Genomic DNA, 72,089 nt, shown 5'->3' with positions numbered 1-72,089 from the left:
GTAGTTGGAAATTGTTAATAAGGTTTGATATATGTAATATATTGATGTGATGTTATGAATGAGGAAAGATGAAGGGAAAATGTGGTAAGTTTGGTGTAATATGATATAGAGGATTGATTTTGATTAAAAGTGGAGTTTGGGTTTGGTTGCTTTGGTTTTGGTTGTGTTTTATAAAGGAATTGAGGAAATTGTGATTTTGGGTAAAAGTTGATTTTTGGTGAACTTTGTCTAATCATAACTTTTGCCTCAGTTTTCAAATTTTGATGAAACTGGTTTAGAATTAAGGATCTTTAAAACCCTTTAAATTGATATAAAGTTTGTGAAAATTGAGATTTTGTAGAGGAAGTTATGATCATACAAAGTTGGTATTGAAAATTTGAAATTCTGCAAAGTTACAGAATTTTATGTTTTCTGGTATGTGCGCACGCACGCTCTGCGAAAATTGTGACTTGTATGCACGCACAGACCTGTGCGTCCGCACACGCAGAGGTAGGCAGTCTGCTTGCAGCGCTGGCACAGCTTGTGCACGCGCACACCAATGGGAAATTGCAACTTGTCCGTACGCACAAACTTGTGCGCACACACGTTGCGGAGGCCATTCTGTTGGGGGGGCTGGCACAAGTTGTGCGAGTGAACAGACCTTTTAAGTTTTGACACCTGTGCATATGCACACCCCTGTGTGTACGCACACTTTTAAAAATTTTCCTGGGCATGCGCACGCACATCCCTATGCGGACGCACACGCCCTGTTTTTCAAATTTTGCTTTGTTTTCAACTATTTCACCTTCCCGACGAAGTTGTAAGCTTCTATAATACCTTTTTTTAAGACTTTTGGGCATATTTTTGGATACTCAAACATGGGAAAAGATTTAAGGGTTTTGAACGCTATTATTTGAAAATTTAGAAAACGGAGGACTAGGCTTCTGGCGTATTGAAGGTGGTTTAATATTATGTAATGAATGGTTGATGAATGATGTGAGAATTAAGGAACTGTTGAGTTCGGAACTGTAATGTTAATGCATAGTGGTAAAAAGAGTCAAGGACTCTGAATGAAGTGATGGATCCATCTTGTACTAAAAATATTTTTGAAAACCACTGCACTACTTTTTTATGGAGATTATGAGATGCTATGCGTCCGGCAGGGGCCGAGGTTGGTTCCTGCCTGTCAAGGTAGCGGCGGCGGCGTAAGGGCGGTGGTTCGTCCCGCTTGCACTTAGATGTGAGGTCGATGGCAATAGATCCCGCTCGCATCCCTTCAGATCATCAGAGCGTACAGGCACAAAATCCTGGATAGTGATCCGAGCACTATATCTCAGGGGTTCCCACACCATGAATCCGAAGGGCAACATCTCCATGGAGATGTGTCAGGTTGGTAGTTGAACCGACAATGTGATATCACAGCCAGTAGGGCAGGCATTCATCATATGCATTTTCTACCTGTTTGTATGCTTTGCCGACTTGATATTGTTTTCACTATCTGTATAACATGTCTAATTGCTATTTGTATTAATTGCTATATATGCTTCTACATGTGTTTTACTTGTATTGTATATACTTGTGCTTTTACTGGATTGAGGAGGTTCAGAAGGCGGTGGCGATGGGATCGTATGGTGGATCTGTTGGTGAAGGCTGTGGGACAGCGGTGTATGATTAGAGTAGAAATTCCCTAAGATAGATTACCCTTTTATGGTGCTACGGCTTAAGTTTTGTTAAGGTTTTACATATTATGCTTATTCGGTTTAAAATGCTTTAAACTTGAATTCTTGTGATGGATATGGAGCCTAGGAATGCCTTTGGCATCCCAGGGTCTTATATCCTACATCACTGGGCATTGTTACCATACTGAGAACCTCCAATTCTTATACCATATTTCTGTTGTATTTTTCAGATGCAGGTCGCAACCCACCCCAGTGAGTTGTCTGATTGGTGACAGGAGCGGAGGATCCGGATATATTTTGTAGTCTTTTGTTTATTTTTGTATATGTCTCTCACTTTTGTATTTTGTTTCGCCTAGAGGCTTGTATTTGAGAGAACAAAACTTGTATAAGCTGTTTTTACTGTCTGGTTTCATATATGGTCTGTATATGGCTAGCCGGCTTAAACTCCGCGAGCCGTGGCTAGATTCTTATGATATTATACTACTACATTTTGTTATATTACATCTGTTTCTTGTGCCTTAAGTTAGTAATTTCGATAGTACGTTTTGCGCTTTTCAAATCCTATTTTTGAGCTACACCTTTCATCAGGCTTCCAGATATTATTAGTTTGTTCTATATAATATATGTATAAGCCTAGAACTGTCGTAACCTTCATTAACCTTTGCTTTATGATGCGAGATAAAGATTAGGCTAATTAGGGTGTTACAGCCACGGTTTTAGAGAAGAGAGGAGAAGGGGTGGTGTTACTATTCAACTCCACCTTCTGGGAGCCATAACTTGAGCTACGGAGTTTCGATTGACGAGCCGTTTGCAGCCACGTGAAGCTCTCGTCAAGCTTTACGTTTCTATTTGAGCATACCTGGTAGGAACTTGAAGCTCAAGTCCCAGTTTTGTGCCCTAGATTTTTGCGCATTTTGGGTTTGTTTTTGAGCAAATTTTGTGATTTTGGTTGTTTAGGTGAACTCTAGGAGCGGGTAATTGTTGGATTTTACCCCTAATCTTGTTGGATAAGGTAAGGAAACTCTTTATCCTTGTGGTTTGGTACAGTATGAGCTTTAGTTGTTGATGTATGGTTATGTTGTATGTATGAAGCTTGTTTTTGGAGTTGGTGGTGGCTTTTGGTTTGGCTTTGATGGTTTGGAGCTTGGTGGAAGCTTGATTGGAATCAAGTTTGGTGTTTGAGCATATTGGGAATCGGCCAAGGTACGATTTCGGTTTCCTCTATGTAATATGTAATGTTTCTAGAAACTTAAGCTAGTTGACCTTAAGATAGGATTGAATGTTTTGGGCGTATGTTTAATTGTATGTGATTTTGATGTTTGGGGGTAACTTGTATGATAGTGATGATGATATGGAGTTTTGGTATGAGGAGTATATGAGTTTGATGATGATTGTTGGTATTTAATGATGATGAGGGTTGATGATGAATGTGTGATTTAATTATTATTGATTAGGGATTGATGATTATTGAAATTTATGAGGATTCATAGTGATTGTTCATATTGTTGATGGTTGATATTGATTATGAGTGTTATGATGGTTGTTGATGTTGAGGAAATTGAGGATGAATGTTGATATTTGTTAAGGTTGTTGAGAGTTGTTGGTATTGTTGATGATTATTGATGAGTTGTGTTGATTATGGTAAATGATGGTGTTAGAGTATGATGTGGGAATTGGGTAATGATGATTTTTTAGGATTGTTAATGATTGATGGGATTTGTTGATGTTGATAAGGTTAAAGGAAAAATGGAAAATGTGGATTAGGTTAGATTTAGAATTGTTGAACGGTTTAGAAGGTTGTGTGATTGAGAAATGGTTGAAGTACTATTTGGTATGAGTTTTGGGTTGCTTTGGTATGGTTGAAAAGTGTTTGAGTTGGTTTTTGGATTGAGAGTTGGTTAACTTTGAGTTTTGGTGCTTTTGGTAAAAATTGGTTTTTAGGTGAACTTTGATGGATCATAACTTGTGCCTCAGTTTTCAAAATCTGTTGAAACTGGTTTAAAATTAAAGCTTATTGAAAACTCTTCGAATCAATATAAAGTTTGTAAAATTTGGATTTTTGTAGAGGAAGTTATGATCATTCAAAGATTGGTGTCGAAATCTGAAATTCTGCAAAGTTGTAGAATTTTGTGATTTCTTGTATGTGCGTACGCACAGCCTTGTGCGCATGTACACACCAAGGAAGTTTTACAACTTGTGCGTACGCACAGCCCTGTGCACACGCACAAGTTGGGAAGGGTGATCTGTTGGGGGCACAGCAGATTGTTCTGCTGCATGAATTGTTTGTGGTCGGTTCCTTCTCTACTACAGGAAGTGTGCTGGGCCCATATCCCTGACGTAATACACTCCCTACTGCATGAGTGTGCTGGGCACTATATCTTAGGCGTAGCCGATTGTTGCTGCATGAGTGCGCAGGGCACTATATCTCTGGCGTGGCAGAAAAGGCTACATCCGGGAGGATGTGTCGGGTTTGCATTTACGGACCGACAGGTGATATCACGAGCCAATAGGATAGACATTCATCATATGCATCTTCTATATGCTTGTTTGCTTTGATTACTTGAGTATACCTAATTGTATAACATGCCTACTTGCTTCTTGAATTACTTGCTGTAAATGAATACTATCTGTGTTTTACTTGCTTGCATTTATCTTGTGTTTGTCTGGTGCTGAGAAAGTTAGGTAGGCGGTGGCAATGGGATCGCACGGAGGTTAGGTTGGCGAGGGCTGTGGGATACAGCGGTGTGATTAGTATTAGTTAGAATCCTTTAAGTTTGAAAACTGTGTTTATTATTTAAGGTTTACGTTAATTATATTTGTTCAAAGCTTGAATATTGGTTTGATGTGAAGTTCTAGGATTGCCTTTGGCGTCCCGGAGCCTTGCATCTTACATATTAGGCACTGTTACCATATTGAGAACCTCTAGTTCTCATTCCATATTTTGTTGTTGTTTTTCAGATGCAGGTCGTAATTCACCTCGGTGAAATTGCTGACATGGTGACAGAGCAGAGTATGGTTTCTCCCTGGCATATTTTTGTTTTATTCTGTTGTAGTAGTTTCTCTCACCTTTTTTGTTTTAGACTTTATGGCCTTAGAGGCTTACTTGAGAAATAAGTTGTATAAGCTGTTTTAATTCTAAAACTCAGTATTTTTCTATTTGTAACTTGTCGGCCTACACTCCGCATGCTGCTGCTAGTTCTCTATGATTATATTACTGTTATATCTATATATATATGATCTATTCTCTTGCATCTATACCTTGTATCTTGTGCGTTAGCTTCGTGTGAACGTTTCGCGCTTTTGTAATTCTATCTTTGAGCTTATTCCTTCATCGAGCTTCTAGATTATATTATTTTCTTCTATATATATATATATATATATATATATATATATATATATATAAGCCTTAGGATTATCGTAACCTCTGATTAAGCTTTGCTTTGCGGCTAGAGGTAAGGCTTAGGGTAATTGGGGTGTTACACATAACGTTCGCTCTCCCTTAAAATCAGCAACGCTCAAAAAATTTTTTTGAAAATACGTTAAGTACCCGACATGAAAGCTAGGGGCAAAGTTTATACCCTAACCCAAAGCTTAAAGCCAGACCCACTAAAGAATGAATGGCCCAATCCAAAAGGGTTGGTCTCCACGCTTACCTGAACTCTTTGAAGAAGTCGGACACCATCAAGGGAGCCTAGCTCTACTTTCCTAAAGCAAGTAACTGCCTCCGAAAATCTCTCTACTTCATCTAGAAAGATGATCTCAACAAACTTCCAAAATAAAGGGAACGGTTATCCATCAATAAAGGTAGAACTACTCCAACAAAGGTGGTCGACAACTCTACTATAAATACACACCCCTCGGATATAATTTACGCTCTAAACTACTAAAAATCTGCCTAAAACCCTTGCTAACTTAAGCATCGGAGTCTCTTGCAAGTACCACCCCTCATTTCTACACGAGAAACTCGGATGACTACACCTCGGCATAAGCACAAGTCGAACGATGCTTCAAAAGGAGCCTGGATCTCACGTTTAGGCCCAAAATCAGTTTTAGGTAACCCTAAAAACAAGATTATAGTAGTAGACATAAAATGAGAAGAAAATGTCAAACACCAAACTTATATATCCACTTTAAATATTGTATTGTATCTCGATATCTTATAAGAATTTAAAATTAATATATTATCATGTATTGTGTCGTATTCTATGTCCATATTACATGCATCACGAAGAAAAAAAAAACTCATGCATCATAGAAAAACTCTCCATCGTTATAAATTACGTAGCCAAATTTTTAAAAAATAAATTAAAATAATTCATTATAGAGGTCCATCGTAATTATTATTTATTTGGCTATTACTAATCTATTCTAATTATCCAAAAAATACTGACAGAATATTCCCAGCCTAGCAAAAAACAATATAACAAACTTTGAAAATACCATTTTATAAATTCCAAACCAAATCTCAAGAACTGAGAGCCTTTCATGGCACAACAGAATTTCCTAGTTTCTTTAATTTCATCTGGCTCCCAATTTTGGCCTTATCTAGCAGGATTATGATCTCTCTTTCAGTAGCAAATAGCTGCAATCAGTCTTACAAAATAAAGGCTCCCAAAAAACGCTCTAACATTCACTAATCATATTGTTCATCTATTCTGCAGCACCATATATGCTTCCCCTCCCACTTAGTTGACATTTCTATACACCACATCCACAAACCACAATCAACTTCTCAGTAAAGAAAACTAGGTAAACTTTTTGCACATAGCCACATACACCTTATACATCTATTTATCTTTATTATTACAAGTAGTGATAGCACCTAATGAGCAGTTTCTACCTAGCATCCATTTACAAATAATGGCAGTGGTATTCCAAACTCAGTAGTAAGTAAAAATTAGTGAAAAAAATGGATTGAACTACATTTTGAATCCATAACGTTCACCATTTTGCCGATTTGCACTTGGCAGATATTGCACTCCCTTGGAAGTAAGGCTTGAAGGTTCTCATAACTTCTTCATAGGTTGGTCTCTTGTAGTCTACTGCCTGTTAATCATTTAGCAGAAAAATTAGATCCTTGGAGAGAGAGATAATAAATTCTCACTATTTTATTTTATTTTATTTTATTTTATTTTATTTTGAAAAAGAAGAAGAAACTAGCCTCCTCGACCACTTCTTCAGGGCTTGCCCATTTCCACTCTGCAAATTCCGGGTCTGCTTCACCGGTAGCTAAGTTGACTTCAATGTCATCATCTCTTAGTTGCATGAGAAACCTATCAAATGTTCATTAGAAGAAGCATAATTTTGGTGTGCTTTCTCAAAAGTAATAAGCATCAATGAGAAAAGACCCATGCTAATTAGTTTGAAATTGAACTCACAAAATGAATAATGAAGAAAAATGCATTATAGCAAATAGAAGTTATGTCCATATTCATACTACCAAGGCTTCTCATAAGTGAACAAAACTAGCAACAATAACAAACCTCTTTCTTTAATAGCTTAGTCTAAAGCATAATTTGACAAATTGATTACCATGGATAACCTTATGTGTCTATTGTGTATTACAATGTCTTCCCTAGATAGATACCAAATCGGTAATAGTAGAGAGACAGTAATTCAAACTTAACTTAGTTAACTTAACATTCATAATTTCATACCTGTAATATATATATAATTACATCTAATATTACTCATTTATTTCAGCTGTAAATAATAACTAGAAAATAAAGTACTTTTGGACTGATTTAGGCTGATTTCTATTGTCTCCGAAACACTTTTTATACCAAATTACCAAACATGAATGCATCAAAGTAGCATATAGAAATGTATTTTATATACACAAATAAACAAACTTCAATGAGTAGATAGAAACGCACCAACACACAAGTACGCACCATTTTTGTGCCTGTCCATGCCATTCACCACCCCAGAGACGGTTGACTTTAGTCTTCACAGGAGGAGGGAAATCATAAGTCAACCATTTCGGAACCTGAAAATGTAAAGTGCAAGCTCAGTCTAATGTATGAAAAGATTAACATCCACTCATCTCTCAGATATGATCAAGAGTTCTGAAATAATGTATCTACAAAGATGTAAAATCCTTCTGTTAAATATGTTTAACATTGCCCCAGTTTCTTACTTCTCAGAACTTGGTTTCTTTTATGCAAAATGATAAAATTGTTCATAATTTACATACATCTGAATCTTGTAACGTATCAGTATATCACTCTTTTGTGATGTTCTGCACAAACCTCAGCAATTATCTCAGCAGAAGCTATTCCAGTTTCTTCTTGAAGCTCCCTAATGGCAGCCAATTTGGGCTCTTCACCGTCTTCAATTCCCCCCTGATATTTAAGATCCCAAAGAGACGAGCAACCGATTTAGCTGAAACTTTTAATACTATACTAGACCTAGGAAATAACTATAATATAACAGGCAACAAAATTAATAATCCATTTTTCTGCAATGACTTGGAACAATGCACAATTAATAATATAACAGGCATGAAAATTAATTCAGCTCCTGCACTCTGAACAAGCCTTTACTGTTGATGTATCTCTAACTTCAAAGTAGGTATCTTGCAGGAAAGACAAAATAAAAAATAAATAAATAAATAATTCTACCACTCAATCAATGAACATAACAAATGGATCCCTTCCATATAATTCCTTGATCTAAATTTTTGGCTTTATTCTTTGTAAATAATTCAAACTTATGCTAAGAAAAGGAGGAAAATGGCAAAACAATTGAGCACGTAAAGTGAACTTGTGAATTCACCTGAGGCATTTGCCATGCTCCTGGAACATTCAATCTTGAAGCTACGAATATCTGATTGAAAAAAAGGGGGATAATTGTTAGTCATGTTGCTCACACAGAGCAAAATATGATTATAGTTATTCTCCGATTCAAAAACTGTAGAACATACTCATAAAATTTCTAAATTATACACACAAATTCAAACTAAAAATCATAGCATATGATCTGAAATCTAAGCTATCAGACGGTTATTCTGCAACATTTCGGTTAAGCTCAAATAACCTTAGATAAATACCACATGTCACAATCACCAAAAATCTGAATGAATTGCAAAACAGAACAGAGATCTCAGTATAGTTCATTAAATTATTGCATTTTTTCCCCTCCTCCTTTTGAATCAGTGGTCCAAAATACAATCAATTATGACAAAGTAGCAAGGGAGTGAATTAAACTAAGATAAAATGCTAGCCAAATTTTCCATATCTAAACGACAAATATGCTGCACGCCTAAGAAAAAATAAAAAATAAAAAATTCCCGCTTGTGTTGCATATTTATTTATGTCGGCGAATATATCCAAGTTTCGGATTTGAGACAGTATTGATATATAAGAATGCTTTACGAGTGAGCCATAATAAACAAAATAGCATCAGAATTTTCCTTATAAGAAAAAAAATTACAACAAGTGAACATCCAATAAACTAAAAATAAGAAGAAAAAAAATTCCAGCTGAATATAAGACTTAAGAACCAGAATATCTAAAACACCAAAATAAAAAATCAAATACTAAAACTAAGGTAGGGAAATAAGAAAACACTGCATTTATCATGAATTGTTAAAAAAAAGGAGTGAAGTGGGAGATGGCAGATGAGGACCTGATTATGGGAGTTGATGAGACAGACTCCAACGTTGGGACGATAACCTTGGGGAAGATCCTCCATTATTGGATATGCGAGATGAAGGCAGTGAGGTTGATGGATTGGGACGATAATAACACACTGGAGAGAGAGAGAGAGAGAGAGAGAGAGAGAGAGAGAGAGATGAATATGATAATGAGTTGTTGTTGGATGTGTCTGAATATGAGTTCCCGAATCTAAAACGCAGAGGAAAAAGGAAAAAGGAAAAAGGAGAAAGAGAAAGAGCAAGTGGTATGTGTGTGTGTTTTTGAGTGGGAAGCGCTGACTCTTGAGGACAGAATTTGTTAGGGCCGTCAAAATGGGCTAAACCCATCGGGCCAGCTCGTTTATCCGTTTAAATGGGCGGGCTTTGCCCCTAAAATTAAACCCGTTTAAATTTCAGGCTAAACGGGCTGAGCCCGATTAATCCGAAAAAAATGACGGGTTAAACGGGCTAGCCCGCGGGCTAAACGGGTGGCCCGTTTAATTTTTTTTTCATTTTTTTTAAAAAAAGTAACACTTTTAGCTAATATTTTTCCTGATCCGACCCGAAAATCCGACCCATCAACTAAAAAAAATTTTTTTAAATGGTTTTTGACCTAAAAGTGATATTTTTTGTCAAAATATTTTTCAAAAAACAATATAAAATGATAAACGGGCTGGCCCGTTTAACCCATCGGGCTGACTATAAATGGGCCGGGCTAAAAATTTTGACCCGCGAATAAAGCGGGTTTAAATGGGCCAGCCCGTTTAACCCATGGACTTAATGGGCTGGGCCTAAATGGGCCGGGCTAACCCGTTTGACAGCCCTAGAATTTGTGGAGTTGAGTTTTAATTTTTTAATTTTTTTTTCATTTGCGATTCTTATCCTGCGCACTCCGCCTCCCCCACTTCTGACTTCACAGATTTACACAATTTTTAGAGTCAAATTAGGAAAAAAAAATCTTGTGTATTAAGAGTTTAGTTTAAAAAAGTATTATAGTTTTTTAATAATTAATGTATAGATAAGTTCATTCATGTTTATCAAAAAGATAACTTCATTCATAAAAAAATATTTATTACTAAATTAATTAGAATATTATTATTAACAAAATTATGAAAGAATGAAAAAAATAATTTAATAATTATTATTGTTAGTTATTTTATTAAAATTTATTAACAAAAAAAGTTAAATATTAAAGTGTTTTAGAATTTTAAAAATTTTATTTTCAATGAATAATGTTTTAATATTTTGGTTTTTTTAGTGACCAATTTAAAATATCTACTTAATATACTAAAATTGGATTTTTTCCCAACTAATGAAGGTGACGTGTCGATCTCTCATGACTCTGTTTTCCCTCCAAAATGAACTTTTTTATTCTCTATTCTAAATTATTTTATAAAAAATTTTTATTATAATTATATTATAATTAATATTTAATAAATAATGCATAATTATACTAATTTAAGAAATATATTTATTATAGTTATATAAAATCAATATTTAATGCATTATTAAACTACTTATCAATTATCAATTAAACATATTTTTAATTATTTTAATAATAATAATAATAATAATAATAATAATAATAATAATAATAATAATAATAATAATAATAATATGATAATGGCACCGATTATTAATAATCAATTTATATTTCTCTAACTAAATTTATTTTAAAAAAAATATCTTTATATAATCATATTACAATATTACAATTAATATTTAATAAATAATACATAATTATACTAATTTAAGAAAATATCTTTATTATTTATATATTCTATTTATTCTATTATATAAAAATCAGATTTATTCTATTCTATCTGTAACACCCTCACTATCAGAAGTCACGCTTCCGGCTGCGCTACTCTGATAGCAAGGAGTATTACGACTACTTTACATACTAAATACTAAAATAGAAGCTTGTGACTCGACACTGTATCATTGATTTCCTTGAAAACCGGAAAATAAACACTTTATCTTAATAAAAAAAAAAGCAAACAGGCATAGATTCATATACAAGACTCCTTACATAATAACTCATAATATAATATACATATAAAACATACAATTCCTGTCCCTCTTACAAATTTGTAATAACAAAGACGAGAAAATAAAATACTCTAATTAATACAACAACATATCAACCAAACGCAGTATAACTCTTCTTAACGCTTCTTCATCCGGTTCCTGGAAAGGTAAAGCTGTAGGGGGTGAGAACCTAACCACACGGTCTCACCATGGAGTTTCAAAGTTGTCATAAGAAGATATTCAATAAGAAAACTGTTTTCAGATTCTGTGATTATCATTGTCTTATAAATACTTCTAAAATCAAATAGCTAATCGTTTAAAACCTTTTCAAAGAGGCAGTGTTTAACATTTTCAGAAATTCAAAGTCTTTCCTTTCTCATAAGCAAATCTCAATCAGAAACCAACCACACAATCAAACAACACAGTCATTAATTCAACACAAAGGTTCATTCTCAAATGTAGCACACCAGGACAAACACAAGCAAGACAAACAAGGAAAGCACAAGTAGGTAGCAGTTACAGCAAATAGTTCAAGTAGCAGTTAAGAACAGTTTAGCAATTAGGCAGACCAAAACAAGTTCAAACCCAAGCAAAGCATACAAATGCATATGATGCATGCCTGTCCTATGGCTGATGAGGCTCATTTGTCGGTTATCCAGCCAACCCGACAAGTCTGAATTGTCCTTAGACTGTCCCCCGACGTGCATCCCCAAGAGTCTATGCATAGCTTTTTCTCAAATAATCAATATTACTCAATGGGGGTAACATTCCCGGAAATTTATATAGTGCCCGGTCACACTTACGTCGTAGGGTCAACAGAGTATCGAGTTTTCAACCTGGTACACGTGGTGGCAAGCCACGGCCCTTAATCCAGGGAACTTCGTATCTCAGATATTTCAAATTCATAAGCCATATAAATAATTCATTCATCATTCATCAATATCTAAGCCATTCTTAATATCATCATCATTCGTCAATCCATATCCATTTCCAAACTCATTCAAAAATCATATTTCAAATCAATCCTTATCATTCTTCTTTCCGTTTCGTTCACTAACAATTCTCAATCCAAAACATAACTTTTTCTTTGATAAATGAAGCATTTTTAAATCATCATATAATGCTTAAAATTAAACCTTTTAAAATAACTACTTCAAATGAAACTTCTAATCTTATAAAATTTCGGCAGCATCTCCTCTAAAACTCGGATTCTGCCACCCTTTTCGGGTCCCATCCAAACATTTCTCAAACCTTTCCAAAACCTCAATCAATTTCCAAGATTCGGCTAGTTCCAATATCAAATGCTTTTCAAAGCGAATCAGTGCCCATAATAAATGTCTTTTTAAAATCAGACCAGCTCAAATACTAAATCATTTATAAAGTCACTAACTCAAAATTAACCCATTTCCAAAGCCAATTCCTTTACATCATCAAAAATAGCTTCAAAACCAAGAAAAACCATTTTTCATAATAATCAACTAAATAACCTTCCAAACTAATTTTTTTTCAGCAATCACAAACTACTCAGGCAGTCAAGCAATCAGTCATTTAGCCCAGCAAACAACCATATTTAGCAGGCAATTATAATCACAGGCATATGCTCTCTCACATTAATATCTATTTATCACAACTCTGTAATATAAATTAAATTTTAAGAAAAATCCCTACCTCAACTAGCTGAATTCACATAGGTTAAACACAGTAACTTCCTTCCCTTTTTGTTAATTTCAGCAGCGGCAACAACTCTAGTAGCTTGTTAGTACCATTAATATTATCACCTATGATAATTCCATCAGTAACCAGGGAAGGCAGAGCAACAATGTTAAATAGAAACATAGGTTTTCCTTATTCAGAATAGAAAAAGACTAAGAAACAAAATGGAAGCAGAGTAAGGATTGAGGAGTTACATATTCAGAAATAGCAGAATTGTGGGCAGTACTGATTTGAAGACAAGAACAGAGGAGGCTGTGGTGGATCCTTCTGGTGGCAGCTTGGACGGCGGCAGAGAGACTCGCGGTGACCGTATAACCAATAGACACAGGCTTGAAAGGCGGTTTCCGGCGCCAGCAACGGTGGCGAAGAGCTCCGACAACGCAGCAGCCGCGCGGCAGAACGACGGCGAGCCCAGCAACGCGGCGGCGACAGCAGCTCCGCAACAGTTTACCTCGCGCGCGTACCCTGTTCGCGACTCCAACGGCGACGTCTGGCAACGGAGAGGACGAACGGCAGCGGCGCTAGCGGCAGGACGCGGTGGCAACCTCCCTCCCGCGGTGGCTCCCTCACGAGCTCGCTCTCTCCCTCTCTCTGTGCTCACGACGCGACGGTGCAGAAACGGCGGCCGTGGCGAGTTGCGCGGTCTTCCTCTCCCATCAGCGCTCTCTCTTCTTTCTCGGGTCTCTTCCCTCCTCCATCAGCAGTGGCGGCGACAGTGGCAATAACGCCCACCGCGCCACCTTCCCCTTCTTCCCCCTCTCCTTCCTTTCCGCGGTCCCCTTCCCTCTTCCCTTTTCTTTCTTTCTTTCCTTCCTTTCATCTTTGCTGTGTGTATATCATTATTGTTGAGGGTGAGTGCATTAGGTGAGGGTGGGGTAAGTGTGGCGGTGGGTTAGTGATGGTGAGGGTAAATAATGTTACAATTAGGGTTAAGAGTATTGTAAATTAGGATTAGGGTTTAATTTGAGAATTAGGGTTTGATTTGGGACAAATTGAGGTTTTGTTTAATTTTAATAAAATTAAGAGATATTATATTAAATTAAATTATAAATTAATTATTTTAAAATTATTTTAAAAATATTATTTAATTATTAATTTGTTAATTGGCTTTTAATTAAATATTCTAATTTTAAAATATAAGATAATATAATTAATTTTCTTTGTTTATAAGAATTAAAGTGTTAAATTTCAAAATCTAAATTATTTAAACTAAATCATATAAAATTCTTATTATTTTATATTTGCTAAACTTTATAATTTAAATATAGAAAATCATTCAATAATTATAAAATCAGATAAAACCTTAAATTGTTTTAAACACTTTTTAAACAGAATTTGTTTTAATTATCTTTAATAGAATAATTTCAGGGATTAAAATACTTAATGATAAATAAATTTAAATTAGTTCTTAATAAGATCTTCTAAAATTTCTAGACCTTACATCCTATCCACCTTAAAAAAAAATTTCATCCTCGAAAATTAAAGTAATATACAAGGTAATATATAGTCTTTGCATTATACTTTTTAAACACTTTATAGAAAAGTATGAAATCTTAGTATGCATATATAAATGTTCAAAACTTTACAAAAGCTTGGAGGAATAAAATAGGGTACAAATCAAGATAGACGTTCACAAAATAAAACAGTAGCTAGTGTGGCAAAAAGGCCTATAAAATAGGTTGGTATAACACAATGGATATAACGCTCGCTCATAGATATCTTACCTATTTCAGAACTTCAACTCTCTAACTCTATCGATCACTTCACAACTCTATAACCCATCACAATTCTAACATCCGCAAACCTTTACGAGGAACAAACTGATATACTCGCCATAACGTTGCACACTTACCAATCCATCTTTCACGTTTACGAACATCATTTTTAAAGTTTCGTTTGCTATCCCTAAAAGTCATACGTGATTCTAAGGTAATCCTCGAGTTTATTCAAAGGAATACAAGATCTCGAAAAAACAAGCGACAAAATTTACCAAGGCTTGAAAGGACTGTTAAAATCACAAGTAATCAAAAATGCATAAGAAATGAAGAGTGTCAGACAGAAGATTAGTTTAGCAATCTCAAGAATGATTTCCAAATCAACAAAACCCGATAGGAATAACAAAAGAAAAAGTAGTGTAGTAATTTGAAACAAAATTAAATCGAATCATGGAATACGAGGTTTATAGAAAAGAATGTTTAAGACCAAAGACAAAGCTCATAAGTTTCGAGTAGAATTAAGAACACTTTCGAATAAATTGCTCATAGAGAATGAAAAACATTCTAAAAACTATTTCACGTTTTCAAAGGAAAAGTGTGCATCAAACATTTTATAAAAGAAATAAGAAAAGTATATTTGGGGTATTACGTTAATACAATTCCATGTTGAAATAGGTTATGTAAAGTTTTAAAACAAATTGAATACCGATTTGACTAAGAACAAAAATATTTCCTCAAATATTTGAGAAAAATAGTTAGGTGTGAACTTAACCAAAAGTAGGCATAAAACTCGAAAGGAAATCAAATTGCCTCTTCTCAAAATAATTTATAAGTTAAAGACAAATTAGGTGGGGTTTGAAAAGGAAAAGTTAATTGGGTTAAGATGAAAACAATTTTTCAAAAGTCTTAATAGATATTTAGGTATTTAGTCAAATAAAGGTATACAGTGAAATTATGGCAAGGTTAGAAGAAAATCAAATATTTGTTTAAAAATTCTCAAGGTTTATATTCAATCAAGCATGTATAAAAATTATAGCAAATATGAAAGAGAAAGAAGTTAAACTTTATTTAGAAAAGAATTCCGAAGTAAAAATTTTGCTTATAAGTCGGTTTCAAAACTTTATTTAAAACAGTGCATGCCAATTCCAAAATAACTTTGTCAATTCAAAGAATAACTATAGATGCAATTCAGGCAAGAAAAATTGATTTAAATTTCTTAAAAAGAGAATCCAAAACTTGTTTTAAAAGTTAATATCAAAACAAAATTGCCATCACATAAGAGCATTCAAGAATATTAAGACGTACTTAAAAAGAAATCAGGCCATATGAAAAAAAATCTTAAATCAAGGGAGTTCAAAAAAGATCAATTAGGCATAAGACATCGAACAAGCTTTCAATTGAGCTACTGAAAACTAAACTTCCTCTTTTACCAGTCATTCCCTAAAAAACTAACACATCGATTTTCACCTCTAAGGACCACGTGTAACACTGAGATAAGTACAAATACATTCAAAGAGATACAATTCGCAGGAAGAGTAGAATAAGCGACAAAATTATGTTTCTCATAAATTTGGAAGGAGGTGTACGATTACAATTAAGCAATGATGTATAGGCACGAGAACACATTTTGAAAAAAAGTCATTTCACATCATAACAAGAAATATTTAATTTAGGAATTCTAAAAGGTACAAGAAAGGGGTAGTAATAAATTAGATCAAAATAAACTAAAACCAAATCAAAGGAACTCAAGGTTCACAAGAATATGAAGGAATGATTCGAATCACCAACAAATAAGAATGATCAAAAGTCATGAAGTATACCGGAAGGAAGAATCAAAATGTAAATAGGAAAGAATTTTAATTTCAAAGAATTCCAATAGAAACTATAAAGGAGAACAGGGCAATTGTTTTACAAAATTCCAGAAAATCATCAAAAACGTAAATATTGTGTTATGTTAAAACAAATTCAAGTCGAACTAAATTATGCAAAATTTGTGAAAATAAAAATTAGCTAGGCTAAGGATGAAATGTTTTTTCGACAACCTTGAAAGGTACTTTACATAATCAATTAAGAATTTACATAAAAATAAAGCGAGGTTGTTAGGAAATCAATTTTTTTTTTGGCAAAACTATTTCTAAGGTAAAGGCAAAATATGTAAAATTTGAAAGATAAAATTTAATTGGACTAAAAACCAAAAGTAATTTTTATAAATCTCAAAAGGTACTCAAGCATTTAATCAATTAGAAATATATAGAGAAATTACAGTAAAATTGAAAGGAATTTCAAATTCTGTTTGAAAAGGAAAATTTGAGGTATGGTTTCAAAAATACATATAAATAAAGACATGCCAAATTCAAAATACCTTTATCAAAATTTAAAGAATAATTATAGGTACAATCAAGTAAGAAAGAATTAAGTTGAAATTTCTTCTAAGAGAATCGAAAATCTCTTTTTTTTTTTTTTAAAGTTTAAAACTAGAATTCCAAGTGCTTTTTTTTTAATTAAACAATTTCAGATTTTCATAAAAGACTACATGAATAAAAAAAAAGTTTGAAAAGACAAACAAATTCTCCAAAGAATTTAAGTAAATATAAGCAGTTAGAATTAAAAGAGAATGCATTTCAACAAGAAATAAAGTTGAGAAGTAATCAAACTACTTTTCAAAAAGAAATCTCAAATAAGGATTTCAAGGCACACTATAAAAGAACAAGTTACAAGTCATCAGTAAAATTTTCGAGACATAAAAGAATATCCTCGAGAATTAATTCCTAACGTCCGCAAGCAGCGCGATAAGCGTTACCTATTACTTATCAATTCCAATTCGCCCTTAATAACCTATTAACTTTCCCGTTCAAATAGCCATCAACATTAAGTTGGCCAGACTTAACATCAACAGATATGCAACGACAAGCTAACAGTGTTAATTAATAGGCAGTCATGTGCATAAAATTCTAATTCTTGTTACTTGGACAAGACCTACAACATGACCGACATCCAAAGAATGCAATGAAGCATAATTAGTTCATTCCCAAGGCTCTAATCAGGATGAACTGCTCTGATACCATAATGTAACACACTCACTATCAGAAGTCACGCTTCCGGCTGCGCTACTCTGATAGCAAGGAGTATTACGACTACTTTACATACTAAATACTAAAATAGGAGCCTGTGACTCGACACTGTATCGTTGATTTCCTTGAAAACCGGAAAATAAACACTTTATCTTAATAAAAAAAAAAAAGCAAACAGGCATAGATTCATATACAAGACTCCTCACATAATAACTCATAATATAATATACATATAAAACATACAATTCCTGTCCCTCTTACAAATTTGTAATAACAAAGATGAGGGAATAAAATACTCTAATTAATACAACAACATATCAACCAAACGCAGTATAACTCTTCTTAACGCTTCTTCATCCGGTTCCTAGAAAGGTAAAGCTGTAGGGGGTGAGAACCTAACCACACGGTCTCACCACGGAGTTTCAAAGTTGTCATAAGAAGATATTCAATAAGAAAACTGTTTTCAGATTCTGTGATTATCATTGTCTTATAAATACTTCTAAAATCCAATAGCTAATCGTTTAAAACCTTTTCAAAGAGGCAGTGTTTAACATTTTCAGAAATTCAAAGTCTTTCCTTTCTCATAAGCAAATCTCAATCAGAAACCAACCACACAATCAAACAACACAGTCATTAATTCAACACCAAGGTTCATTCTCAAATGTAGCACACCAGGAGAAACACAGGCAAGACAAACAAGAAAAGCACAAGTAGGTAGCAGTTACAGCAAATAGTTCAAGTAGCAGTTAAGAACAATTTAGCAATTAGGCAGACCAAAACAAGTTCAAACCCAAGCAAAGCATACAAATGCATATGATGCATGCCTGTCCTATGGCTGATGAGGCTCATCTGTCGGTTATCCAGCTAACCCGACAAGTCTGAATTGTCCTTAGACTGTCCCCCGACGTGCATCCCCAAGAGTCTATGCATAGCTTTTTCTCAAATAATCAATATTGCTCAATGGGGGTAACATTCCCGGGAATTTATATAGTGCCCGGTCACACTTACGTCGTAGGGTCAACAGAGTATCGAGTTTTCAACCTGGTACACGTGGTGGCAAGCCACGGCACTTAATCCATGGAACCTTGTATCTCAGATATTTCAAATTCATAAGCCATATAAATAATTCATTCATCATTCATCAATATCTAAGCCATTCTTAATATCATCATCATTCGTCAATCCATATCCATTTCCAAACTCATTCAAAAATCATATTTCAAATCAATCCTTATCATTCTTCTTTCCGTTTCGTTCACTAACAATTATCAATCCAAAACATAGATTTTTCTTTGATAAATGAAGCATTTTTAAATCATCATATAATGCTTAAAATTAAACCTTTTAAAATAACTACTTCAAATGAAACTTCTAATCTTATAAAATTTCGGCAGCATCTCCTCTAAAACTCGGATTCTGCCACCCTTTTCGGGTCCCATCCAAACATTTCTCAAACCTTTCCAAAACCTCAATCATTTTCTAAGATTCAGCTAGTTCCAATATCAAATACTTTTCAAAGCGAATCAGTGCCCATAATAAATCTCTTTTTAAAATCAGACCAGCTCAAATACTAAATCATTTATAAAGTCACTAACTCAAAATTAACCCATTTCCAAAGTCAATTCCTTTACATCATCAAAAATAGCTTCAAAACCAAGAAAAGCCATTTTTCATAATAATCAACTAAATAACCTTCCAAACTAATTTTTTTTCAGCAATCACAAACTACTCAGGCAGTCAAGCAATCAGTCATTCAGCCCAGCAAACACCCACATTTAGAAGGCAATTATAATCACAGGCATATGCTCTCTCACATTAATATCTATTTATCACAACTCTGTAATATAAATTAAATTTTAAGAAAAACCCTACCTCAACTAGCTGAATTCACATAGGTTAAACACAGTAACTTCCTTCCTTTTTTGTTAATTTCAGCAGCGGCAGCAACTCTAGTAGCTCGTTAGTACCATTAATATTATCACATATGATAATTCCATCAGTAACCAGGGAAGGCAGAGCAACAATGTTAAATAGAAACATAGGTTTTCCTTATTCAGAATAGAAAAAAGACTAAGAAACAAAATGGAAGCAGAGTAAGGATTGAGGAGTTACATATTCAGAAATAGCAGAATTGTGGGCAGTACTGATTTGAAGACAAGAACAAAGGAGGCTGTGGTGGATCCTTCTGGTGGCAGCTTGGACGGCGGCAGAGAGACTCGCGGTGACCGTATAACCAACAGACACAGGCTTGAAAGGCGGTTTTCGGCGCCAGTAACGGCGGCGAAGAGCTCCGACAACGCAGCAGCTGCGCGGCAGAACGACGGCGAGCCCAGCAACGCGGCGGCGACGGCAGCTCCGCGACGGTTTACCTCGTGCGCGTACCCTGTTCGCGACTCCAACGGCAACGTCTGGCAACGGAGAGGATGAATGGCAGCGGCGCTAGCGGCAGGACGCGATGGCAACCTCCCTCCCGCGGTGGCTCCCTCACGAGCTCGCTCTCTCCCTCTCTATGTGATCGTGATGCGACGGTGCAGAAACGGCGGCCGTGGCGAGTTGCGCGGTCTTCCTCTCCCATCAGCGATCTCTCTTCTTTCTCGGGTCTCTTCCCTCCTCCATCAGCAGTGGCGGCGACAGTGGCAATAACGCCCACCGCGCCACCTTCCCCTTCTTCCCCCTCTCCTTCCTTTCCGCAGTCCCCTTCCCTCTTCCCTTTTCTTTCTTTCTTTCCTTCCTTTCATCTTTGCTGTGTGTATATCATTATTGTTGAGGGTGAGTGCATTAGGTGAGGGTGGGGTAAGTGTGGCGGTGGGTTAATGATGGTGAGGGTAGATCATGTTACAATTAGGGTTAAGAGTATTGTAAATTAGGATTAGGGTTTAATTTGGGAATTAGTGTTTGATTTGGGACAAAATTGAGGTTTTGTTTAATCTTAATAAAATTAAGAGATATTATATTAAATTAAATTATAAATTAATTCTTTTAAAATTATTTTAAAAATATTATTTAATTATTAATTTGTTAATTGGCTTTTAATTAAATATTCTAATTTTAAAATATAAGATAATATAATTAATTTTCTTTGTTTATAAGAATTAAAGTATTAAATTCCAAAATCTAAATTATTTAAACCAAATCATATAAAATTCTTATTATTTTACATTTGCTAAACTTTATAATTTAAATATAGAAAATCATTCAATAATTATAAAATCAGATAAAACCTTAAATTGTTTTAAACACTTTTTAAACAGAATTTGTTTTAATTATCTTTAATAGAATAATTTCAGGGATTAAAATACTTAATGATAAATAAATTTAAATTAGTTCTTAATAAGATCTTCTAAAATTTCTAGACCTTACACTATCTATCTGTTCTATCTATTCATTTAATTCGTTAAAGCAAATCAATTATAATTAATTAATTATATCAATTAATTAATTTGATTAGACATTCAAATCTCACCATTTATTATAATTTATATGAATTTATTAATTATATCAATTAATTAATTTGGTCAATTATATTAATTATTTGATTTAATTAGAGTAAATATCAAATTATTTAATAATTAATTTAATTAGTTTATTTTTCTCAATACCATCTATTTATACAGGATCACATATTTTTTACTCATTCACTCTCTTTTCTCTCTCTCCCTCCCTCCCTTCCCCCCTCTCTCTCTCTCTCATGTTTAAGGTACAATTTTTATAATTTCTTTAATTTTTGTTTCTTTTATCTTTATTTATACATTTCATTTTTTATTTTTTAACATTTTTGTTTATTTTAATTGATTATTATTAGGCGCATACTTTTTTTCTTTTAGCATCTGATTAACAAAAAAGATGTGTCATCTTTACATTATTTTTAAATAATCTTACTATAATTTTATTTTGTAATATTCTATTTTGTCATGTGTGCTTCAATTCATATATATATATATATATATATATATATATATATATATATATATATATATATATATATATATATATATATATATATATATATATATATAGTCTTTCTTTTGTGATTCACAATTAATATATACATTGTTCGTATATGTAGTTTATATGTTAATGCTTTTATTGATTCTCTTTATTATTTTTTTTTTGTGTGTCTCTTTGTTGCTCTTTATTTTAGTTATATTCATTGATTTCTCTGTATTGATGCTCTTTTTAATTATTTGAAATATCGTAATAATTTAGAGTGTATGTTGTGACCTATGTGATATTCATTAATTTGGTGTATCTTTTTAGATGGTTTATGTTATAATGTGTTTAAGGAGTTGACTTAAAATTATAATATGATATATAAATTTATGATATGATTTATAGTATGCTAAAATATTAGAATATTATCATATAGATATTTTTTTATTTGTCCATTAGATTCAACTATATAGGATATTAAAAATTATGCAATTATGTAATTAGTTGTTTTTTTATATAATTATTGTATTGATCATTTATATTATTAGTGAGACTATTTTCATTATTAATATTTATAAATTATATTGAAAGAATATAGTTTATGATATTTATTTTTTTACTTTTTATTAAAAAAAGTATAATTACTTTACGATATTTATTTTTTAAATGCACTATGTATGTAATTTTATTCTTTTTTTTTCTGACAAAGTGTTACTCATGATGGTAATTCTTCTAATGGTGTAAATGTGAAAAATTATATTTTTATTTTTTGATATAGTCGATATAATATTAATAATAAATAGTAATTAACCCTTCATATTTTTAATCAAAGCATTTTGACGATAGTTTTTATTTACAGATATTAATGAATGATTGTTTCTTTAAAATTAAAATGCATTATAATTTTAGGTTATTTCATAATTAACAATAATACTTTATTATTTATTTAAAAATAAATTACATTATGATTTTAGGTTATTTCACAATAATAATTAATGTTCATAATATTGAATTACTCTAAATTTTTTATTTTCTATCGTTAGTAGTTAATCCCAACTTAAAAAGATTACGTTGAATTGTTGAATAGTCCAAGTATAACCGAGTTAATTTAGTTTATTTATTTATTAATATAATTGATTGAAAGCATAAATGATAAATAAGACAAGCAAATAATTAGAAAAATAGAATGTTAGTAACTACTTAAAATAGATAACAAAATAAATTATAGGGTATTACTTTATTTAAATTATTAATAATTAAAAGAATAAAAGTTCAGTAATTATTTTTAAAATAGACATTAAATTTAGTTTTATGGTACTAATTTATTTGAGTTGTTAATAAAATTTTATAATTTTCAGATTTATATCTACTCAATTTATGTATTTTATTTTATTTTGCTTTAACAAAAAATTGAGACGTGTATTTTTAATTATTTATTTAGAAAGTATAACGAAGTGAGTTATATCAATTAAAATTAATTATCGATAATTAATATCAATTAATTGATTGTATTAATTTGTAAAATGAATAACGTATAATAAATGTTGTGAAATTAATTATAATAAATTAAAAATTAATAAATAAAAAATAAAAGGGATTTTTTATTGCTTTTTAATGGCTAAACATTTTTATAATTTCACTTTCTCTTTATCTCTTTTATTTTTTTAATTGTTATTTTTACATTATTTTTAATTGTTTATTTTACTTTTACTTCTCATATATAGATTTATTGTAATTCATCACATGTTCTTTTTGAGTTTAAGTGATTTTTTAGGTTATATTTTACCATTGATGCGTTTATTTTGTTTAGTGTGTTTTTTTTAGTATGTGTTTAATATAATAACCTGTAAATATCTATTCTATTATATAAAAATTAAATTTCTGCACTTAATGATAAAACTGTCGTGACATGTTTATGATAGTGTTTTTTGGTTTTAATTTCTTTAACTCTTTAAATTCAATTTATTATAATAAATTAATTATATCAACTAATTGATTTGGTTAATTATTTAAATATCATACAATTTATTATAATTTCTATCAATCAATTAATTATAATTCAAATTAAATGATTATTTTGTTACGAAATTATTATTTTCTAATCTATTTATGGGTAATACATATATTAATTATAATCATAAATTAAGCTATTTTACATTAAATGACTTATAAAATTAAGCTATTATTAAAACCGATTAATAACTATTTTACATGAGACGAGAGAGGAAGAAAGGGCATGATGAAACTACCATGAAAGAAGAAGAAGAAGAAGAGGTCTGGGATGATGGGTGGGGGATGCATACGGCGTCATTTTGGCCATTAAGGACCAATTTGTCCTCCAACAATTTGTTCCCCATCCACTTCAGCAATCGTAACGGACACATCACTCTCCACCCCTCCACCTTAGCAAATTTCGTTACCGTTTCAAGCACCAATTCCACGCAAGGACTTAATTGTCACAAAATTTACATAATGAGGGATTGTATTTTCCAATCTTGAGGGACGAAAATATCCGCGTTTTAAAAGGTCAGGGACTTATTTGTCCTTTACCCCATTTAGTTAAAAGAAAATAACATTTTGTACTCAATCATATTTTCAAAATTAGTATGTCTATTTAAGTATGATATGCCATTGAGTTATAGCTCAAATAGCATAATTTCTCCATACTTATTTAGAAGTTGTGAATTTGAGTCTTCTTATTTTTGGTTAAAAAAAATATTAAGTATGATACTTTTATCTTATTATTATTATTATTATCTCATTATTATTATTATTAAAAATACTTTCTACCACATAAATAATTTTTCAAAAACAAAATTATATAATTTTTATTAAATAAATGTGTTAAATATTTTACAATATAATATAAATATAAAAAATTAAAATATTTTTATTTAGTATGACTTTTTTCAAAGATGGTAGGTTATATTTCATTAATTATTGAAAAATAAAATACAAAGATGTCCAAAAGTAGAACAACATAATAAAAGGTGAAAATTTCTCAAAACAATACACTGAAGGTGGTCGAAAAATGAAGAAAAATCTTAAAGAAGAAAGAATGATAAATCAAATTGAATGAAACTAAGAGTTTGTCTCATGGAGATGACGATCTAAACTAGGAGTTCTTTGGATTTCACGGAGCAACTTGACAGATTTTGCTAGAATGGCAGACGGCATTGAAGTAGAACCTTCAAAAATTAACTGGTTGCGAGCTTTCCAACAGTTTCAGCAAATGATGGCAAGCAATTGAGAATTACGGTCAGAATTCTTCAATGGGTTAAGCATCTCTATTGATGCAGTCTACCATGTCCAAAAGTCGTTAGGACTCTGAGGGGGAAGACAGTCACAAAGATAACTCTGAGACCATACTTCTTTAATTCTAGAGTAATCGATCAAATAATGAGTGATTGTTTCTGTTGCTTCATGACAGCAAGGTCATATTTGCGATATAAATGGGATGCGGTGATGAATCTGAGCAAGCATCGGAAGCCAGCCATGGAGAGCTTTCCATATAAATAGCTTAATTTTGTGAGGCAAGTTCAACTTCCATAGATCAATCCACGGTTTTTTTTGCTGCATATAATTAGAGCAAAGTTCCAAAGGCGGATGGTAAAATAAATAGCCAATTCTGTAACCTGAAACTGTATCATATTGCTTGGCTTTATTCAAATCCAATTGCAATTTGTCTCTGCTCTGCAGAATTTATTTTAATTTATTTTTTTCTTTGATGCTTTGCACCTTGAGCCTAGCCGTGACTTTAAATATTTTGTCTCAAGGATTACTTGACACAGAAACACCACAAGCACTTAACTAGGGAACTCTCTTTGAGTTCTGATTTTTCTTTCAGTTACTCCCAGACAGTGGTGCTCAAAGCCTTTGGCATACTCTGTTAAACGCATTTGGTCTCGACTCTAAGTGTTCTGTCTCAAGGATTACTTGACACAATCACACCACAGGCATATGACTAGGGAAACAACTCTTTGAGCCTTGGACCTTGCTCAGAGCCTTAGACCTTGCTTTTATTTATTAATTATTATTATTATTATTTTTTTTGCTGTTTCTCTTGCTTCAAGGATTAAATTTTTGTTTATTTCAGAGAAGTCATAATAATTCTCTAAATTCATGTTCCTTATACATCAACATCCCTTGATTCAAATTCAAATATGCACTGTTCATATCATGCATTCAGAATTACCATTAATACCACCACATTTAAGTAAATGAGACTTTTTAAAATTAACTCAATTTCTCATGCAATACATCACTTCTTTTCTTTTCTCTTTAGATTCAAGTTCAGTGAGTGGTACATGAAACATCTTTTCAGCATTAAAGCAATTAAAAGAAAACTAAACTAGTCCTAGGATTCTAACTAATAGAGGATCATGCAACAGACAAAGCAAAATAGCAGAAAACCGGAACATAACATAGAAAAAGAGGGGAGGAATAAAAAATAAAAGAAACTCAACCACCTTAGTTATCCTAGCGGTCGCTTTATTCTCCAGGTTGTGCTCCTTAATGAAGATGATTTGCCTCCCTTTTGTGCCAGGAAACCAATAAGCGCAGCGTCCAACAATACCAAACTTAAAGGTTTGCTTGTCCTCAAGCAAAGAAGAAGTGAAAATAGAAGAGACGAATATTATGAGGAGAGAAAAATAAAAGGATAAAAGAATAAGAGAGAATTAGGATTGGGAGAGAGAGAAAGAAAACTGGGTGGCGCAAGCGGCGCGTATGCGTATGTCACGCGTATGCGTGGGTCGCGCATTCTTCATAATGACGCGTTAGCGTCAGGCACGCGTCCGCGTGCCCTTGATTTTTTGTGATTCGCGCGAAGTCAGCCGAGCGCCCGCGCGACTCTCTGTTCGCATGGCTTGGGAGCTAAATTATTATACGACGCGTTCGCGCCATGCACGCGCTCGCGTGGATGGCCATAAGTGCAACTGATGCGGACGCGTCAGTCACGCGTCCGCATGCCCAAATTTGTGCTTTTAGCACACTTTCTGCCCCAGACCTGCACAACTCTCTGCCCAAACACTCTTTTACGTCGATTTTGTAGGTCACGCGTCCGCGTCAGTGACGCGCACGCGTGGATGGCGAAAATTACAAATGACGCGCACGCGTGGGGTACGCGTACGCGTGGTCATGTTTGTGCGCCAAGCATGAGTCCAGTGCCATGCTCGCGCAACTCTCTATCAATTATTGTTTTTCATGCACACATGATTGACTCGTTCGTGTCAGTGATGCTTGCGCGTCGGGTGCTCTTTCTCTTTTTTTTTTTTAGCTTGAGGTGTTCGGATCCTGTAATAAAATAGCTGCATGATCAAAAAATTAGTAAGAACTCAATAAACTAACTAAGAAAACTACTACTACGAAAAATAGCTAAGGATACGAATTTATCGGGTTGCCTCCCAACAAGCGCTTCTTTATCGTCACTAGCTTGACGTCAGTTCTGCTAATTCAGCAGATGAGTGGACCTCTGGCGATCAATCTCGCCTCCAAGATAGTGCTTCAACCTCTAGCCATTCACTATAAATTTTCTGTGATAATTCTCTTCTTGTATTTCCACATGGCCATACGGTGAAACTCTGGTAACCACAAACGGTCCTGACCATCGGGATTTCAGCTTCCCGGGAAAGAATTTGAGCCTTGAATTATATAGAAGCACTCTTTGTCCTGGCTCAAAGACTCTGATGGCAATCTTCTTGTCATGCAGTAGCTTAGTTCTTTCCTTATAGAGCTTGGCATTCTCATAGGCTGAATATCTGAAATCATCAAGCTCATTCAGCTGAAGCATTCGCTTGATTTCTGCAGCTTCTGAATTAAGGTTCAGATACCTGATTGCCCAGTAAGCTTTATGCTCCAGCTCAATTAGCAAGTGACAGGCTTTGCCATAGACCAACTGATAAGGGGACATGCCAATGGGAGTCTTGTATGCTGTCTGGTATGCCCAGAGAACATCATCAAGCTTCCTAGACCAGTCCTTTCTTGAAATACTGACGGTCTTTTCTAGAATCCTCTTAAGTTCCCTGTTGGAAACTTCAACCTGTCCACATGTCTGAGGGTGATAGGGGGTTGCCACTTTATGACGGACTCCATATCTCTGCAGAAGAGAGTCCAGTTGTCTGTTGCAGAAATGGCTCCCTCCATCACTAATGAGTGTCCTTGGGACATCAAACCGGCTAAAGATATATCTCTGAAGAAAGCTCATTACCACTTTGGCATCATTCGTGGGCAAAGCCACAGCTTCCACCCACTTGGACACATAGTCAACTGCCACTAGAATATAATTGTTTGAATGTGAGGATGGGAAAGGGCCCATGAAATCAATACCCCACACATTTAACAACTCAACCTCAAGAATCCCTGCTGTGGCATTTCATGGTTGGGGGGAGATTTGTGGCTTTTTCACATCTATCACAGTACTTTACAAACGCTCTTGAGTCCCTGAAGAGAGTCGGCCAGTAAAATCCGCTCTGAAGGACCTTTGTAGCTGTCCTTTCACCACCAAAGTGGCCTCCAAACTCAGAACTATGACAGTGCCAAAGAATCTGCTATTTTTCTGCAGCTGGGACACACCTCCGGATGATTCCATCTGAGCATCTTTTAAAAAGGTATGGTTTTTCCAAAATGTAGTACTTTGCATCAGTCAATAGCTTCTTCACTTGTTGCCTAATGTACTCCCTTGGGATAAAGTTCATGACCTTATAATTTGCAATGTCTGCAAACTATGGAGCCTGCTGAATGAGGAACAATTGCTCATCCGGGAACGTCTCAGTCACAGCTATGGGTTGTTGTACTCCTGCTTTCGGCTCAATTCTGGAGAGATGGTCAGCTACTTGATTTTCTGACCCTTTCCTGTCTTTTATCTCAATATCAAACTCCTGAAGGAGCAACACCTATCTGATTAATCTTAGTTTAGAATCCTGTTTGGTTAGAAGGTACTTCAAAGCAGCATGATCAGTGATAAACCACTATTTTATAGTTTATCTTGTACTCAATTGAGTGGTTTTATCAACTCTTTACCCACTTATTCATACTATTTGCATGGTTTTACATTTGCCTTCCTAATTATGTGCTTTGATTGAAAACATGCTTCTTTGGACTTATAATTTCTAATATTAATCCTCTCTTATCACCATTAGATGCCTTGATATGTGTGTTAAGTGTTTTCAGATATTATAAGGCAGGAATGGCTTGGAGAATGGAAAGGAAGCATGCAAAAGTGGAAGGAATACAAGAAGTTGGAGAAATTGCTAAGCTGTCCAGCCTGACCTCTTCGCACTCAAACGGCTATAACTTTAGCTACAGAGGTCCAAACGACGCGGTTCTAGTTTCATTGGAAAGCTAACGTTCAGGGCTTCGATTTGATATATAATTTGCTATAGCTGCCCTGACGCCAGGTGACGCGAACGCGTGGGTCACGCGGACGCGTGACCTGGCAGGAGCGCAACCCGCGTGGCCGCGTGGACGACGCGACCGCGTCACTTTTCCGCGACCTGTACGGACCAGAAAGCGCTAGAAGTGACTTCTGGGCTGCTTTTGACCCAGTTTTCAGCCCAGAACACACAGATTAGAGGCTGTAAAGTGGGGGAATGTATGTATTCATAATTATTCACTCATAATTCACTTTTCATGTTTTAGATGTAGTTTTTAGAGATAGAGGTTCTCTCCTCTCTCTTAGGATTAGGATTTAGGACTTCTCTTAGTTTTTAAGAGTGACTTTCGATCCAGGTTCAATGTTCCTATTTATGTTTCTCTTTTATTTTTATTTACTCTAATACTTTTATTTGTATTTGATTTATGTTGCCCAATTGGCTTATGAACTTTTCATGTTAAGATTTGAATGTTCTATTTGTTATAATTTGAGGTATTTCAGTTTAATATTACCTTCTTTTAATTACATGATTATTGCTTCCCATCTGAAGGCATTTTTATTCGAGCAGTTTCAATTTTCTTTCCTTTTGGCTTTGGTTAAATAATTGGTGACTCTAGAGTTATCAAACTCATTGTTGATTGAAGATTGGAATTCATCCACTTAACTTACCTTCATAGTTAGAGGTTAACAAAGTGGGAGAAAAATCTAATTCTCATCACAATTGATAAGGATAACTAGGAAAGGACCTCCAGTTCTTATACCTTGCCAAAGGTTTATTTTACAGCTATTATTATTTTATTTTACTTGTCATATAATATATTCGCACCTTACTTCCAAAACCCCAATTTTACCTTTTTCATAGCCAATAATAAGAACATACCTCCCTGCAATTCCTTGAGAAGACGACCCAAGGTTTAAATACTCGATTAACAATTTTTAAAGGGGGTTTGTTACTTGTGACAACCAAAACGTTTGTACGAAGGGATTTCTGTCGGTTTAGAGACTATATCTACAACGCGACTGTTTTTATGACATTCTTTACTGGCAAAAAATCCTAACGTCAAAATGGCGCCATTGCCGGGGAATTGCAAACGTGTGCCTTATTATTGGTTATTGTAAATATTTTTCAAAAAAAAAAATTTCTTTTGCTTGTTTATTTATTTGTGTTTTTAATTTTTATTAATTACTATGAATTCTCACCCCTCTCGCTTTGAGTTTGGTTCTAACTTTGTTGAAGGAAATAGAAACCACAGCAGGAATATGCATCAAGGTCAGACTAATCAAGGATGGATGGAGCCAAGAGGATCTAATCAACCCTTTAGGCAACAACACCCTCCAAGATATCATGGACAACGACCATCCTACAATGCATACCCAGCTGAAAGATATGGTGGTAACTACGAACAAGTCCCACCCGTGCCTATAGACCATCCTCTCAACATAACTTTGGACCACCACACTCACAAGCCCCTTTCCACCATTCACCTCCATATGACCCCAATCCTTATTCACCACACCAACCACCATATGAACCATACACAGAACCACCACCTCAATATACACCATCTCCTTATCATTATCAAGATAAACCACCTTCCTACCATGAACCCTTTCTCCCAACAAATGAGTCCTCCTATCCACCCCAAATCTCCTTGGAGAAAGCAATTGGTGATCTAAACTCTACTATACAAGCTCTCGCCGCCCAAATCGGATTACCAAATCCCTTCAACAATCAACCCTCAAGCTCTAGTACACTTCCTTTTCAACCACAGAATAATCTCCCCATCCCATCACCACCATCCATGGAAGAGCACCCACATCCATTAATCCAAGAGCAAGATGATCCCAATTATGCTATTGATATGGAACAGGAAAGAAGGAATCATCTTCGTGAATCCATACTTCATAAAGAGCTAGAGGAGGCCCTACGGGTAAGGGTAGGAGAGACCCTTGAAGATGAAAGAATAGTTGAAAGGAGTTATCATAGAAAGAAAAACATCGAGGATGAGTACGATTTTATACTTAAACAACTGGACAAAGCAGCAATTTTTAAAAAGGAAGAAGTGGTTGCAGACTTAAGAGATGTTGTACCTCCATTGGAAAGTCCAGTCACAGAGCCTCCTTCCACGGTGTTTGATGTTGATGTTGAGAAGAGCGTACAACCTCCAAGGCAGATCATGGTTGAAGATTTTGTAGAGGTTGATCAAGAGGTAGAAGATGTCAAAAAAGAGCACAAGGGAGTGGAGCTTGAAATTACCTTGCAAAAGTTGTTGGAAACCCCTCCCCCTAAGTTGCCATCATCCTTCACAACATTCAAGTGGGTAAAATTCATATCCCATAGCCTTCTAATTCCACTTGAATATGGGCTACTGGAGACGGATGGTCAACTTAGAGCTCTTTGCGGCATTAAGAGTAAGAGGAAGATGGCCAGTGATAAGAATTGTCAAGCAAGGTTCAACATGGTTGTGTGCTCAAAGTTTAAATGCAAAGGTTGGTGTTAGGCTCAACTGAATGGGTCTAGGAAGCTGTTTGGTAGCTGCAGTGAGAATTCAAATTACTTATCACCCAGCTGGAAAAATACAGATCCTGACAAAAATGGGTGTAAAAGCAAGGTTTGGGATCCTGGCATCTGCTCTGACATTTGTCACCTCGGGAGCCTAAGAATCTGTTTGAAGCTTCTTAAGGGCTTTACATGCCTAGTTTGGGACCCCGGAGGCTACTGGAAGTACAAACATTGGTGGGGATTCCTGGATCAGTACAAGCATAAACCACCATAACAGGAAGCTCACCAATTGTCCAACTTAAGGACTTTAACTAAAAGTGCTAGGTAGGAGACAACCCACCATGGTATGATCGTTCCTTTTGCAATTTTAATTTTATTCAGTTTTATTTGTTTTTGAGTTTTATTTTATTTTATTGAACCTGGAATCATGCATAGCATTCACATTAAGCATTGCATTCTGCATATTGCATAAAAAAAAAAGATGCCACGCGTCGCGACCGCATCAGCGACGCGTCCGCGTCGCAAGGAGAGGGGAGAAAATAAAAATGAACAGAAAGTCACGCTGGAGCGTGGCTGGAGGCGTGCCAGTGGCACAAATCAACCCACGCGACTGCGTCGCTGACGCGTCCGCGTCACATGGGCATAATGGCCTCCCACGCGATCGCGTACCCCACGCGGCCGCGTGCCCTGATTTTCGACATCAAAAAGGTGCATGGCCGAAAGTTGTGCTGGAATTGGGCTGGACTCGTGCTAGAAGCCCAAGCCCTCCCACGCGACCGCGTGCCCCACACAGCCGCATCGTTTTCCAAAAATGGCTATCCACGCAATCGCGTTACCCACGCGATCGCGTCACCCCAATTTTGGCAAATAAATTAATTTGAACAGAGAGTTGTGCTGGCGCGAGGCTACACTCGCGCCAGAAGCATAACATGGGTCACGCGACCGCGTGACCGACGCAACCGCGTCAATCAGTATCAGCGCAAGTCACGCGACCGCGTGCCCCACGCGTCCGCGTCGCTTGCGCCGCACAACATATCCCAATTTGCTAAATATCTTATCTTTTCTTCCCCAATCCTAATTTTTCCTCCCTCCTTTCTTCCTTACTTCTTCTTCCCTTTTTTCCCTTCTCATTCTTCTTATTTTTCTTTTTATTTTATTTTAATTTATTTGCATATCTCATTCATTACATTTTAAATTTGTGCATATTTTTATTTTCTTTTCTGAATTTTTTTTATTTTTCCATTGGTGTTAAAAAAAAATCTTTTCTTATTTAGCTGTTGCATTTTTTCTTGAATTTATTTTAGTAACTTGTTTTACACTGTTGAGCAATATTATTTAAGTCAATGTTAATCTTTTATGTTTTTTGTATTAATTTTGCATTGACATGAATTTATATTGTCTTACACTCTCTTTCCCATTGTTGTACATTTTGTACTACTGGCATGCCATGGCTTCTATTGTTTTCTCACGTACATGTTGAAGCTTCCATGTAAATGAGACCCTTATTATCTGGCATTAACACCCATCTTTTAATTTCTATCTTTATTTTTGGGTTACTTTTCTTCCCTTTTTCTTTCAAGATGGCCACCAGGAAGAGAACCGGAAGACGATCACATGGGAGAGACAAACAAGTTCCTACGCACATTCCTTGATGAGAAAAGCGTCAGTTGAAGCAACCCGTCCACCTGCACATCTCAGCATGCACCAAGGACGGTGCAATCTTTAAGTGTGGGGAGGTCGATACCGATCTCCATGGGTTAGTACTTTCGTGTCTCAACACCAATGTTTAAATTTTCTTTGTAGATTAGTTGTTGCATTTGCATGTTTAATTGTTTTTGTGCATATTTTACTACTTGGTTAAAGTAATATTCTTCTTTTTCAAGAAATTTTTATAGTATTTCACTAATTTGAATAAAACTTTTTGAAAAACTTGTTTGATGAACGTGGGAGCTAACGTAAGAGATGGAGAGTTGTTGACAACGTTAGTGACACTCAACATTGTCACTAACGTTGGAGCAACCACACAACCCCCAAGAGCCATGTTAACTTCCACGTTAACTTGGTTAACGTGGAAGCTAACGATGAGGAATGAAGAATGAGCCAACGTTAGTGACACTCAACATGTCACTAACGTTGGGATGGCTAAGAATGGCCACGTTAGAAGCCACGTTAACCTAGTTAACGTGGACTCTAACGTGAGACCTAGGGGCACACTTGAACATTAGTGACAATGTTGAGTGTCACTAACGTTCTCGAAGGTTGGCAAAAGCCACGTTAACCTAGTTAACGTGAGCTTTAATGTGAAGCAAGTAGGGGCACACTTGAACGTTAGTGACAATGTTGAGTGTCACTAACGTTCTCGAAGGCTAACAAGGCAATGTTAAAAGCCACGTTAACCCAGTTAACGTGGGCTTTAACGTGAGGCAAAGGGGTGCATGGCAACGTTAGTGACAATGTTAAGTGTCACTAACGTTCTCGAACTTGTATTTTCACTAAATGTTAAATACCCCTAACGTCTTGAGCTAAAGTCTATGCCCACTTCACATTTTCTCTCTGCATGTAAGCCAAGCCCAATTGAAGAAAGGAACTGCTTCAAGCTCAAAGATCCAGAGGCCCAAGACTTGAAGAGCTAACTAGAAGCTGAGAAGAGTAGTATATATAGGAGTAGTTTTGAAAGAGAGAAGAGCTTTTTTAGAAGGAGCTAGGACAGAGAACTACTCTTTGTATTTACTTTCTTTGTACTTCTAGCTTTATCATGTATTCTCCATCTTTGATTTTGATTTCTAGAGCTATGAACAACTAAAACCCTTTCATTGGGTTAGGGAGCTCTGTTGTAATTTGATGGATCAATACTAATTTTCTTATTCTTCTTCTATCTTTCCTTTTGATTTTACTTGAAAGATTTTGATCTTCATCCAATTGGATAGTTATCTTGGAAAAGAAGCTATTCAAACATGGATCTCTTCGGATCCTTGAAAGAGGAATGAAGAGATTAGCTAGAAATGCTTTCTCATGCTGGACCAAATTGAGTGTGGATGGGTATGTGGCTATAACCCTCTAAGCATTTGATTTGGGAAGTGCATGTGGTATAATCAGTGACCACACTTCATCTCTTCTCATGAGCAATTGACCAAGGAATTGGCTATTGATCAAGATTTGAGAGATTGAATTGCAAGAAATTGTGATTCAATCACTTAAGATTGCCAAGGAGATCAATGAGTGCATTGATTGAGGAAGAGATGAAAATGAAATTGATCCGGAGAATGCAACATCTCCTAAGCCCAATGAACTCCCCATTTCCGATCTTACCCATTCTCTTTATTTTCTGCAATTTACTTTTATGAGCAATTCCCCCATTCCCATTTACAATTCTGCTATTTACTTTCAGTCATTTACTTTCTCGCCATTTTAATTTCTGCAATTATCAATTCTATTCATGGATTCGCTCAACTAGATCATTCCTCTAATTAAAGTTGCTTGATCAATCAATTCCTGTGGGATTCGACCTTACTCTATTGTGAGTTTTTACTTGACGACAAATTCGGTACACTTGTCGAATGGGAATTTATTGAGAGACAAGTTTTACCCCGATCAAGTTTACGGCGCCGTTGCCGGGCATTGATTGTGCATCGACAATGATGTGTGGAAAACGATCCAACACAAAACTCACCGGCAAGTGTACCGGGTCGCATCAAGTAATAATAACTCACATGAGTGAGGTCGATCCCACAGGGATTGAAGGATTGAGCAATTTTAGTTTAGTGGTTGATTTAGTCAAGCGAATCAAGTTTTGGTTGAGTGATTTTGTATCCAACAGTAAGTAAATAACAGAAAATGTAAAGGGGAAGGGAAGAATTGCAGAAATTAAAGAAAACTAAAAGTAAAAGAGCTGAATCTTAAAGAGCAAGAAATTAAATGACTGAAGCTTAAAGTGCAAGAAATGTAAATTGCAGTAACTTAAAGTGCAAGAGATATAAATTGCAGTAATGAAAAGGGATTTGAGGATTGGGATTTCAGAATTCAAGCAAGGGAAATTAAATTGCAACAATTAATAAAGCAGAAGTTGAATTAGAAGTAACTAGAATTCAAACAAGAAATGAAATTGAATTACAGCAGGAGTTCACAGAAAAACCAAAAAGGAAAATGTGATCTCAGGACTCCAGAGACTAGATAGCAAAGTCTAGATCTCAATTGCCTTCCCAGATCCAAATTCTCAAAGCAATTAACAAGAAATTAAAGAAGAAGCAGTAAAGAGAATGTAATTGAACTCGATTATGCAGAAGAGGAATTCAAGAGATCTTGAATGGAGATTGAGACAGAAATTCCTCAATTCTTCACACCCAAGATTCAAACAAGAAAAGTAAAAATGCTCCAGCAAGAACGAGGAAGAAGAGAGATCAATTCTCCTCCCCAATTCCCTGAAATCTCCGTTCCTAGCTCTCAAAATTCAAAATCAAAAGAAGCTCTCAATTCTCAAGTGAAAAGAAAGCTCAAAGTAAAGGTCCAAAGTCCAAGTTTTTTTTCCTTCTTTACATCAAACTAACTCCTATTTATACACTTTCTATTCTTGGAATTTGGAATTTGGATGGGCTTTTGATTTGGTGAAGAAATGAATTTAATTGGATTTTTAATCCAATTTCAGCCCATGAAGAAAGTAGCTCCCAGGAGGCTGCCCTGCCCTTGTGAAGGGCATGGCAGGAAATGATGCGTGCGGCCTTGTGCGTGCGTGCGTGGTGCGTTGATGCTTGCAGGATGCTGCCCTGCCCTTGTGGAGGGCAGGGCAGAGTTTTTTTGGTGTGCCAGATTCTGCCCGTGCGTGCGTGCTGTTGCTGCCGAGACTCCCTTGGTGCGCCAACTCTTGTGCGCTGGCCGTGCATTACACAATGCTGCCCTGCCCTTGCGGAGGGCAGGGCAATGTTTCCAAAATTGAAGCTCCGCGTTCGAAACTCGGTTGACGCGCACGCTACTTTTTTTCTTGATTTTCTTGGCACCAAAGTAAGGCCTAGTTCCTTGCTTCCTCATGGTGCCGTGTTCGATCCTTGTGGCAAGCATTGGTGAGCTTTTTTCTTGAATTTATTTCCTTGATGAGCCCGATATTGCTCTTGAGGAGGGCAGGGCAGAGTTTTTGTTCTTCTTGATCCTTGGCATCAAATTGTGCTCCGCCCTTGAGGAGGGTAGGGTAGTGTTGCTTCTCAAGCTTGTTTCATTATGTTGCCCTCCTGGAGGGCAGTGTGCCCTTGTGGAGGGCAATGTTTGCTTCCTCCCTTCCATGCGGCACACTTCTCCTTCCCTTGGGCCACACTTTCTTTAAGCCACGCTTTTCCTCTTTTTTTCCTTTCTTCATCTACAAGAAACCAAAACAACCACTCAAAGTATCTCTAAACTCATAAGGTTTATAATTCATTAAAAATCACTTAATTCTTGCTTAAACCTCATGATTTAGCATCAAATTAATGGTGGTTGCTTGATTTAAAGAAGCTATGCATTTTCATTCCAAATCACTTACTTAGGATGCAAGAAAGTGCATAAAGACTAGTAAAACAAGTGAAATTAGCTTGAAAAATGGGTATATGATGACCTGTCATCACAACACCAAACTTAATTCTTGCTTGTCCCCAAGCAAGCATCAAAACTAAGAGAAAATGAAGTGAACAAGAAAAGAAACATATCCTTATTAGGCATATAGCAGAACTTAACTTATGGAGTTTTTATGCAGACAATGATAACTCAATTATTGTTGCTGTTACATAACATACATTTTTCCTCAAAGGCTTACTAAACTTGCTGTTATAAGGTTTATTCTTTCTTTGCTCCCTTGCTAACTTTTCTTTTCTCATGTTGCTTATCAAGCTTATTATTCTTTGAAGGCTTGGTGTCTAATGTTGTAGTAGTAGCCTTTGGCTTTATTTTTAATCAACATCTTCCACCACAGACACATGGCTCACTACTTCTTCCTAGGATCATTGATGCCCAGCATCTCTTTGGATAACTAAATGTTCTGTATCTAGGTTGCTCTTTATTGTGGACTTTCAATTGGCCATCCCAAATCAGTTGATCTAAGTGACCGGGTTTTGAAATACCCCTCAGAATTTACTTATTCAAGCATATCCTAGTACAAGAACACCACAGGCATGTGTCCTAGGGTCCAAGCTATTGGTGTCCAGCCTTTATTCTTTTGTTTTTCTTACCACATTGGCTTTTTCTTCTTCCTTTTCTTTCTGTTTTAATTTTTTTGTTCTCAAAGGCTTTTTCTTTACTGATAAGAACCTTTATAACAGCAAGCTAGATCACACTTCAATGAAAATGACATCATGCAGCAATTATTTTATGAGTTATGCATTTAATCAAACACATACACCACCATTAACTTCCATTCTGACTTATGCAACATTGGATATTTACTTTCTAATTCAAACAATTCTCTTTTATTCAAGCATATGGGAAACAAAACAAAATTCAAGCTAGGTGATGAATGACAAGCATCATGCAGATTATCATACTTAATCAAACACTTCACTTGCAACTAGATAAACACTTTAGCATGATATATAATGGTTCCCATGTTCAAAACAATTCACAGCAGCAAGGATTGAGTTCAGATACAACCTTTGAAGTTGCAGCCCTGTGATTCTTCCTTCTGTTGTGTTTTCTTTGAGTTAAGATGCGCAATATCTTCAATTGTTGACACATGTCCTGCATAATTCTCAAAGTTGCTTGCTTCTCAAGCCCTTAAGTGCATGGTTAGTATGCATAAATTGAGTGTGGCTCTTGGATTTATCTTGGTGTGAGAACACCAAACTTAATTACTTGCCACTGCCTCTGATGCAACAAGTTAACCATATGTAAAACCTTGTGTTCTTGCTAAAGGTTATGGGATTAAAGCTGGAAAGCAGTTTAAATAGTTGAATGATTTGTTCGATTGCTTGGAGCTAGCATCATGCAAGAGGTGAGAATGTGCTTTTAAATGAGATTTTTGGTGGAACACCAAACTTAGAATCTTTCATTCTCCCTTAAGTTATTTTGGTGTGCAACACCAAACTTAGCTCCTTGCAATGCATAATAGTTATTCAACATCTTTATTGAAAAAGCTATGAAAAGAAAACTACCTCAGGTTGGGTTGCCTCCCAACAAGCGCTTCTTTATTGTCACTAGCTTGACATCTTCCATTCTACTGATCATGAAAGTTGCATATTACAGTGCCTTAGCTTGTCTTTCTTCACTGTGAACTTCCTTCCGGTTTTCTCTTTGATGACCTCTATGAATTCCTGTGGAAGGATCTTAGTCACAATGTAGTGATCAGACAACTGTGGGGACACCTTCATGGTTTGAATGTTTATCATTACTCTATCCCCTAGTGAAAATTTTCCAGTGGGGATTTTCTGCTTTTCTTTAATTCTATCCTCTGTCTCTCCTTGAAAGAATTCCTTGTTGTATTTTTCTTGGCTGGTACTTTCTTTGTCCAAGGTTTTTTCACTTTCCTCTATGATCTTTTTCCATCCCTCCTTCTTTGTGGCATCTTCATTGTTAGTTGGTTTGTCTTCAGTGGCTTTGAGGAAAGTATTTATTTTCTTCTCACCCATTTCTGCAAAGTACTTCGCCAATTGAGCTATCTGCTCCTCAATTCCTCTGATTGACATCTCTTGGTTCCTTGTTATCTCCTCTTGGTGTTTCATCATTTTCTCTTTTAAGATCTCCAAGTTCGTGATCCTCTGAGAGTCTTGTGAGATTGGTCGGTTATGAGATGTTAGAGGTTGGAAGGGTGGGTGTGGTGGCAGCATGTAGTGGTTATTGTTACCATAATGGTGTTTTTGCTGGTTTGTGAAGTTGGGGTTGTTGTAATTGAAGTTCCTTGGTTCGTGATTTTGGTACTCGGTCCTTCTCCAGTTGGAATGAGTCTGGAAGTATGTGTTTTGTGAGTATTGGCCTTGATTGGCATTGGTGGATGAGTGATGTTGGTTGTTTGTGGTCATGGATTTGCCCTGGTTGAAACTTCCTTGTTCTTGATGTCGGGACTCCCCCATTCTTAGATAAGAATGGGGCTTCCATGGTGGAAATTGGGCATTTACTGCAGCAGACTGTAGGCAATCAACCTTTCTATCCCTCAGCTCCATGTGTTGCTGTGTTTGATGGTGCATTTGTTTGTTTAGGTTCATGGATGCCTTCATTCCTTCAAGTTTCATCACTTCTTTTTCTGAAATTGCATTCTGTGGTTTCTCGCATGAGTGTTGGTTGATGACTCCTTTGTCATTGAAATTTGCAATTCTTTGGGCAGTTGTTGTTGCTTTGAGTAGGCCATCTGAGAAGTAATCCACTGCTTTTCTTGTTTCTGGGGTTAGTCCTTCATAAAAAGCTCGGAAACCCACTTTATCAGTTGCTTTCTTGTATCTTTCCCAGGCCTTGAAGAGTGGTTCTTCTTCCCCTTGTGTGAATAGATGTTTCTCCTCTTTTAGCTGGATGATCTGTCTGGATAAGGAGAATTTGGCCAGAAATTTAGTGACCAAATCATCCCAACTAGTAATACTTCCTTGGGGAAAAGTTTCAAACCATTGTGCAGCTTCACCCTTTAATGAGAAAGGGAATAACAGGATCTTATAAGTGTCATGATCTGGACCATCAGTTTTGACAGCATTACAAGTCCTCAGAAAAGTGGATATGTGCTGTTGAGGATCTTCCAATGGATTTTCGTCATAAGAACAATTGTTCTTGATGAGTGTAATGAGTGGTGGCTTCATGTCATGATACTCTTCGTCTGTAGAGACTTGATTTCCTGTGGCACGCAAACAATCAGGAGGGACAAACAGCAGCACACTTGAGAATTGAGTGCAGTTAGTTGAGATAAATTCTCAAACTGTTAGTGAGTTGATAGAGGCAAATTCTCAAACAGTTAGTGTGTTAGTTAAAAATAAAGAAAAAGTGCTTGATCTAGATCTCCACTTCACTTAATCTTTGTCAATCTGTTTCAATCCCCGGCAACGGCACCAAAAACATGATGTGTGGAAAATGATCCAACACAAAACTCACCGGCAAGTGTACCGGGTCGCATCAAGTAATAATAACTCACATGAGTGAGGTCGATCCCACAGGGATTGAAGGATTGAGCAATTTTAGTTTAGTGGTTGATTTAGTCAAGCGAATCAAGTTTTGGTTGAGTGATTTTGTATCCAACAGTAAGTAAATAACAGAAAATGTAAAGGGGAAGGGAAGAATTGCAGAAATTAAAGAAAACTGAAAGTAAAAGAGCTGAATCTTAAAGAGCAAGAAATTAAATGACTGAAGCTTAAAGTGCAAGAAATGTAAATTGCAGTAACTTAAAGTGCAAGAGATATAAATTGCAGTAATGAAAAGGGATTCGAGGATTGGGATTTCAGAATTCAAGCAAGGGAAATTAAATTGCAATAATTAATAAAGCAGAAGTTGAATTAGAAGTAACTAGAATTCAAACAGGAAATGGAATTGAATTGCAGCAGGGGTTCACAGAAGAACCAAAACGAAAAATGTGATCTCAGGACTCCAGAGACTAGATAGCAAAGTCTAGATCTCAATTGCCTTCCCAGATCCAAATTCTCAAAGCAATTAACAAGAAATTAAAGAAGAAGCAGTAAAAAGAATGTAATTGAACTCAATTATGCAGAAGAGGAATTCAAGAGATCTTGAATGGAGATTGAGACAGAAATTCCTCAATTCTTCACACCCAAGATTCAAACAAGAAAAGTAAAAATGCTCCAGCAAGAACGAGGAAGAAGAGAGATCAATTCTCCTCCCCAATTCCCTGAAATCTCCATTCCTAGCTCTCAAAATTCAAAATCAAAAGAAGCTCTCAATTCTCAAGTGAAAAGAAAGCTCAAAGTAAAGGTCCAAAGTCCAAGTTTTTTTTTTCTTCTTTACATCAAACTAACTCCTATTTATACACTTTCTATTCTTGGATTTTGGAATTTGGATGGGCTTTTGATTTGGTGAAGAAATGAATTTAATTGGATTTTTAATCCAATTTCAGCCCATGAAGAAAGTAGCTCCTAGGAGGCTGCCCTGCCCTTGTGGAGGGCAGGGCAGGAAATGATGCGTGCGGCCTTGTGCGTGCGTGCGTGGTGCGTTGATGCTTGCAGGATGCTGCCCTGCCCTTGTGGAGGGCAGGGCAGAGTTTTTTTGGTGTGCCAGATTCTGCCCGTGCGTGCGTGCTGTTGCTGCCGAGACTCCCTTGGTGCGCCAACTCTTGTGTGCTGGCCGTGCATTACACAATGCTGCCCTGCCCTTTCGGAGGGCAGGGCAATGTTTCCAAAATTGAAGCTCCGCGTTCGAAACTCGGTTGACGCGCACGCTACTTTTTTTCTTGATTTTCTTGGCACCAAAGTAAGGCCTAGTTCCTTGCTTCCTCATGGTGCCGTGTTCGATCCTTGTGGCAAGCATTGGTGAGCTTCTTTCTTGAATTTATTTCCTTGATGAGCCCGATATTGCTCTTGAGGAGGGCAGGGCAGAGTTTTTGTTCTTCTTGATCCTTGGCATCAAATTGTGCTCCACCCTTGAGGAGGGCAGGGTAGTGTTGCTTCTCAAGCTTGTTTCATTATGTTGCCCTCCTGGAGGGCAGTGTGCCCTTGTGGAGGGCAATGTTTGCTTCCTCCCTTCCATGCGGCACACTTCTCCTTCCCTTGGGCCACGCTTTTTTTAAGCCACACTTTTCCTCTATTCTTCCTTTCTTCATCTACAAGAAACCAAAACAACCACTCAAAGTATCTCTAAACTCATAAGGTTTATAATTCATTAAAAATCACTTAATTCTTGCTTAAACCTCATGATTTAGCATCAAATTAATGGTGGTTGCTTGATTTAAAGAAGCTATGCATTTTCATTCCAAATCACTTGCTTAGGATGCAAGAAAGTGCATAAAGACTAGTAAAACAAGTGAAATTAGCTTGAAAAATGGGTATATGATGACCTGTCATCAGACAATGATTACATTAGAGGATCACTAGATTGAGCATTTGTATTTTGTTTGATTTAATTTTCTGTTTGGTTAATTTGCTTTCTGTCTTAGTTTAATTCTTCCCCTCCCCTGTTTCTGAGTTTTTCTTTGCTATTTACAATTCAGTTCACTAACCCACTAACTGTTTGATATATTGCATCACTGACACTAACAAGTTATTCTAACAAGATACTTTCTGCATTGCTTTTCTTGCTTGTAATTTGTGGGTTTGTATGACAGGGAGAAGAAGCGGAGCTTCAACTTCCTTTGATTCTGAATCTGAGAGAACCTTCTTAAGATTAAGAAGGGAGGCAAAAGAAAAACGTGTAGTGGGTGCTGAAGAAGAGGAGGAACACTGTGAAGAATACTTTGAAACAACCATGGAAGACCATCGTGAGGAAGAGGTTCACAACCATGGTGGAGGAGGTAGAGCAAATCCTGGTGGGGAAGATAGAAGAGTCTTGGGCTCTTACATCAACCCAAACCCAGGGAATTGCGGAAGTAGCATCCAAAAACCAACCATCCATGCCAACAACTTTGAACTAAAGCCACAGCTCATCACCCTTGTTCAGAACAATTGCTCGTTCGGAGGAGGTGTCCAAGAAGACCCCAACCAAAACTTAAACACCTTCCTGAGAATATGTGACACAGTGAAGTCCAATGGCGTTCAACCAGACGTCTATAGACTGTTGTTGTTCCCATTCTCTCTCAGAGACAAGGCAACCAAGTGGTTGGAGTCTTTTCCAAAGGAGAGCTTGACAACTTGGGATGATGTTATGAACAAGTTCTTAGCAAGATTTTACCCCCCTCAACGAGTCAATCGGCTGAGAGCTGAGGTCCAAACTTTCAGGCAACAAGATGGTGAGACTCTATATGAAGCATGGGAGAGGTTTAAAGACCTAACAAGGAGATGTCCATCTGATATGTTCAATGAATGGGTGCAGCTGCACATCTTCTATGAAGGACTGTCATATGAATCTAAGAAGGCTGTAGACCATTCATCCGGAGGTTCTTTGAACAAGAAGAAGACCATTGAGGAAGCCATAGATGTCATTGAAACTGTAGCTGAGAATGACTACTTCTATGCTTCTGAAAGAGGGAACACTAGAGGAGTAATGGAGCTGAACAATGTAGATGCTCTGCTTGCTCAAAACAAGCTCATCACCAAGCAGCTAGCTGACCTCACCAGGAAGATGGAGAGAAGTCAAGCGGCAGCAATCACCACTTCAACTCAAGAGGAAGCAAGTGAAGAGGAAGAAGGCACTCAGGAGCAAGCCAACTACATTGGGAATTCACCTAGATACAACCATGATCCATACTCTAAGACCTACAACCCTGGATGGAGGAATCACCCAAACTTTGGGTGGGGAAATCAACAAGACCAAGGCCAAGATCAGAGACGTCACAACCCCAATAACAATTCAGCCCATTCCTTATTTAATGACCAAATCTCTAAAATTGAAATCCTGCTTGAGAGCATATGCAGAGACATCCAAGACAGTAAAGTATTCCGAGAGGAAGTGCAGTCAAATATGCAGAACCAAGATGCTGCCATTGAGAAGCTTGAAACACAAGTTGGTTACCTATTCAATCAGACTTCTGGCAACAACAGAAGTAAAAAGGAGGAGTGTCAAGCTATCACTCTAAGGAGTGGGAAGGAACTGAAGGGATTTGACCAGAAGAAACTAGAAGAAGAGTCAATTGACGAAGGAGAAAGGCAAGATGGAGATCAGAGCCCAACTTCTAAAAGTCAAAAAGAAGAAGGGAAGCTGAAGCCGGATGTCCCGAGAGTTCCATACCCTCAGCAATTGAAGAAAAAGGGGGATGACAACCAATTTTTGAGATTTTTAGAAATCTTCAAAAAGGTACAAATCAACATACCCTTTGCTGAAGCAATAGAACAAATGCCTCTCTATGCCAAGTTCTTAAAGAAGCTCATGACTAAGAAGAGAAGCTGGAAGAACAACGAAACTGTGATACTGACCGAAGAATACAGTGCTATCATTCAGCATAAATTACCCCAGAAATTGAAGGATCCAGGGAGTTTTCAGATCCCCTGTGTCATAGGTGAGATCACGGTAGAGAAGGCTCTTTGTGACCTAGGAGCCAGCATCAATTTGATGTCAGTAGCTATGATGAGGAAGATGAATATCGAAGAGGCTAAACCAACAAAGATGGCCCTACAATTGGCAGACCGATCATTCAAGTTCCCTCACGGCATAGTAGAGAATTTGTTGGTAAAGGTGGGAAAGTTCATATTCCCAGCAGATTTTGTGATCCTGGATATGCAAGAGGAACCCAAGGCTTTCATTATCCTGAGGAGGCCCTTCTTGGCCACTGCAGGAGCTGTCATTAACGTCCAAAAAGGTGACCTCACCTTGAGATTACACAATGAAGAGATGACCTTCAACGTATTCAAGGCCATGAGTTACCCACCAGAGCAATCTGGGGAATGCATGAGGTTAGATGCGCTTGAGGAAGAAGTACATGATGACTTTGAGGAAGAAGAACCTGAAGAGCCAGAGAGGGTAGTAGGGGAGGAATATGAATCAAGTGAAGAGGTTGCAGCAACAGAAATTCATACACAAGAAGCGCCCAAGGTGGAAAATCAAAAGTCAGAGGCACCAAAGCTTGAGCTCAAAGCACTGCCACCTACTCTCAAATATGCATATTTGGGGAAAAACGGAAGTTACCCAGTAATCATAAGCTCATCCCTCAACCAGGATCAAGAGGATGAACTACTCCAAGTACTGCGGAGGCACAAGGATGCCATTGGATGGACTCTTGCTGACCTGAAAGGAATAAGCTCAGCCATATGCATGCACAAGATACTGCTAGAAGAAGATGCCAAACCATCCATTCAATCTCAAAGGAGGCTGAACCCAATTATGAAAGAGGTGGTGCAGAAAGAGGTTATGAAGTTATGGCAGGGAGGGGTGATATACCCTATCTCAGACAGCCCATGGGTCAACCCTGTACATGTTGTCCCAAAGAAAGGAGGAATAACTGTAGTTCCAAATGAGAGGAACGAATTAATTCCTACAAGGACCGTCACTGGATGGCGGATGTGCATAGACTACAGAAAACTCAATGAAGCTACACGAAAAGATCATTTTCCGCTTCCATTCATGGACCAGATGTTGGAACGACTTGCAGGCCATGCATTTTATTATTTTCTCGATGGCTATTCAGGATATAACCAAATAGTGGTTGATCCTAGAGACCAAGAGAAAACCTCCTTCACATGCCCATATGGAGTGTTTGCCTATAGGCGCATGCCATTTGGGCTATGTAATGCACCTGCAACGTTCCAATGCTGCATGCTTTCTATCTTCTCAGACATGATAGAGAAATTCATTGAAGTTTTTATGGATGATTTTTCAGTATTTGGAGATTCTTTTCCTAGTTGCCTACATCACCTAGCCCTGGTATTGAAGAGATGTCAAGAGACCAATCTGGTTTTGAACTGGGAAAAATGTCACTTCATGGTGACAGGAGGAATAGTCCTTGGTCATAAGGTTTCTACCCAGGTGGTGCGCGAAATTGTGATCACTACAACTTCACACAACTAACCAGCAAGTGCATTGGGTCGTCCAAGTAATACCTTACGTGAGTAAGGGTCGATCCCACGGAGATTGTTAGCATTGAAGCAAGCTATGGTCATCTTGTAAATCTTAGTCAGGCAAACTCAAATGTATATGATGATGAACGAAAATAACATAAAAGATAAAGATAGTGATACTTATGTATATCATTGGTGTAAGAGCTTCGGACAAGCGTATGAAGATGCCTTCCCTTCCGTCTCTCTGCCTTCCTACTGCCTTCATCCAATCCTTCTTACTCCTTTCCATGGCAAGCTCGTGTAGGGTTTCACCGTTGTCAGTGGCTACCTCCCATCCTCGCAGTGAAAGCTAATGCTCACGCACTCTGTCACAGTACGGCCAATCACCGGTTCGGTTCCCGCTCCTACTGGAATAGAATCCCTCTTTTGCGTCTGTCACTAACGCCCAGCAGGTTAGAGTTTGAAGCACATCACAGTCATTCAATCATTGAATCCTACTCAGAATACCACAGACAAGGTTAGACCTTCCGGATTCTCTTAAATGCCGCCATCAGTTCTTGCCTATACCACGAAGACTCTGATCTCACGGAATGGTTGGCTCGTTTGTCAGGCGAGCACTCGGTTGTCAGGCGATCAACCATGCATCGTGCAATCAGGAATCCAAGAGATATTCACTAAGCCTCAGATGCTTGTAAAACAAGAGTGGTTGTCAGTCACTTTGTTCATGAGTGAGAATGGTGATGGGCGTCAATCATCACCTTCATCAAGTTGAAGAACAAGTGATATCTTGGACAAAGAACAAGTGGAATTGAATGGAAGAACAATAGTAATTGCATTAATACTCGAGGTACAGCAGAGCTCCACACCTTAATCTATGGTGTGTAGAAACTCCACCGTTGAAAATACATAAGCATAAGGTCTAGGCATGGCCGAATGGCCAGCCTCCCAATGATCTAAGATAGCATAAAACGAAGATAGCTACCAAAGTCTCTAGATACAATAGTAAAAGGTCCTACTTATAGATAACTAGTAGCCTAAGGTGTACAAAGATGAGTAAATGACATAAAAATCCACTTCCGGGCCCACTTGGTGTGTGCTTGGGCTGAGCAATGAAGCATTTTCGTGTAGAGACTCTTCTTGGAGTTAAACGCCAGCTTTAGTGCCAGTTTGGGCGTTTAACTCCCAATCAGGTGCCAGTTCCGGCGTTTAACGCTGGAATTTCTTGAGGTGACTTTGAACGCCGGTTTGGGCCATCAAATCTTGGGCAAAGTATGGACTATTATATTGCTGGAAAGCCCAGGATGTCTACTTTCCAACGCCGTTGAGAGCGCGCCAATTGGGCTTCTGTAGCTCCAGAAAATCCACTTCGAGTGCAGGGAGGTCAGAATCCAACAGCATCTGCAGTCCTTTTCAGTCTCTGGATCAGATTTTTGCTCAGATCCCTCAATTTCAGCCAGAAAATACCTGAAATCACAGAAAAACACACAAACTCATAGTAAAGTCCAGAAAAGTGAATTTTAATTAAAAACTAATAAAAATATAATAAAAACTAACTAAAAGACACTAAAAACATACTAAAAACAATGCCAAAAAGCATACAAATTATCCGCTCATCACAACACCAAACTTAAATTGTTGCTTGTCCCCAAGCAACTGAAGATCAAATAAGATAAAAAGAAGAGAATATGCAATGAACTCCAAAAACATCTATGAAGATCAGTATTAATTAGATGAGCGGGGCTTTTAACTTTTTGTCTCTGAATAGTTTTGGCATCTCACTCTATCCTTTGAAATTCAGAATGATTGGCTTCTTTAGGAACTTAGAATCCAGATAGTGTTAATGATTCTCCTAGTAAAGTATGATGATTCTTGAACATAGCTATTTATTGAGTCTTGGCTGTGGCCCAAAGCACTCTGTCTTCCAGTATTACCACCGGATACATACATGCCACAGACACATAATTGGGTGAACCTTTTCAGATTGTGACTCAGCTTTGCTAAAGTCCCCAATTAGAGGTGTCCAGGGTTCTTAAGCACACTCTTATTGCCTTGGATCACAACTTTATTTCTTTCTTTTTCTTTCTTCTTTCTTTTTTTTTTTTTCGTTTGCTTCCTTCTTTTTTTTTTTTTTTGTATTCACTGCTTTTTCTTGCTTCAAGAATCATTTTTAATGATTTTTCAGATCCTCAGTAACATGTCTCCTTTTTCATCATTCTTTCAAGAGCCAATATTCATGAACCACAAATTCAAAAGACATATGCACTGTTCAAGCATACATTCAGAGAACAAAAGTGTTGCCACCACATCAAATTAATTAAACTATTATAAAATTCAGAATTCATGCAATTCTTTCCTTTTCAATTAAGCACAATTTTATTCAAGAAAGGTGATGGATTCATAGGACATTCATAACTTTAAGGCATAGACACTAAGACACTAATGATCACAAGACACAAACATGGATAAACATAAAGCATAAAATTCGAAAACAGAAGAATAAAGAACAAGGAAATCAAGGAACGGGTCCACCTTAGTGATGGCGGCTCTTCCTTCCTCTTGAAGGTCCTATGGAGTGCTTGAGCTCCTCAATGTCTCTTCCTTGTCTTTGTTGCTCTTCCCTCATGATTCTTTGGTCTTCTCTAATTTCATGAAGGATAATGGAGTGTTCTTGATGCTCCATCCTTAAGTGTCCCATGTTGGAACTCAACTCTCCTAGGGAGGTGTTTAGTTGCTCCCAATAGTTTTGTGGAGGAAAGTGCATCCCTTGAGGCATCTCAGGGATCTCTTGATGAGAGGGATCTCTTGTGTGCTCCATCCTTTTCTTGGTGATGGGTTTGTCCTCATCAATGGGGGTATCTCCTTCTATGTCAACTCCAACTGAATAACAGAGGTGACAAATGAGATGAGGAAAGGCTAACCTTGCCAAGGTGGAGGTCTTGTCCGCCACCTTATAGAGTTCTTGGGCTATAACCTCATGAACCTCTATTTCTTCTCCAATCATGATGCTATGAATCATGATGGCCCGGTCTAGAGTAACTTCGGACCGGTTGCTAGTGGGAATGATTGAGCGTTGAATGAACTCTAACCATCCTCTAGCCACGGGCTTGAAGTCATGCCTTCTCAATTGGACCGGCTTGCCTCTTGAATCTCTCTTCCATTGTGCGCTGATGAGCGGATAATTTATACGCTTTTTGGCATTGTTTTTATATAGTTTTTAGTAAGTTTAAGCTACTTTTAGGGATGTTTTCATTAGTTTTTATGTTAAATTCACATTTCTGGACTTTACTATGAGTTTGTGTGTTTTTCTATGATTTCAGGTAAATTCTGACTGAAATTGAGGGATTTGAGCAAAATTCTGAAAAAGGCTGACAAAAGAACTGCTGATGCTGTTGGATTCTGACCTCCCTGCACTCGAAATGGATTTTCTGGAGCTACAGAACTCTAAATGGCGCGCTCTCAACGGCGTTGGAAAGTAGACATCCAGGGCTTTCCAGCAATATATAATAGTCCATGCTTTATTCGAAGAATGACGACGTAACTTGGCGTTAAACGCCAAGTACATGCTGCTGTCTGGAGTTAAACGCCAGAAAAACGTCATGATCCGGAGTTAAACGCCCAAAACACGTCATAACCTGAAGTTTGACGCCAAGAAATGCCTCTACACGTGGATTGATCAAGCTCAGCCCAAACACACACCAAGTGGGCCCCGGAAGTGGATTTATGCATCAATTACTTACTCATGTAAACCCTAGTAGCTAGTCTAGTATATATAGGACCTTTTACTATTGTATTAGACATCCTGGATTGTATCTTCTATCCTGTGATCACGTTTAGGGGGCTGGCCATTCGGCCATGCCTGGACCTCTTGCTTATGTATTTTCAACAGTGGAGTTTCTGCACACCATAGATTAAGGGTGTGGAGCTCTGCTGTACCTCAAAGATTAATGAAGTTCTATTTTCTTTTATTCAATTCCTCTTTTATTCTTATTCCAAGATATTCATTCGTACCCAAGAACATGATGAATGTGATGAGTTAATAACCCTCATTAACGTTCTCACTCATGAACGCGCGTGATTGACAACCACTTACGTTCTACATGCAACACAAGCTTGAATGTGTATCTCTTAGATTCCCCAACAGAATCTTCGTGGTATAAGCTAGATGGATGGCGGCATTTATCTGGATCCGGAAAGTCCAACCTTGTCTGTGGTGTTCCGAGTAGGATCCTGGGAATCCGGAAAGTCTCACCTTGTCTGTGGTATTCCGAGTAGGATTCCGGTAATGAATGACTGTGACGTGCTTCAAACTTTAACCTGCTGGGCGTTAGTGACAAACGCAAAAGAGGGATTCTATTCCAGTAGGAGCGGGAACCAACCGGTGATTGGCCGCACTGTGACAGAGTGCGTGCATTAGCTTTCACTGCGAGGATGGGATGTAGCTATCAACCATGGGTGATGCCTCCAGACTGGTTAGCTGTGCGAGTGACAGCCGCACAGGTTATTTCCCCGAGAGGAATGAAAGTAGCCACAGTTGATGGTGAACCCCTATACAAAGCTTGCCATGGAAAGGAGTAAGAAGGATTGAGTAGAAGGAATAGGAGAGCAGGCGTCCGTGAGCTCTACAGCACCTCCATTCCACTTATCTGAAATTCCTACCAATGAATCTGCATAAGTATTCTATCCCTTTTTATTATTTATTTTATTATTAATATTCGAACTCACCATAAACAGATTTAATCTGCCTAACTGAGATTTGCAAGGTGACCATAGCTTGCTTCATACCAACAATCTCTGTGGATTCGACCCTTACTCACGTAAGGTATTACTTGGACGACCCAGTACACTTGCTGGTTAGTTGAACGGGATTGTGACTTCAAATAAGGACAATTATTGAATAAATCCAATTACAATGAATCAGAGCTAAGAATAAGAATCACAATTTCGTCCACCAAGTTTTTGGCGCCGTTGCCGGGGATTGTTCGAGTATGGACAACTGACGGTTCATCTTGTTGCTCAGATTAGGTAATTTTCTTTTCAAAAATCTTTTTCAAAAATTTTCCTAATTTTTTTTTCGTTTTTCAAAACATTATTTTTCGAAAAAAATAAAATAAAAATCCAAAAAAATTAGAAAATCATAAAAGTCAAAAATATTTTGTGTTCTTGTTTGAGTCTTGAGTCAATTTTTAAGTTTGGTGTCAATTGCATGCTTTTAAAATTTTTCTTGCATTTTTTTTCGAAAATCCCATGCATTCATAGTGTTCTTCATGATCTTCAAGTTGTTCTTGATAAGTCTTCTTGTTTGATCTTGATGATTTCTTGTTTTATGTCTTTTCTTGTTTTTCATGTGCATTCTTGCATTCATATTTTCCATGCATTAAAAATTTCTAAGTTTGGTGTCTTGCATGTTTTCTTTGCATCAAAAATTTTTCAAAATAATGTTCTTAATGTTCATCATGATCTTCAAAGTGTTCTTGGTGTTCATCCTGACATTCATAGCATTCTTGCATGCATCTTGTGTTTTGATCCAAGATTTTCATGTTTTGGGTCATTTTTGTGTTTTTCATTAAAAATTCAAAAATCAAAAATATCTTTTCCTTATTTTCCTCCAAAATTTCGAAATTTTGGGTTGACTTGGTCAAAAGTTTTCAAAATTAGTTGTTTCTTACAAGTCAAATCAAAATTTCAATTTTAAAAAAAAATCTTATCTTTTCAAAATCTTTTTCAAAAAAAATCATATCTTTTTCATTTTTTATTGTTTTTCGAAAATTTCAAAAGTCTTTTTCAAATTATTTTCAAAATCTTTTTCTTATCTTTATATGTGATTTTCGAAATTCACTAATAATTAATGTGATTGGTTCAAAAAAATTTGAAGTTTGTTACTTTCTTGTTAAGAAAGGTTCAATCTTTAAGTTCTAGAATCTTATCTTGTAGTTTCTTGTTAGTGAAGTAAATAATTTTAAAATTTTTGAATTAAATCTTTTTATCTTTTATTTTTTCTTTTTCAAAAAAATTTTATTTTTCAAAATTTGATTTCAAAATATCTTATCTAACTTCTTATCTTCTTATCTTTTTAAATTTTGATTTCAAATCTTTTTCAATCAACTAACTAACTTTTTGTTTGTTTCTTATCTTTTTCAAAACCACCTAACTACTTCTCCCTCTTCTATTTTCGAAAATATCTCTCTCTTTTTAAAAAAATTCTTTTTAATTAATTAATTGTTTCATGTTTAAATTTTAATTGTAATTTTCGAAAATCACTAACCACTTTTTCAAAAATTTATTTTCGAATTCTTCCTTCTCTTCTCCTCTTCTATTTAATTAATTAATTACTAACACTTCTCTTCACCTCTCTTCTTCTAAAAACCGAACCTCTTCTTCATTCCTCTACCCCTTCTTTTTTCTACTAACATAGAGGAATCTCTATACTGACATAGAGGATTCCTTTTTCTTTTCTTGTTTTCTTCTCTTTCATATGAGCAGGAACAAGGATAAAGGCACTCTTGTTGAAATTGATCCAGAACCTGAAAGGACTCTGAAGAGAAAATTAAGAGAAGCTAAATTACAACAATCCAGAAACAACCTTTCAGAAACATTAGAACAAGAGGTGATGGCCGAAAATAATAATAATGCAAGGAGAATGCTTGGGGACTTTACAAAGCCAACGTCCAAGTTTGATGGAAGAAGCATCTCCATTCCTGCCATTGGAGCTAATAACTTTGAGCTTAAGCCTCAACTAGTTGCTCTAATGCAACAAAACTGCAAGTTTTATGGACTTCCATCTGAAGATCCTTACCAGTTTTTAACTGAGTTCTTGCAGATCTGTGACACTGTAAAGACAAATGGAGTTAATCCTGAAGTCTACAAACTCTTGCTTTTCCCTTTTGCTGTAAGAGACAGAGCTAGAGTATGGTTGGATTCACAACCCAAGGATAGCCTGGACTCATGGGATAAGCTTGTCACTGCATTCTTGGATAAATTCTTTCCTCCTCAAAAGCTGAGCAAGCTGAGAGTGGATGTTCAAACCTTCAAACAAAAAGATGGTGAATCCCTCTATGAAGCTTGGGAAAGATACAAGCAGCTGACCAAAAGATGTCCATCTGACATATTTTCAGAATGGACCATATTAGATATATTCTATTATGGTCTCTCTGAGTTTTCGAAAATGTCACTAGACCATTCTGCAGGTGGATCTATTCACCTGAAGAAAACGCCTGAAGAGGCTCAAGAACTCATTGACATGGTTGCAAACAACCAGTTTATGTACACCTCTGAGAGGAATTCCGTGAATAATGGGGTACCTCAGAAGAAAGGAGTTCTTGAAATTGATGCTCTGAATGCCATATTGGCTCAGAACAAAGTGTTGACTCAACAGGTCAACATGATCTCTCAAAATCTGAATGGATTGCAACATGCATCCAACAGTACTAGAGAGGTAGCTTCTGAAGAAGCTTATGATCCTGAAAACCCTGCCATAGCAGAGGTTAATTACTTAGGTGAACCTTATGGAAACACCTATAACTCATCATGGAGAAATCATCCTAATTTCTCCTGGAAGGATCAACAAAAACCTCAACAAGGTTTTAACAATGGTGGACGTAATAGGCTGAATAATAGTAAGCCATATCCATCATCTTCTCAGCAACAGACAGAGAATTCTGAACAAAACAATTCTAATTTAGCAAATATAGTCTCTGATCTGTCAAAAGCCACTTTTAGTTTCATGAATGAAACAAGATCCTCCATTAGAAATCTGGAGGCACAAGTAGGCTAGCTGAGTAAGAAAGTCATTGACACTCCTCCCAGTACTCTCCCAAGTAATACAGAAGAAAATCCAAAAGGAGAGTGCAAGGCCATTGATTTAATCAAAGTGGCCGAATGCACCAAGGAGGAGGAGGACGAAAATCCCAGTGAGGAAGACCTCCTGGGACGTTCCTCAAGCAAGAAGGAGTTTCCTATTAAGGATCCTGAGGAATCTGAGGGTCATCTAGAGACCATAGAGATTCCTTTAATTCTCCTTCTGCCATTTATGAGCTCTGAAGAATATTCATCCTCTGAAGAGAATGAAGATGTGACTGGAGAACAAGTTGCTCAATACTTAGGAGCTATCATGAAGCTGAATGCCAAGCTGTTTGGTAATGAGACTTGGGAAAGTGAACCTCCCTTGCTCATTAGTGAACTAGATACTTGGATTCAGACAACTCTACCTCAAAAGAAACAAGATCCTGGCAAGTTCTTAATACCTTGCACCATTGGCACCATGAGCTTTGAAAAAGCTCTATGTGATCTTGGGTCAGGGATAAACCTTATGCCACTCTCTGTAATGGAGAAGCTGGGAATCATTGAGGTACAACCTGCTTTGTTTTCATTACAATTGGCAGACAAGTCCATAAGACAAGCTTATGGAATAGTGGAGGACGTGCTAGTAAGGGTTGAAGGCCTTTACATCCCCACTGATTTCATAATCCTAGACACTAGGAAGGAAGATGATGAATGCATCATCCTAGGAAGACCTTTCCTAGCCACAGCAGGAGCTGTGATAGATGTCAACAGAGGTGAGTTAGTCCTTCAATTGAATGGGGACTACCTTGTGTTTCAGGCACATGGCCATCCCTCTGTGATAAAAGAGAGTAAGCATGAAGAGCTTCTCTCAGTTCAAGGTCAAGAAGAACCCACACAGTCAAACTCTAAGTTTGGTGTTGTGAAGCCACAACCAAACTTTAAGTTTGGTGTCCAAACCCCATATCCAAACTCTAAGTTTGGTGTTGGGAATACCACACTTAAGTTGACCTGATCACCTTGTGGCTCCATGAGAGCCACTGTCAAGCTAATGACATTAAAGAAGCGCTTGTTGGGAGGCAACCCAATTTTATTTATCTAATTTTATTTTATTTTATTTTGGTGTTATTTTTGTGTTGAATTAGGTACATGATCATGAGGAGTCACGAAAAAATAAAAAAAAATTAAAAACAGAATCAAAAACAGAAGAAAAAAATTTTTCACCCTGGAGGACGCACGGGCTGGCGTTCAGCGCCCAGAAGAAGCATCTGGCTGGCGTTCAACGCCAGAACAGAGCATCTTTCTGGCGCTGAATGCCCAAAACAAGCTACATCCTGGCGTTTAACGCCAAAATGCGCAGACAGAGGACAATCTGGCGCTGAACGCCAGAAACAAGCTTGAAACTGGCGTTCAACGCCAGAAACAAGCATCACATGGGCGTTTAACGCCCAAAACGTGCATCAATGGGCGTTTGAACGCCAGAATGATGCATGAAGGCATGTTACATGCCTATAGGGAGAAGGAATGGTATTTCTTTTCACCTCAGGATCTGTGGACCCCACAGGATCCTCACCTCAGGATCTGTGGACCCCACAGGATCCTCACCTAACATATTCCCACCTTACTTCCCAATCCTAGTTTTTGTGATGTGATTCCCCATGTCACAATTCCCAACATCTTCTTCATCAATCACCTCAATTCCTCCTCCCAATTTACCCATTCACCATTCACATCAACCTCCTCTTCCCCATACACCCCACCTACCTCCATAAAAATTCAAATTCAATTTCCCACCCATTCCCACCCAAAATGGCCGAACCTATACCCTCCCCCCTCCCTATAAATACCCTTCTTTTCTTTTCCATTTTCACACAACACAACCCCACATTCTCCCACATAGCCGAACCCTCTCTTCTCCCTCTCTACCATATTTTCTTCTTCTTCTTCTACTCTTCTTTTCTTTTCTTGCTTGGGGACAAGAAAATTTTAAGTTTGGTGTGGTAAAAAGCCTAAGCTTTTTGTTTTTCATTCACCATCAATGGCACCCAAGACCGGAGTTTCCTCAAGAAAAGGGAAAGGGAAAGCAAAAGCTTCCACTTCCGAGTCATGGGAGAAGGAGAGATTCATCTCCAAAAGCCATCAAGACCACTTCTATGATGTTGTGGCAAAGAAGAAAGTGATCCCTGAGGTCCCTTTCAAACTCAAGAAAAATGAGTATCCGGAGATCCGACATGAAATTCAAAGAAGAGGTTGGGAAGTCTTAGCCAACCCCATGCAACAAGTCGGAATTCTCATGGTTCAAGAGTTCTATGCCAATGCATGGATCACTAGGAACCATGACCAAAGTATGAACCCAAGCCCAAAGAATTATCTCACAATGGTTAGGGGGAAATACTTGGATTTCAGTCCGGAAAATGTGAGGTTGGCGTTTCATTTGCCTATGATGCAAGGTGATGAACGCCCCTACACAAGAAGGGTCAACTTTAACCAAAGGTTGGACCAAGTCCTTAGGGACATATGTGTGGAAGGCGCCCAATGGAGAGTAGACTCCAAAGGCAAGCCAGTCCAACTAAGAAGACTGGACCTCAAGCCTGTAGCTAGAGGATGGTTGGAGTTCATTCAAAGATCCATCATCCCTACAAGCAACCGATCTGAAGTTACTGTGGATCGGGCCATCATGGTTCATAGCATCATGATTGGTGAAGAAGTAGAGGTTCATGAAGTCATCTCCAATGAACTCTACAAAATAGCTGACAAGCCTTCATACATGGCACGGTTAGCCTTCCCCCACCTTATATGCCATCTATGTTACTCAGCTGGAGTTATCATAGAAGGAGATGTCTCCATTGAAGAAGACAAGCCCATTACCAAGAGAAAGATGGAGCAAACAAGGGAAGCTCCTCACGGCCTCCAAGAAGAACATGAGGAAGTGCATCATCAACAAATGCCTCAAGGAATGCACTTTCCTCCTAACAACTATTGGGAGCAACTCAACACCTCCTTAGAGGATTTGAGCCATAATGTTGAACAACTAAGGGTGGAACATCATGAACACGCCCTCACTCTCCAAGAAATAAGAGAAGATCAAAGAGCAATGAGGGAGGAGCAACAAAGGCAAGGAAGAGACATAAAGGAGCTCAAAAAGCACCATTGGACCTTCAAGAAGGTGCCACCTTCACTCAGGTGGATTCATTCCTTGTTCTTTATTTCTTTCTGTTTTCGGTTTTTTATTGTGTTTATATATGTTCTGTGTCTTTATTTCATGATCATTAGTATGTAACCATGCCTTAAAGCTATGAATAAACTCCATTAGTCCTTCACCTCTCTTAAAAGAAAAATGTTTTAATTCAAAAGAACAAGAAGTACATGATTTTCGAAATTATTACTGAATTTAATTTAATTATCTTGATGTGGTGACAATGATTTTTGTTTTCTGAATGAATGCTTGAACAGTGCATATGTCTTTGGATCTTGTTGTTTATGAATGTTAAAATTGTTGGCTCTTGAAAGAATGATGAACAAAGAGAAATGTTATTGAGGATCTGAAAAATATCATGAAATTGATTCTTGAAGCAAGAAAAAGCAGTGAAAAAAAAAAAGGCGAAAATTCTAAAGCAAGGATCCAAGGCTTTGAGCATCAATGGATAGGAGGGCCTAAGGAAATTAAATCCGGGCCTAAGCGGCTAAATCAAGCTGTCCCTAACCATGTGCTTGTGTCATGAAGGTCCAAGTGAAAAGCTTGAGACTGAGTGGTTAAAGTCGTGATCTAAAGCAAAGAGTGTGCTTAAGAGCTCTGGACACCACTAATTGGGGACTTTAGCAAAGCTAAGTCACAATATGAAAAGGTTCACCCAGTTATGTGTCTGTGGCATTTGTGTATCTGGTGGTAATACTGGAAGACAAAATGCTTAGGGCCACAGCCAAGACTCATAAGTAGCTGTGTTCAAGAATCAACATGCTTAACTAAGAAAGTCAATAACACTATCCCAAATTCTAAATTCCCCCAGAGACGCCAATACCTCTAAACTACAAAGGAAAAAGTGAGATGCCAAAGCTGTTCAGAAGCAAAAAGCTACAAGTCCCGCTCATGTAATTAAATTAATATTCATTGATATTTTGGACTTTAGAGTATATTCTCTTCTTTTTATCCTATTTGATTTTCAGTTGCTTGGGGACAAGCAACAATTTAAGTTTGGTGTTGTGATGAGCGGATAATTTATACGCTTTTTGGCATTGTTTTTATATAGTTTTTAGTAAGTTTAAGCTACTTTTAGGGATGTTTTCATTAGTTTTTATGTTAAATTCACATTTCTGGACTTTACTATGAGTTTGTGTGTTTTTCTGTGATTTCAGGTAAATTCTGACTGAAATTGAGGGATTTGAGCAAAATTCTGAAAAAGGCTGACAAAAGGACTGCTGATGCTGTTGGATTCTGACCTCCCTGCACTCGAAATGGATTTTCTGGAGCTACAGAACTCTAAATGGCGCGCTCTCAACGGCGTTGGAAAGTAGACATCCAGGGCTTTCCAGAAATATATAATAGTCCATGCTTTATTCGAAGAATGACGACGTAACTTGGCGTTAAACGCCAAGTACATGCTGCTGTCTGGAGTTAAACGCCAGAAAAACGTCATGATCCGGAGTTAAACGCCCAAAACACGTCATAACCTGAAGTTTGACGCCAAGAAATGCCTCTACACGTGGATTGATCAAGCTCAGCCCAAACACACACCAAGTGGGCCCCGGAAGTGGATTTATGCATCAATTACTTACTCATGTAAACCCTAGTAGCTAGTCTAGTATATATAGGACCTTTTACTATTGTATTAGACATCCTGGATTGTATCTTCTATCCTGTGATCACGTTTAGGGGGCTGGCCATTCGGCCATGCCTGGACCTCTTGCTTATGTATTTTCAACAGTGGAGTTTCTGCACACCATAGATTAAGGGTGTGGAGCTCTGCTGTACCTCAAAGATTAATGAAGTTCTATTTTCTTTTATTCAATTCCTCTTTTATTCTTATTCCAAGATATTCATTCATACCCAAGAACATGATGAATGTGATGAGTTAATAACCCTCATTAACGTTCTCACTCATGAACGCGCGTGATTGACAACCACTTACGTTCTACATGCAACACAAGCTTGAATGTGTATCTCTTAGATTCCCAACAGAATCTTCGTGGTATAAGCTAGATGGATGGCGGCATTTATCTGGATCCGGAAAGTCCAACCTTGTCTGTGGTGTTCCGAGTAGGATCCTGGGAATCCGGAAAGTCTCACCTTGTCTGTGGTATTCCGAGTAGGATTCCGGTAATGAATGACTGTGACGTGCTTCAAACTTTAACCTGCTGGCCGTTAGTGACAAACGCAAAAGAGGGATTCTATTCCAGTAGGAGCGGGAACCAACCGGTGATTGGCCGCACTGTGACAGAGTGCGTGCATTAGCTTTCACTGCGAGGATGGGATGTAGCTATCAACCATGGGTGATGCCTCCAGACTGGTTAGCTGTGCGAGTGACAGCCGCACAGGTTATTTCCCCGAGAGGAATGAAAGTAGCCACAGTTGATGGTGAACCCCTATACAAAGCTTGCCATGGAAAGGAGTAAGAAGGATTGAGTAGAAGGAATAGGAGAGCAGGCGTCCGTGAGCTCTACAGCACCTCCATTCCACTTATCTGAAATTCCTACCAATGAATCTGCATAAGTATTCTATCCCTTTTTATTATTTATTTTATTATTAATATTCGAACTCACCATAAACAGATTTAATCTGCCTAACTGAGATTTGCAAGGTGACCATAGCTTGCTTCATACCAACAATCTCTGTGGATTCGACCCTTACTCACGTAAGGTATTACTTGGACGACCCAGTACACTTGCTGGTTAGTTGAACGGGATTGTGACTTCAAATAAGGACAATTATTGAATAAATCCAATTACAATGAATCAGAGCTAAGAATAAGAATCACAATTTCGTCCACCATGCGCCCTCTTCACATATGATTGTGAAGACTTGGTCCAACCTTTGATCAAAGTTGACCCTTCTAGTGTAAGGATGTTCATCTCCTTGCATCATAGGCAAGTTGAACGCCACCCTCACACTTTCCGGACTAAAATCCAAGTATTTCCCCCGAACCATAGTGAGATAATTCTTTGGATTCGGGTTCACACTTTGGTCATGGTTCTTGGTGATCCATGCATTGGCATAGAACTCTTGAACCATCAAGATTCCGACTTGTTGAATGGGGTTGGTAAGCACTTCCCAACCTCTTCTTCGGATCTCATGGCGGATCTCCGGATATTCACCCTTTTTGAGTGAAAAGGGGACCTCGGGGATCACCTTCTTCAAGGCCACAACTTCATAGAAGTGGACTTGATGCACCCTTGAGAGGAATCTATCCATCTCCCATGACTCGGAGGTGGAAGCTTTTGCCTTCCCTTTCCTCTTTTTAGAGGTTTCTCCGGCCTTGGATGCCATAAATGGTTATGGAAAACGAAAAAGCAACGCTTTTACCACACCAAACTTAAAATGTTTGCTCGTCCTCGAGCAAAAAGAAGAAAGAAGAGAGTAGAAGAAGAAGAAATGAGAAAGAGGGAGATGGTGGTGTATTCGGCCAAAGAGTGGGAGAAGTGGTGTTTAGGTTGTGTGAAAATGAAGAAGGGAAGAAGGGTATTTATAGGAAAGAGGGGAGAAGGAGTTCGGCCATGTATGGGTGGGTTTGGGAGGGAAAGTGGTTTGAATTTGAAGGGTGAGGTTGGTGGGGATTTATGAAGGATGGATGTGAGTGGTGAAGAGAAAGATGGGGAAGAGGTATTGAGGTGATTGGTGAATGGGGGAAGAAGAGAGAGAGTGGTGGTGGGGTCCTGTGGGGTCCACAGATCCTGTGGTGTCAAGGAAAAGTCATCCCTGCACCAAATGGCATCAAAATCCACGTTTTAAGCCATTTCTGGCGTTAAACGCCGGGCTGGTGCCCATTCCTGGCGTTTAACGCCAGGTTCTAGCCCTTTTCTGGCGTTTAACGCCAGTCTGGTGCCCCTTTCTGGCGTTAAACGCCCAGAATGGTGCCAGACTGGGCGTTAAACGCCCAACTGCTAGGCTTACTGGCGTTTAAACGCCAGCAGCATCTTCCTCCAGGGTGTGCTGTTTTTCTTCCTGTTTTTCATTCTGTTTTTGCTTTTTTCATTGTTTTTGTGACTTCTTATGATCATCAACCTACAAAAAAGATAAAATAACAAAAGAAAATAGTTAACTATAAAGCATTGGGTTGCCTCCCAACAAGCGCTTCTTTAATGTCATTAGCTTGACAGAGGACTCTCATGGAGCCTCAGAATTACTCAGAGCCGTGTTGGAACCTCCCAACACCAAACTTAGAGTTTGAATGTGGGGGTTCAACACCAAACTTAGAGTTTGGTTGTGGCCTCCCAACACCAAACTTAGAGTTTGACTGTGGGGGCTCTGCTTGGCTCTGTCTTGAGAGAAGCTCTTCATGCTTCCTCTCCATGATGACAGAGGGATATCCTTGAGCCTTAAACACAAAGGATTCTTCATTCACTTGAATGATCATTTCACCTCTATCAACATCAATCACAGCTTTTGCTGTGGCTAGGAAAGGTCTGCCAAGGATGATGGATTCATCCATGCATTTTCCAGTCTCTAGGACTATGAAATCAGTAGGGATGTAATGGTCTTCAATCTTCACCAAAACATTCTCTACAAGTCCATGAGCTTGTTTTCTTGAATTGTCTGCCATCTCTAATGAGACTCTTGCAGCTTGCACCTCAAAGATCCCTAATTTCTCCATTACAGAGAGGGGCATGAGGTTTACACTTGACCCTAAGTCACACAAGGCCTTCTTGAAGGTCATGGTGCCTATGGTACAAGGTATAGAAAACTTCCCAGGATCCTGCCTCTTTTGAGGTAATTTTTGCCTAGACAAGTCATCCAGTTCTTTGGTGAGCAAAGGGGGTTCATCCTCCCAAGTCTCATTTCCAAACAACTTGTCATTTAGCTTCATGATTGCTCCAAGGTATTTAGCAACTTGCTCTTCAGTGATATACTCCTCCTCTTCAGAGGAAGAATACTCATCAGAGCTCATGAATGGCAGAAGTAAGTACAATGGAATCTCTATGGTCTCATCTTGAGCCTCAGATTCCCATGGTTCCTCATTGAGGAACTCAGAGGAGGTTGGTGCACGCCCATTGAGGTCTTCCTCAGTGGCGTCCACCTCCTCTCTTTCCTCTCCATATTCGGCCATGGTTATGGCTTTGCACTCTCCTTTTGGATTTTCTTCTGTATTACTTGGGAGAGTGCTAGGAGGGAGTTCAGTAACTTTCTTACTCAGCTGACCCACTTGTCCTTCCAAATTCCTAATGGAGGACCTTGTTTCATTCATGAAACTTTGAGTGGTCTTTATTAGATCAGAGACCATTGTTGCTAAGTCAGAAGTACTCTGCTTAGAACTCTCTGTCTGTTGCTGAGAAGATGATGGGAAAGGCTTGTTATTGCCATGCCTGTTTCTTCCACCATTATTATTGAAACCTTGTTGAGGTCTCTCTTGATTCTTCCATGAGAAATTTGGGTGATTTCTCCATGAAGAATTATAGGTGTTTCCATAGGGTTCTCCTAGGTAATTCACCTCTTCCATTGAAGGGTTCTCAGGATCATAAGCTTCTTCCTCAGATGAAGCTTCCTTAGTACTGCCAGGTGCATTTTGCATTCCAGACAGACTTTGAGAAATCAAATTGACTTGTTGAGTCAATATTTTATTCTGAGCCAAAATGGCGTTCAGGGTGTCAATCTCAAGAACTCCTTTCTTCTGATTAGTCCCATTATTCACAGGATTCCTTTCAGAAGTGTACATGAATTGGTTATTTGCAACCATTTCAATTAGCTCTTGAGCCTCTGCAGGCGTCTTCTTCAGATGAAGAGATCCTCCAGCAGAGCTATCCAAAGACATCTTGGATAGTTCAGAGAGACCATCATAGAAAATACCTATGATGCTCCATTCAGAAAGCATGTCTGAGGGACACTTTCTGATTAATTGTTTGTATCTTTCCCAAGCTTCATAGAGGGATTCTCCATCCTTCTGTCTGAAGGTTTGGACTTCCACTCTAAGCTTACTCCATCTTTGTGGTGGAAAGAACTTTGCCAAGAAGGCATTGACTAGCTTTTCCCAAGAGTCCAGGCTTTCTTTAGGTTGAGAGTCCAACCATATTCTAGCTCTGTCTCTTACAGCAAAAGGGAATAGCATCAGTCTATAGACCTCAGGGTCTACCCCATTAGTCTTGACTGTGTCACAGATTTGCAAGAATTCAGCTGAGAACTGATGAGGATCTTCCATTGGAAGTCCATGGAACTTGCAATTCTGTTGCATTAGAGAAACTAATTGAGGCTTAAGCTCAAAGTTGTTTGCTCCAATGGCAGGGATAGAGATGCTTCTCCCATAGAAGTCGGGAGTAGGTGCAGTAAAGTCACCCAGCACCTTCCTTTCATTGTTGGCATTGTTGTTGTTTTCGGCTGCCATGTCTTCTTTTTCTTTGAAGAATTCGGTCAGGTCCTCTAAAGAGAGTTGTGCCTTGGCTTCTCTTAGCTTTCTCTTCAAGGTCCTTTCGGGTTCAGGGTCAGCTTCAACAAGAATGCCTTTGTCTCTGCTCCTGCTCATATGAAAGAGAAGAGAAAAAGAAAATGTGGAATCCTCTATGCCACAGTATAGAGATTCCTTGAGGTGTCAGAGGAAAAGAGAAATAGAAAGAAGAAGGAGAAGAAGATTTCGAACTTTAATTAGATAAGGTTCGAATTGTGCATTGAGAAGGAGTGGTACTCCATAAATAGAAGGATGTGAGAAGGAGGGAAGTAATTTTCGAAAATTGATTAGAAGATTTTGAAAACATTTTTGAAAAAAAAAACACTTAATTGATTTTCGACAATAAAAGTAAGAAGGAAATCAAGTGGTTTTTGAAAAAGATTTGAAATTAGAAGTTAAAAAGATTTGATTGAAAACTATTTTGAAAAAGATGTGGTTAAGAAGATATGATTGGTTTTAAAAAGATGTAATTGAAAAGATATGATTTGAAAACAATTTTAAAAGATATGATTTGAAAACAATTTGAAAAGATATGATTTTAAAAATTAATGACTTGCCTAACAAGAAAAGATATGATTCAAACATAAAACCTTCCTTAACAGAAAAGGCAAAAAATGTTCAATCAAATCATTAATTGTTAGTAAGTATCTTTGAAAAAGGAAAGAAATTGATTTTGAAAACATTTGATTGAAGAGATATGATTTGAAAAAGATTTGATTTTGAAAAACTTTGAAAACTTGAAAAAAGATGATTTGAAAACAAAATTCTCCCCCTAGCACCATCCTGGCGTTAAACGCCCAGAATGGTATACATTCTGGCGTTTAACGCCCAAAATGCACCCTTTTTGGGCGTTAAACGCCCAACCAGGTACCCTGGCTGGCGTTTAAACGCCAGTCTGTCTTCTTCACTGGGCATTTTTGAATGCTCAGCTTTTTCTGTATAATTCCTCTGCAGTATGTTCTGGATCTTCAATTCTTGGTATCATTGACTTGAAAAGACATAAATTAAAAATATTTTTGGATTTTTAATAATCAAAATGCAATAAGAATCAAATAACAATGCATGCAAGACACCAAACTTAGCAGTTTGTATACTACTGACACTAACAATGTGAGAATGCATATGAGACACACAAAATACGTCAAGTCAATAGAATTTAGAGATTAGAACACAAAAATCATCAAGAATTACTTGAGGATCCATAAGACACATGAATGAATGCATGCAATTGACACCAAACTTAAGATGAGACACTAGACTTAAGCAAGAAACATCAAATATTTTTGGTTTTTATGATTTTGTAATTTTTTTGTATTTTTCGAAAATTAAGTGGAAAAAGATATCAAAATTCTTAATGAGAATTCCAGGAATCAGTGCAATGCTAGTCTAAGACTCCAGTCCAGGAATTAGACATGGCTTCACAGCCAGCCAAGCTTTCAAAGAAAGCTTCGGTCCAAAACACTAGACATGACCAAAGGTCAGCCAAGCCTTAGCAGATCACTGCTCCAAAAGCAAAATTGATGAAAATCAACAAGCTCTTGTGGTGATAAGTTGAAACCTCGGTCCAATCAGATTAGACATGGCTTCTCAGCCAGCCAGATTTCAACAAATCATCATGAAACTCTAGAATTCATCTTCAAGAATTTCGAAAAAAATAAATACCTAATCTAAGCAACAAGATGAACCGTCAGTTGTCCAAACTAGAACAATCCCCGGCAACGTTACCAAAAGCTTGCTCAAAACTTGAACAATCCCCGGCAACGGCGCCAAAAACTTGGTGCTTGTTGCCGGATTTTGGCACTGATGTTACCGGACAAAGAGCTTGCTCAAAACTAGAACAATCCCCGGCAACGGCGCCAAAAACTTGGTGCGCGAAATTGTGATCACTACAACTTCACACAACTAACCAGCAAGTGCACTGGGTCGTCCAAGTAATACCTTACGTGAGTAAGGGTCGATCCCACGGAGATTGTTAGCATTGAAGCAAGCTATGGTCATCTTGTAAATCTTAGTCAGGCAAACTCAAATGTATATGATGATGAACGAAAATAACATAAAAGATAAAGATAGTGATACTTATGTATATCATTGGTGTAAGAGCTTCGGACAAGCGTATGAAGATGCCTTCCCTTCCGTCTCTCTGCCTTCCTACTGCCTTCATCCAATCCTTCTTACTCCTTTCCATGGCAAGCTCGTGTAGGGTTTCACCGTTGTCAGTGGCTACCTCCCATCCTCGCAGTGAAAGCTAATGCTCACGCACTCTGTCACAGTACGGCCAATCACCGGTTCGGTTCCCGCTCCTACTGGAATAGAATCCCTCTTTTGCGTCTGTCACTAACGCCCAGCAGGTTGGAGTTTGAAGCACATCACAGTCATTCAATCATTGAATCCTACTCAGAATACCACAGACAAGGTTAGACCTTCCGGATTCTCTTAAATGCCGCCATCAGTTCTTGCCTATACCACGAAGACTCTGATCTCACGGAATTGTTGGCTCGTTTGTCAGGCGAGCACTCGGTTGTCAGGCGATCAACCATGCATCGTGCAATCAGGAATCCAAGAGATATTCACTAAGCCTCAGATGCTTGTAAAACAAGAGTGGTTGTCAGTCACTTTGTTCATGAGTGAGAATGGTGATGGGCGTCAATCATCACCTTCATCAAGTTGAAGAACAAGTGATATCTTGGACAAAGAACAAGTGGAATTGAATGGAAGAACAATAGTAATTGCATTAATACTCGAGGTACAGCAGAGCTCCACACCTTAATCTATGGTGTGTAGAAACTCCACCGTTGAAAATACATAAGCATAAGGTCTAGGCATGGCCGAATGGCCAGCCTCCCAATGATCTAAGATAGCATAAAACGAAGATAGCTACCAAAGTCTCTAGATACAATAGTAAAAGGTCCTACTTATAGATAACTAGTAGCCTAAGGTGTACAAAGATGAGTAAATGACATAAAAATCCACTTCCGGGCCCACTTGGTGTGTGCTTGGGCTGAGCAATGAAGCATTTTCGTGTAGAGACTCTTCTTGGAGTTAAACGCCAGCTTTAGTGCCAGTTTGGGCGTTTAACTCCCAATCAGGTGCCAGTTCCGGCGTTTAACGCTGGAATTTCTTGAGGTGACTTTGAACGCCGGTTTGGGCCATCAAATCTTGGGCAAAGTATGGACTATTATATATTGCTGGAAAGCCCAGGATGTCTACTTTCCAACGCCGTTGAGAGCGCGCCAATTGGGCTTCTGTAGCTCCAGAAAATCCACTTCGAGTGCAGGGAGGTCAGAATCCAACAGCATCTGCAGTCCTTTTCAGTCTCTGGATCAGATTTTTGCTCAGATCCCTCAATTTCAGCCAGAAAATACCTGAAATCACAAAAAAATACACAAACTCATAGTAAAGTCCAGAAAAGTGAATTTTAATTAAAAACTAATAAAAATATAATAAAAACTAACTAAAAGACACTAAAAACATACTAAAAACAATGCCAAAAAGCATACAAATTATCCGCTCATCACCAGGGTATTGAGGTGGACAGAGCTAAAGTGGAAATTATTGAAAAACTTCCTCCACCCGGTGATGTCAAGGCAATTAGGAGCTTTTTAGGGCATGCAAGTTTTTACAGAAGGTTTATTAAGGATTTTTCAAAGATAGCAAAGCCCTTAAGCAATCTCCTTGTAGCTGACACACCATTTGTCTTCGATGAAACATGCATGTTGGCTTTTGAGAACTTGAAAATGAGGCTATCCTCTGCACCTATCATCTCCCCACCTGATTATGCAATAGGGGCAGTGTTAGGACAGAGGAAAGATAGCTTAGTCCATGTGATATACTATGCTAGCAAGGTCCTTAATGATGCTCAAAGAAATTATACCACAACCGAAAAGGAACTGCTGGCAATAGTATTCGCATTTGACAAGTTTAGATCATACCTCATTGGTGCAAAAGTGATTGTTTTCACAGATCACACAGCACTTAAATATTTGTTTGCTAAGCATGAATCAAAACCAAGACTAATAAGATGGATCTTATTGTTGCAGGAATTTGATATTGAAATCAGAGACAAGAAAGGAGTAGAGAACAAGGTAGCAGATCACCTCTCCAGAATCCCTCAGGATGAAGGTGGGGGACATGATACTCAAGTGAATGAGCTCTTCCCTAATGAGCAGTTGATGATAGTTCACAAGGCTCCATGGTTTGCAGACATAGCCAACTTCAAGGCAACTAGGGCTTTACTACCAGAGATACATAAACATCAGAAAAGAAAGGTCATGAATGATGCAAAATACTTTGTCTGGGATGAGCCATATCTCTTCAAGAAGTGTTCAGATAGAGTCCTCAGAAGATGTGTTTCAGAAGAAGAAGAAGGATGAGAGGTGCTATGGAATTGCCACAGCTCAAGTTATGGAGGCCACTTTGGAGGGGACAGAACTGCAGCAAAGGTTCTACAAAGTGGGTTCTTTTGGCCAACCCTTTTCAAGGACGCCAAAGAACTGGTAAAAAGTTGCAACGAATGCCAAAGAGCGGGAAATTTGCCCAAAAGAAATGCCATGCCACAAAATTTTATTCTAGAACTGGAACTGTTTGATGTGTGGGGAATAGATTTCATGGGGCCATTTCCAACTTCATATGCAAACAAGTACATCTTAGTAGCTGTGGATTATGTCTCCAAGTGGGTGGAGGCAATTGCAACTCCAACAAATGATAACAAGGTGGTTATGAACTTCCTCAGGAAGAATATCTTTAGCCGGTTTGGAGTCCCAAGAGCCCTCATCAGTGATGGAGGGAGCCATTTTTGTAACAGACCATTAGAGGCTCTTCTCCTACGATATGGGGTAAAACACAAGGTAGTCACACCTTACCACCCCCAAACAAATGGACAAACTGAGATCTGCAACAGAGAACTAAAGAGAATTTTGGAAAAGACTGTGGGTGCATCAAGAAAGGATTGGTCAAAGAAGCTGGATGATGCTCTTTGGGCATACAGAACAGCATTCAAAACACCACTTGGAATGTCCCCATATCAGTTGGTGTACGGTAAAGCCTGTCACTTACCACTGGAGCTAGAACACAAAGCTTTATGGGCTATCAAGATACTAAATTTTGATAGCATTGCTGCTGGTGCAAAGAGAATCTTGCAGCTGCAAGAGATGGAGGAATTCAGGTCACAAGCCTATGAGAATACCAAGATGTACAAGGAGAAGGCAAAGAGAAGACATGACTCACATCTTGCACCCAGAAGTTTCGAAAGGGGGCAGCGAGTGCTCCTATACAATTCCAAACTAAGGCTGTTCCCAGGAAAACTCAAATCAAGGTGGTCCGGGCCCTTTCTTGTCACAAAGGTCTCGCCGTACGGGCATGTAGAAGTCATGGATGAAGGGTCAGAAAGGACTTTTACAGTGAATGGACAAAGACTTAAGCATTATCTGGGTAACATGGGGGAAAACCCCAGAATGAAATACCATCTCAAGTGAGTGAGGACTCGTCGAGCTAGCGACGATAAAAAAAAAGCGCTTTGTTGGGAGGCAACCCAACCTCAGGTAGTCATTTTCATCTTCATTTCAATAAAAATCACAAGTTGTTTCCCCTGTATTGCAAGGAGCTAAGTTTGGTGTTTCACACCAGAACAATCAAAAGAGACAGTGTAATTCTAAGTTTGGTGTTCCACCAAAAGGACATTTAGTTAGAATTACACCTGCTCCCAAAACACATTGCTAGCTCTAACCAATTGAGGAAAACCACTTAGATGTAGTTAGACTTTAGTTAATCATTGTTCTGTTAACAACAAGATATGAGTTATCAGCGTATGTGCAAGATTGTGTTATAAATAAGGAACTAAGTTTGGTGTTCACACACCAAATCAAGTTCATAAGACACAAGCACATGCAAGCTAATTATTCCTCAAGTGCTTTGGGAACAAGCAACTTCCAATAACTTTACAGGAACCTTATGGTGCACCCTTGCTCAAGGAAGCAAAGAGCAAGAGGAGAACGAAAAGAAGGCGATTAGAAGTTGTCACCTGAAGGTTGTATTGTCACTTAATTCCATATATTTACAGTTCGAACATTGGAAGCTCAAATGCAATCTTGATTAATGATTACCACTGAGGCCTAAACATTTTTTTTACTCTACCTTGTTGTTGAGCATGGTCTGTGATTCTGGTTTAAGTGTCACTGCTTCTTTCCCTTATTTACTTGTAAGCTTGTCTATTTGTATGAAGAAGAGAATGTCTATGTTTACAAAAGATCAGAAAGGAGTTCATAATGTGGAAGTGCATTCATGAATCTTTGGGGGTAGTCATAAGTTAGCTAAGTTGGTTCAACCACAAGGTTAGGATGACAACTATCTATCCTGAATGCTTTACTTTTGATATACCCATGAGACTAAGATAACAACAAGATCCTAATAAGAGAAAAGGGAAAGAACAAGGGAAGTGAAAAACAAAAGAAAAAGAGTAAGCAATAAGGCTAGGCACCAATGGTTTACCCTAAGACATGTGTCTGTGGTGCTCCTGTGTGAGGGATCTACTTGGATGAATAAGCTCTTTGGGGTGCTTCATCACCTGGTAACTTGGGTTAACTAACCCGGGATTATCAGCTGAAAATCCACTATCAAGAGTAACCCTCACCACAGAGCATTTAGTAACCCAAAGAGGTGCTGGACACCAAGGTCTGAAGGAAAGAAAATAAATAAACTATATGCCTGTGGTGTGTATGTATGGGGGAGAGACTTGAGCAAGTAAGTCCTTAGGGGTGCTTCAACACCTAGCACCTTGAACCAACTGGTTCGGGAGTGTTGGCTGAAAGCTTATCCTAAAGAGTTGCCCCCTTACAAAACACTTAGCCTAAATAACACAAACAGCCCTGGAAATAACAATAAAAGGATCAATAAATAAAGGTCTCATGGGATATAACAAAGTGAGTATTTTAGGAGATGATAAAGGTCTGAAAGCCAGTAGTGGAATGAACCTAAGTTGCTATGCATGAAACCACCATAAAATCAGTAATATGACTTCCACAAGAATGACGCATTTCTCTGGAGATTCCATTCATCATTCTCTTGTTCCAGTACTTGCTTAGGGACAAGCAAGCTTTAAGTTTGGTGTTGTGATGCCAGGGCATTTTGGCTAGTTTCACTGACCTTTTCTTTACTGTTTTTAGGTAATTTCATGCATTTTCTTAGGAAATAAGTTAGTTTTGGGCAGATATTCACTCAGACCTTGATTCAAGCATACATTGTGCATTTTACATTGTTTCATGAGGATTTTGCATGATTTTAATGACAAAATTGTATATAGCATTACTCATGACTTGGACTAGAACTTTGATGCACTCTATTGCTTGATTTCAGGACCAAAGGAAGCAAGGAATGGGAGGTAACTTGCAAAGTTAAGGAGAAAAGTGACTGCCAAAAACACTCTCAAAAGCCATCAATGCCCACGTTAAAGAGACACGTTAACTAAGTTAACGTGAACTCTAACGTGGAGAAGGGAAGTTGAGCCAACGTTAGTGACACTTAACATTGTCACTAACGTTGGCAATTGCTCACAAATGGCCACGTCAGAAGCCACGTTAACCTCGTTAACGTGGCCTCTAACGTTAAAGGGGGAAGAGAAGCCAACGTTAGTGACACTCAACACTGTCACTAACGTTGGCCTAAGGTGCAAAGAGCCACGTTAAGTCCCACGTCCATCTCTTACGTTAGCTCCCACGTTAACCAAGTTAACGTGGGAGCTAACGTAAGAGATGGAGAGTTGTCGACAACGTTAGTGACACTCAACATTGTCACTAACGTTGGAGCAACCACACAACCCCCAAGAGCCACGTTAACTTCCACGTTAACTTGGTTAACATGGAAGCTAACGATGAGGAATGAAGAATGAGCCAACGTTAGTGACACTCAACATTGTCACTAACGTTGGGATGGCTAAGAATGGCCACGTTAGAAGCCACGTTAACCTAGTTAACGTGGACTCTAACGTGAGACCTAGGGGCACACTTGAACGTTAGTGACAATGTTGAGTGTCACTAACGTTCTCGAAGGTTGGCAAAAGCCACGTTAGAAGCCACGTTAACCTAGTTAACGTGAGCTTTAACGTGAAGCAAGTAGGGGCACACTTGAACGTTAGTGACAATGTTGAGTGTCACTAACGTTCTTGAAGGCTAACAAGGCAACGTTAAAAGCCACGTTAACCCAGTTAACGTGGGCTTTAACGTGAGGCAAAGGGGTGCATGGCAACGTTAGTGACAATGTTAAGTGTCACTAACGTTCTCGAACTTGTATTTTCACTAAATGTTAAATACCCCTAACATCTTGAGCTAAAGTCTATGCCCACTTCACATTTTCTCTCTGCAAGTAAGCCAAGCCCAATTGAAGAAAGGAACTGCTTCAAGCTCAAAGATCCAGAGGCCCAAGACTTGAAGAGCTAACTAGAAGCTGAGAAGAGTAGTATATATAGGAGTAGTTTTGAAAGAGAGAAGAGCTTTTTTGGAAGGAGCTAGGACAGAGAACTACTCTTTGTATTTACTTTCTTTGTACTTCTAGCTTTATCATGTATTCTCCATCTTTGATTTTGATTTCT

General features: G+C 37.8%; 2 protein-coding genes and 1 non-coding gene across 4 annotated transcripts; 2 read left to right on the top strand and 1 right to left on the bottom strand.

Annotated features, from left to right (window-relative positions):
• Positions 1-6,387: 6,387 nt before the first annotated feature.
• On the bottom strand, positions 6,388-9,559 carry LOC130973566 (nudix hydrolase 25-like). Of its 2 annotated transcripts, none has more exons than XM_057898159.1 (6): positions 9,288-9,559; positions 8,436-8,486; positions 7,910-8,002; positions 7,535-7,647; positions 6,816-6,931; positions 6,388-6,700 (listed from the first exon to the last, which is right to left on the bottom strand). In XM_057898159.1, the coding sequence occupies exons 1-6, from the start codon at positions 9,351-9,353 to the stop codon at positions 6,600-6,602; spliced, it is 540 nt and encodes a 179-aa protein (XP_057754142.1). In that variant the 5' UTR covers positions 9,354-9,559; the 3' UTR covers positions 6,388-6,599. The 2 variants fall into 2 exon arrangements, with proteins under 2 accessions (XP_057754142.1, XP_057754143.1); XM_057898160.1 differs by having other exon boundaries at positions 7,553-7,647.
• A 34,559-nt stretch (positions 9,560-44,118) lies between these two features.
• On the top strand, positions 44,119-46,103 carry LOC130974952 (uncharacterized). Its single transcript, XM_057899788.1, has 3 exons — positions 44,119-44,376; positions 44,509-45,795; positions 45,993-46,103. Exons 1-3 carry the CDS (start codon positions 44,119-44,121, stop codon positions 46,101-46,103), a joined length of 1,656 nt encoding a protein of 551 aa, XP_057755771.1.
• A 16,835-nt stretch (positions 46,104-62,938) lies between these two features.
• Positions 62,939-63,046, top strand: LOC130978385 (small nucleolar RNA R71). The gene has a single exon (XR_009086031.1). It is a non-coding gene; the product is annotated as a small nucleolar RNA R71 (small nucleolar RNA).
• The last annotated feature ends 9,043 nt before the right edge of the window (positions 63,047-72,089 follow it).

This window comes from Arachis stenosperma, chromosome 4 (genome assembly GCF_014773155.1).
Source record: "Arachis stenosperma cultivar V10309 chromosome 4, arast.V10309.gnm1.PFL2, whole genome shotgun sequence".
NCBI classification, from domain to species: Eukaryota; Viridiplantae; Streptophyta; class Magnoliopsida; order Fabales; family Fabaceae; genus Arachis; species Arachis stenosperma.
The sequence above is the reverse complement of the archived record's forward strand: the minus strand, read 5'-3'. Positions and strand labels throughout refer to the sequence as shown.

What these genes read in the sequence shown, in the direction of transcription:
- LOC130973566 (XM_057898159.1), bottom strand. Translation starts at nt 9,353, where the DNA reads ATGGAGGATCTTCCCCAAGGTTATCGTCCCAACGTTGGAGTCTGTCTC. An exon ending in CTGCTGAGATAATTGCTGAG is followed by an intron (nt 7,648 to 7,909) that starts GTTTGTGCAGAA and finishes TTACATTTTCAG; the next exon opens with GTTCCGAAATGGTTGACTTA. An exon ending in TGGTGCGTACTTGTGTGTTG is followed by an intron (nt 6,932 to 7,534) that starts GTGCGTTTCTAT and finishes AACATTTGATAG; the next exon opens with GTTTCTCATGCAACTAAGAG.
- LOC130974952 (XM_057899788.1), top strand. Translation starts at nt 44,119, where the DNA reads ATGCAGAACCAAGATGCTGCCATTGAGAAGCTTGAAACACAAGTTGGT. An exon ending in TGAAGCCGGATGTCCCGAGA is followed by an intron (nt 44,377 to 44,508) that starts GTTCCATACCCT and finishes CTCTATGCCAAG; the next exon opens with TTCTTAAAGAAGCTCATGAC. An exon ending in CAGGATATAACCAAATAGTG is followed by an intron (nt 45,796 to 45,992) that starts GTTGATCCTAGA and finishes TTCTTTTCCTAG; the next exon opens with TTGCCTACATCACCTAGCCC.